We start from the raw sequence: 72089 nt of genomic DNA, 5'->3' as shown, positions 1-72089 counted from the left end.
AGGTGGATCATAGAGGATCCTGCTATGACTCATGTCAGAGAGTGTTTTGTCTATGTTTTCCTCTAGGAGTTTTATAATTTCTGGTCTTACATTTAGATCTTTAATCCATTTTGAGTTTATTTTTGTGTATGGTGTTAGAAAGTGTTCTAGTTTCATTCTTTTACAAGTGGTAGAACAGTTTTCCCAGCACCACTCGTTAAGAGATTGTCTTTTCTCTATTGTATATTCTTGCCTCCTTTGTCAAAGATAGTGTGTACATAGGTGGGTGGATTTATCTCTTGGCTTTCTATTTTGTTCCATTGGTCTATATTTCTGTCTTTGTGTCAGTCCCAAGCTGTCTTGATGACTGTTGCTTAGTAGCAGAGATGGAAGTCAGGCAGGTTGATTCCTCCAGTTCCATTCTTCTTTCTCAAGATTGCTTTGCTATTCGAGGTTTTCTGTATTTCCATACAAATTGTGAAATTATTTGTTCTAGTTCTCTGAAAAATACCATTGGTAGCTTGATAGGGATTGCATTGAATCTATAGATTGTTTTGGGTAGTATACTCATTTTAACTATATTGATTCTTTCACTCCGTGAACATGGTATGTTTCTCCATCTATTTGTGTCCTCTTTGATTTCTTTCATCAGTGTTTTATAGTTTTCTATATATAGGTCTTTTGTTTCTTTAGGTGGATATATTCCTAAGCATTTTATTCTTTTCATTGCAACGGTGAATGGAATTGTTTCCTCAATTTCTCTTTCTGTTTTCTCATTGTTAGTGTACAGGAATGCAAGGGATTTCTGTGTTAATTTTTATCCTGCAACTTTACTATATTCATTGATTAGCTCTAGTAATTTTCTGGTGGAGTCTTCAGGGTTTTCTATGTGTAGGATCATGTCATCTGCAAACAGTGAGACTTTCACTTCTTTTTCAATCTGGATTCCTTTTATTTCCATTTCTGCTCTGATTGCTGTAGCCAAAACGTCCAAAACTATGTTGAATAGTAGTGGTGAGAGTGGACACCCTTGTCTTGTTCCTGACTTTGGGGGAAATGCTTTCAATTTTTCACCATTGAGGATAATGTTTGCTGTAAGTTTATCATATATGGCTTTTATTAGGTTGAGGTATGTTCCTTCCATGCCTGCTTTCTGGAGGGTTTTTATCATAAATGGATGTCAAATATTGTCAAAGGCTTTCTCTGCATCTATTGAGATAATCATATGGTTTTTATCTTTCAATTTGTTAATGTGGTGTATCACATTGATTGATTTGTGAATAATGAAGAATCATTGCATCCCTGGGACAAAGCCCACTTGGTCATGATGTATGATCATTTTAATATGTTATTGGATTCTGTTTGCTAGGATTTTGTTATGGTTTTTGCATCTATGTTCATCAGTTATCTTGGCCTGTAGTTTACTTTCTTTGTGGCATCTTTGTCTGACTTTGATATTAGGGTGATGTTGGCCTCATAGAATGAATTTAGAAGTTTGCATTCCTCTGCAATTTTCTGGAAGAGTTTGAGTAGGGTAGGTGTTACTTTTTCTGTAAATTTTTGGTAGAATTCTGCTGTGAAGCCATCTGGTCCTGGGCTTTTGTTTGCTGGAATATTTCTGATTACAGTTTCGATTTCTGGGCTTGTGATGGGTCTGTTAAGATTTTCTGTTTCTTCCTGGGTCAGTTTCAGAAAGTTATACGTTTCTAAGAATTTGTCCATTTCTTCCAAGTTGTCCATATTATTGGCATATAGTTGCTGATAGTAGTCTCTTATGATCCTTTGTATTCTCTGCTGTCTGTTGTGATTTCTCCATTTTCATTTCTAATTTTGTTGATTTGATTCTTCTCCCTTCATTTCTTGGTGAGTCTGGCTAATGGTTTGTCTATTTTATTTATCTTCTCAAAGAACCAATTTTAGCTTTGTTGATTTTGGCTATGGTCTCTTTGTTTATATTGCATTTATTTCTGCCTTAATTTTCATGATTTATTTCCTTGTACTAACCCTAGGGTGCTTCATATCTTCTTTTTCTAGTTGCTTTAGGTGTAGAGTTAGGTTATTTATTTGATTTCTCTCATGTTTCTTGACGTAGGCTTGTATTCCTATGAACATTCCCCTTAGCATCGCTTTTACTTAATTTCATAGGTTCTGGGTTGTTGTGTTTTCTGTGATTTGTTGGTTATTCAGAGGTGTGTTGTTTAGCCTCTATATGTTTGTATTTTTAATATTTTTTTCCTGTAGTTGACATCTAATCTCACAACATTATGATCAGAAAATATACTTGAGATGATTTCAATTTTGAGGGGAATATACCAAGGCTAGATTTTTAGCCCAGGATGTGATCTATCCTGGAGAAAATTCCTTGCACACTTGAGAAAAAGGTGAAATTCATTGTTTTATGGTGAAATGTCCTATAGATATCAATTAGGTCTAAATGCTCCATTGTGTCATTTAAAGTTTGTGTTTCCTTGCTAATTTTCTGTTTAGTTGATCTATGCAAGGTGTGAGTGGGATATTAAAGTCTCCCACTATTAATTATTGTGTTACTGTTAATTTCCCCTTTCATACTTGTTAACATTTGCCTTACATATTGCAGTGCTCTTATGTTGGGTGCATATATATTTATAATTGTTATATCTTCTTCTTGGATTGATCCTTTGATCATTATGTAGTGATCTTTGTCTCTTTTTATGGCCTTTATTTCAAAGTCTATTTCATCTGATATGAGTATTGCCATTCCTGCTTTCTCTGGGTCTCCATTTGTGTGAAATACCTTTTTCCAGCCCTTCACTTTCAGTCTGTACGTGTCCCTAGGTTTGAGGTGAGTCTCATGTAGACAGCATATATAGGGGTCTTGTTTTTGTTTCCATTCAGCCAGTCTTTGTCTTTTGGTTGGGACATGCAACCCATTTACATTTAAGGTAATTATTGATAAGTATGATCCTGTGCCATTTACTTTGTTGTTTTGGGGTAGAGTTTATACACCTTTTCTGTATTTCCTGTCTAGAAAAGATCCTTTAGTATTTTTTGGAGAGCTGGGTTGGTGGTGCTGAATTCTCTCAGCTTTTGCTTGTCTGTAAAGCTTTTGAATTCTCCTTCATATTTGAATGAGATCCTTGCTGGATATAGTAATCTGGGTTGTAGGTTTTTCTCTGCCATTCCCTTCTGGCCTGAAGAGTTTCTACTGAAAGATCAGCTGTTATCCTTATGGGAATCCCCTTGTGTGTTATTTTTTGTTTCTCCCTTGCTGCTTTTGATATTTGCTCTTTGTTTGATCTTTGTTAATTTGATTAATATGTGTCTTGGGGAGTTTTGCCTTGGGTTTATCCTGTTTGGGACTCTCTGGGTTTCTTGGACTTGGGTGGCTATTTCCTTCCCCATTTTGGGGAAGTTTTCAACTATTATCTCCTCAAGTACCTTCTCATAGCCTTTCTTTTTGTCTTCTTCGTCTGGGACTCCTATGATTCGAATGTTGGGGTGTTTAACATTGTCTCAGAGGTCTCTGAGGTAGTCCTCATTTCTGTTAATTCTTTTTTCCTCTCTGCTTCATTTATTTCCACCTTTCTATCTTCCACCTAACTTATCCTATCTTCTGCCTCCGTTATTCTACTGTTGGTTCCCTCTGGAGTGCTTTTGATCTCAATTAATGCATTATTCATTATTGATGGACTCTTTTTTATGTCTTCTATGTCCTTGTTAAACTTTTCCTCCATCTTCTCAATTCTTGCCTCAGGACTATTTATCTGTAACTCCATTTTGTTTTCAAGATTTTGGATCATTTTTACTGTCATTATTCTGAATTCTTTTCAGTTAGACTCCCTATCTCCTCCTCTTTTGTTTGGTTTGGTGGGCTTTTATCATGTTCCTTAACCTGCTGAATATTTCTCTGCCTTTTCATCTTCTTTGAGTTGCTGTGTTTGGGGTGGCATTTCTTGTATGCTGGAAGTTTGTGGTTCCTCTTTATTGTGGAGGTTCCTCCCTATGAGTGGGGTTGGATGAGTGGCTTGTCAAGGTTTCCTGGTTAGGGAAGCCTGCATCAGTGTTCTGGTGGGTGGAGCTGGATCTCTTCTCTCTGGAGTGCAATGAAGTGTCTAGCAGTGAGTTTTGAGGTGTCTGTGGGTTTGATGTGACTTTTGGCTGCCTGTATTTTTGTGTTCAGGGTTATGTTCCTGATTTGTTGAAGCATTAGCTTGGTATGTCTTGCTCTGAAATTTGTTGACTCTTGGGTGGAGCTTGGTTTCAGTGTTGGTATGGAGGCTTTTGGATGAGCTCTTGTCAATTATTGTTCCCTGGAGTCAGGAGTTTTCTGGTGTTCTCAAGTTTTGGATTTAAGCCTCCTGCCTCTGGCTTTCAGTCTTATTCTTACAGTAGCCTCAAGACTTCTCCATCCATACAGCAGTGATGAAAAAACATCTAGGTTAATGATTAAAAGGTTCTCCACAGTGGGGGACACCCAGAGGGGTTCACAGAGTTACATGAGAAGAGAGGAGGGAGGAGGGAGAGAGAGGTGACCAGGAGGAGAATAGGGGGAATCAAAAGGGGAGCGAGCAATCTAGCCAGCAATCAATTCCCTATTTGCTCTTCACTGTCAGGAACACTCAGAGAGGTTCATGGAGTTCATTAGAGAAGAGGGAGGAAGGAGATATAGGTGACCAGGAGGAGAGGAAGGGGGGTCAAAAGGAGAGATACTAATCTAGCCTGTGATCAGTTCCCTAAGTGTTCTCCACAGCCCAGAACACCCAAAGAGATTCACAGAGTTGGGTAGAGAAGAGAAGGGGGAGGGAGGAGATAGAGGTGACCAGGGGCAGGGAGGAGATAGAGGTGGCCTGGGGGAGAAAAAGGAGATTCAAAAGGGGAGAGAGCAATCAAACCAGTAATCACACTCCTAAGTAAAAATGTGTACTGAAGATTGGATTCTTAAAGGTACAGAATTGATAACAAATAACAAAAAGCAGAGATTAAAAATCTAGAGTAGAGGTTAGACTCTAAAAAAATACAATATTAAAAAAAATTAGAAAGTTATAAATATATATTATATATATATATATGAAATTTGCTTTCAAAATAGGGCCTTTTTTTACAAGGTAATAGTACATTTTAAAAATGAAAATTAAAGGAATAATAAAGAACTTAAAATTTTTTTTAATGTTAAAAATTTTTAAATGATAATAATAAAATATATCTAGGAACTTCTCTGGAGCTGTTGAGGACAGTGTGGGGTCAGTTCAGTTTCAGATAGTTCCTTGCTCCAGCTTATACTTCTCAAGTTCTATAGGTCCCTTCCAATGTAGCCAGTGCTAACTACAGGGTTTTAATCTGTTGCATCTGTCACTTCCAAAGCGGTTCCCTATTGTTTATTTTGGCTTCCTCTCTTTGCAAGTCCCTTCAGTATCTAACTTCTGCCCTGAAACAAGGGAACGAAGGTGGTCATTTATTCAGGCTCACTTGTTCAGTTGTGCTGAGGGAGGGAGGAACACTGCAAACAAATATCACTGGCATGTGTGGCGAGTGCTTGCAGTGTCTGGGCCACACTGGGTTTGCCCCCACTCATGGCATGTGTGCTTTCCTGGTCTACACTGCTCAAGCTCCAGGTTGCTCTGCAGGGGAACTGTCTAAGGTGGGCCCTGAGTTTCCTGCACTTCCCAGGTCTACGCCACTCAGGTTCAGGTTCTCGGGTACTCCACAAAGGCACAGACTTGGTTGCCTTGCCCTCCTCCAGGACATCATGCCTTTAGTTCTATATTTTTTAACTCAAATATGTTATTTCTCCATTTGACCTCTGTAATTTGAATTTTCTGGCATTAGCTAGAAAAGGGGGTCTTTAGAAGTTGGGAGGGGAGGATATAAGGCCACAGTGGGCCTGGGAAGCAGAGAGAGCCCTTCTGGAGATCCAACAGAAATCAGACCAGCTGAGGGCTAACTCAGGGAGGACAGGATGTCCTTCCTGCAGAACCAGCTTTGCTCTAAGTCCCAGCTCATTTACCCTCATCCATCACATGTTCCAGAGCCCCTGCTCATCAGCCACACAGAGCTCAGGAAAGACCTCCTAACCCAACCAGAGTCAAAAATAACTTGGGTACAAGCTTGACAGCATGGTTCAAATGTAAACATCATAACAGAAATAATTTTGTGATATAATTATATCCCCTTAAGATTAAAAAAAGAATGCAAAAACAAAACTCTATACTGTTTATGTGAAATTTAAACTTTTATTTTTTTAATTTAATTTAATTTTTAATTGGCACATAACTGCCTTACAATATTGTGCTTGTTTCTGCTATACATCAACATGAGTCAGCCAAAGGTGTGTACATGTCCCCTCCCTCTTAAACTTCCCTCCCACCTCCCTCCCGATCCCACCCCTCTAGGTAGTCACAGAGCACCTGCTTTGTGTTCCTTGCATCATACAGCAATGAAATCCAAATTTAAATCAATATCCTGTATTTTTTATTTGTTAAATTTGGCAATCTTGCCTATAGGACAACCATTAGTGCAGATAATGAGGAACCGTTCTTGTCCGTGACTCATGATTTAGGTCCACATCCATTCAACCAAGGAATAAATCTTACCTGGAGTGTCACATCTGTCTAAGAATCTTTCAACATCTGTTTCTGCTGCTTTCAGATATATTTTTAGTGTTTGACAGAATTATAATTCTATGAGGACAAGGTGAAAGCTGACAAATATCCATTCAAAGTATCTTGCTGCCTTCATAATTTAAAAAAAAAAAAATTCTTACTTGGCTCTCTGGGCTTTCATGAAACCGTCATATTACTCCCACCTCATCATCTCTCACAGGAAGCTTCTTAGAAGAGAGGATAAGAGAAGAGTACCTTAAAGTAGTTGGCCTGAATGCCAATCCCAGTTAGAGCTCAGTGGAGGTGGAGGACACTACTCAGTGCCCAACTCCCTGTTCCCACTGGCACTCCTGTGTTCACAGTGCTCATGCTGTGGGCCAGCCCTAGCACAGAGAGGGTAAACTGTAAAATGACTGACATGGAGACCCAGAGGCTCTGCCCTTGGGCACATGGAGATGTGGGATGGGAAAAAATGCAGGAGTGGAGATGACAGTGACCAAATACAAGAGGACAGAGGATTCAGAGGATGAAGAGTCTTGTCCAGCCCTTTGGGAAGTGGGAGTGGAGATTGCAACAGCAGTGACCACTCCTTGTGGGAGAACATTTGAGCTAGGCTCCAAATTTGGAGAGGAATTGGCATGGAAGATGGGGAAAGGGCCTTCCAAAATAAATAAGTAGCCTGAGAAGGTCCAGATGGGAGAATACAGGGCATACTTGTGTGGCATGAGGGAGGGTGCTGAAGGGCAGTGGGAGGTATGCTTAGAAGGAGGACTTGAATGCTGAGAACAGGTCCTCGGTACCTGGAAACTATGGAGAATTTCATAAAAGTGACTGGTGTGACCCATCCCCCCCACAACGTGGAGGCAGAGGTGGTAGAGATAGGGTCACAGTGAGGACGCCAAACCAGGGAGAACAGAATCCATAGGATATGATGTTCAATTCCTGGCTGGGCATGAAGCTCCCAGAAGGAGCCACAGAAACCTTGAGCTCCAGTTGGACAGAGATCAAGGGTGCTGGCCCAGAAGTCAGCACACAACAGAGTCACAGGACCCTTAGGATGATGGAGAATTCCATGCTGCCCATGTAGTATTGTGGTTGGTGCAGATGGAGGATTCGGGGACTCCTTCCTCAAGCCAGCTCTAAGTCAAGCATTCTCTGTGCAAGAGCTCCCAGTGTGAGGGGGATGGAGAGATCTAGGCTCAAAGTGACTGCTCCCAATGAGTGGGCTCAGGAAAAGTGACAGAGCAGTGTTTTCCTCACTGCCCTGGACTTGGCCTTGGATTCTTGGGCTGAGGGCTGGGTGAAGGGTCTCTTGGATCCTCCAGGTCCTTTGAGGAGGATTCATGCATCTGAGGAGAAGCCTGGGGGCACTCTGGGGCTCCTCACACTATAAAACATTAAAAAAGGGAAGACTGTTTGGACATTTCAAATTATTCTGGTGGCTGATCTCTCACAGTAAATATCGTATTTTTTAGGAAAAGGTAGGCTGATTTCTTGAATTAAAATTTGCTGCTAATTGGGACATGTCTGGTGGTCCAGTGGTTAAGAATCTACCTGCCAATGCAGGGGATACAGGTTTGATCCCTTAATGGGGAACTAAGATCCTACATGCTATGGGGCAACTAAGCTTATATACCACAACAAGAGAAGCCCATGAACCATAATGAAAAAAGCCTAGAACGGACAAAAATGTTAAAAAAAAAAAAAAATTTAATGCTACTTATCTAAATAATGCAAAGAAGAACAACCTAAACGAGTAAACTATTTTGTGTAATAAAAACTGTTCAGAAAACTATATTTGCAAGGTATGAAGTGAACACAAGGGAAATCACTCAGAGAGCTGGTCCTGGGTGGAAAAGCTTCACCATCAGAGAATCCACTTTTTGTGGTACCCCATCACTCTATCCTCTCCAGGACATGCCGATTTGTGTGACCCTGCAGTGACTTCTGTGAGCTATTTTCTTGTGAATAACTTCTCCATGTTGAAACACTGTTATCCATGGCGAGATGGGATTGATAAAGCCACTCCATCATTATCAGAAGGATTAACTTCTCTACCACATCAGTAGACTTAAGTGAAAGAATAACCCACTTCCTCTCCAATCCCAAGCTCCTGCCCTAAAATGAGTCACTGGGTACAAGGCTGGGCAGCTTGTTTTAACTGCTTTCAATGCCTGACCTCAGAATGCCTGCAAACCCTTTAGACAATGAAGGGGAGAGTCCCGTGGGACCACGCTTAGAGGTGAGGTTTCTCGAAAGGTTTTATCATTCTCAGGACCTGCAATGGGACCTGGGGGTTTCCAAAAATTGGTTCCAACTAAAGTGGGGACTTGGATTTGGGTTGTGAGGAAAAGAGGGTCTTTCCGTTCTTTGATTTTAAGACCAGCTCTTTCGGATCCAAGGGAAATTTCAGGTTCAGATTAAAGGAATACAGCCTTCCCTTAAGGGGAAGGTCCAGGGAAGGAATGTGGGACCCTCCTGTCTCAGAGGAAGCAGCACCCATGAACAGGAATCAGGGACCAAATGCTCCAAGTGAATCACCAGCTACCTAAGTTTCCATGCCTGGAAGCTGGACTTTAATCACAGGTGGACAGATCTTTGTGTAAAGTCTGTAACCTCCTCTCCACAGATGAAGAGATTTTGTCCAACCTCCCAAAATCTCAACCAAAGAACACAAGATTTTAGTTTCAGGGAACAGAATCTGCCTTTGTTAAGAAACGATTCTTTGCAGTGTTTCTTTGAGGTTTTTAAAGTCACTTTCTGTAGGTCTTAAGGAAAATCCCACTTCTTGCTCCAAGTCACAATCTGCCTTGACAGGTAATATCTCCAGGCGTTCCCCTTTTTTATGATGATAAAGTTCAGTTATTTAATTTCCTTTTTCCTCAACATGTGGACATGCTCTTTCAAAGGAGCCTTCTTTAGTCTGGAAAATTTTATGATGACATGTCAGGTGGGTTATTTCTCTTCTCAGCCACATTGGTGTAAGATGGATTGTTCCCTTTGATTTGAATGCTTAAATGAGCACTTGACTTGCAACCTACAATCAATGTCCTCTGGGCTTCCCAGGTGGCTCAGGTGGTAAAGAATCTGCTTGCAGTGCATGAGAACGGGGTTTGATTCCCAGGTTGGGAAGATCCCCTGGAGGAGGGCATGGCAACCCACTCCAGTATTCTTGCCTGGAGTATCCCATGGACAGAGGAACCTGGCAGGCTACAGTTCATGGGGTCACAGAGGCAGACACTGCTGAGCCACTAACACTTCAACATCCTCCTAGACATGTTTGCCATATCATTAACTTTCACTCTGTCCCTTGATTTCACATTCCCACATTCAGCAGAAAAGCTGCCTGGACTTTTATCATGAGCCAGCTTCCTGCAGAGGTGTGACTGGACTCACAACCCGGGACCTAGAGCTCACCTTGGAGACTCTGAGGCTTTTTTAGTTGTTTGTAATAGTTCCTGTACATAGGGTGGGCTAGTCTTATGCCTTATTTGTATTTAGAATGTTTTATCATGTTAAGTATAAAGAGTAAAAGGACAGATTCTGATTCTCATGGATTCTATTGGAGGATTTCTTTGAAGAAGGAGGGGAGTGCAGACCTTCTGTCTGGGATGTGCCTGTTCATGGTATAACTGAGCAGGACCCTCTAGGGCCTTCCCCTGTATCTTCTGCTTTAGCTCCTCTCTAAAGTATTTAGATACTGGTATTTGATGCGCATTTTCTGAGTTGTTTTGCAGATGTGAATCCCCCTTACCAACAAATGGGGGAACTGATTGATGATCATAAGCACATAGCCTCAGGTCTTCTGGAGCCTAAGGACTGATAATATTAACCCCCATGACACCACCCTACTACCTCATCATCAGCCAGTCAGAGAACTGTGCACAAGGCTAATCACGTACCCTGTGGATGGCATCACCCCCGCCAACTGAACCTGCCCTTTAAAAAAAAGGCTTCACCAAAGCCATTCAGAGAGCTCAAGGCTTTTTAGGGTATGAACCACCTCAACTTGCAACAAATCTTTCTCTGCTCCAAATTTCAGCCTTTCAGTTTGTTTGGCCTCACTGTGCATCAGGCACACGAACTTGCATTAACAATGGTTGTGGGATGAATCAATAAGAAAGGAAATGAGTGAGCCAGGGACAAAGCCATCATTGGCTGAAGCTGAGGTTGCAGAGTGAACTCTGTGAACTCTCCAAAAGGTTTCCCTAAGTACAGCTTAAAACCTTGCTGGAAAATCACACACTCATGGGAGGTTTGGAGGGTAATGTGAACCAAATTCATCCCCCCAAAATGGTTGCTCTCTTCGTGGGAAGCTGAGAGTCTCATGTACTAATGTGAAAACTGAAAATTAAAGAGCCTGTGTTTCTCCCTAAATTTCTGAGCTTGCCCTTCTGTGAGGCCCAGGACACATCAGGCCAGGGGATGCCACTAGCCTGGGAGACAGGCAGTTCTGTCTTTCTAGCTGTCACTTCAACCCATGGTCCCTAGACATCCTATAGATGTTATGTTTACCTATCTTTTTCCAAAGTGGGTGTACTTTTACATTTTCTTAGAGTCTGACAGTACTCGGTTTCCCACATCTTTGCCAATTACTGCTGTTTTTGAAATTTAGCCTTTTTCATGAAGTGTGAATCCCTGATGAATAATTATGCTGTATCACTTTTTTCATCTACTCCTTGAACTTTCATATTTCTTTCTTTGTGGGTTGTCATTACAAGATATGCAATTTTTTAAAAATTTATTTGGCTGCGTTGGGTCTTAATTGTGGCAAGTGAATGTGAGATCTCTAGTTGAGGCACGTGGAATCTAGTTCCCTGAAGAGGAATCAAACCTGGGCCTCCTGCATTGGGAACATGGAGTCTTCGCCACTGTATCACCAGGGAAGTCCCAAGGTATGCACATTTTAAAAATTACTTTGTAATTTTATTTTTGAAGTTTAATTAATTTAAAAAAAAATATTTGTTTATTGAGTTCTCTTGGTTTGGGGTGGGGATGAAGGTGCAGAGGCAGAATATGAGACAACCTGGTGAGGGCACTTAGCAGTAGGGTGAAGAAAGAACTCCTGCTGAGGGACACCCCAGTATGGAGTATCATAGCCAAGAGAGGTAAGGAGGGCACCCACGTGGAGCAGGTTGGGGGAGCTACCTTGTTTGAAAAGTCATAGCCTATCCTCGTTGATGAGAAGAGGCTGACAAATACTAACCTAACCATCCAATCTAAGCAAATAGCATCTGTGATGAACAGATTGAAATTGTCTCCTCACAGGATGCAGTAAAAAGAAGAAACATTGTTTTGTAATATTCCTGTCAAAGATGCACAACCCGAATCTAATTATGAGGAAACATCAGTTCAGTTCAGTCCAATTGCTCAGTCGTGTCCAACTCTTTGTGACCCCATGAATCGCAGTATGCCAAGCCTCCCTGTCCATCACCAACTCCTGGAGTTTACCCAAAATCATGTCCATTGAGTCGAGGAAACATCAGACAAACTCAAACTGAGGGACGTTTTACAAATACCAAGACTATACTCTTCAAGAGTGACAAGATCCTGGAAGGCAAGGAAAGACTGAGGAACTCTTCCAGACTGAAGGTGACTAGGGAGACATGACAACTAATTGTAGGATGTGATTCTAAGGAACTGGACATAAGGAATATCTTTGGGATGTACTGGTTAAAGACAGAGATAAGAATTAGATGGTCCAAATGCATCAATATTAATTTCCTGTTTGCATTTAAGTTTGCATTATGGTTATACAGGAAAATCACCTGGTTTTAAGAAAATGCATACTAAGTGTTCAGGTCTTTAGAACATTGGGTCAGCATTTTACTCTCAACTTATTCAAAATACATACTACCAACCTTCCTGTAGACTTGCACTTGTAATTATGTATATATCTGTATGTTTATATTTTGGTTCATTTCCAAATATACAAGCCTTTCACAAAAGATTTGATACTGCTAGTGGACATCTGAAAAAGTGCTCAGCATTGTTAATTAAGCATCACAGAAATGCACATTGAAACCTCAATGAAGTATTATTATATATTCATCAGAATACTTAAAATGGAAAAAGATAAATTATACTAAATGTTGGCAAGAAAGTGAAGGAACTGGCACTCTCAAAGTAAACCATAAATTGGTTCAATCATTTGGCCAATTATTTGACAGTGTTTACTAATGGCAGCCCACTCGAATATTCTTGCCTGTGGAAAATCCCATGGGCAGAGAAGCATGGCGGGTCTCTAGCATCACAAAAAGTTGAAGATGACTAAGTGATTGAGTGACTGAGCACACACACACACACACACACACACACACACACACACACACACACATGCATGCACTTAAAGTAAGCACATGCCTATCCAACAATTCCACTAGTAGGTATGTACTGAACAGATATGCAGTACATTGGAATATCAAAAAACCATATTTAAAAATTATTGTGTGAGTGTAATTTGATACAGTCACTAAGGAAAACAGAATGGAAGTTCCTTTAAAAACTAAAAATAGAACTACCCTACGATCCAGCAATCCCACTCCTGAGCATATACACAGAGAAAATCAACTTAAAAAGATACATGCACTCCAATGTTCATAGCAGCACTATTTACAATAGCCAGGACGTGAAAGCAACCTAAAAGTCCATCAACAGAGGAATGGATAACAAAGATGTGCATATATACAATGAAATATTATTCAGCCATAAAAAGGAACAGAGTTGGATCATTAGTAGAGATGTGGATGGACCTAAAGTGTGTCATACAGAGTGAGGTAAGTCAGAAAAAAGAAAACAAATATTATATATTAACACATATATGTGGAATCAAAAAAAAATTATATAGAAGATCCTATTTGCAAAGTAGAAATAGAGGCACAGATGTAGAGAACAAATATATGAATACCAACAGGGATAAGGGTGAAGGGGTTAGGAGGACTGGGAAATTGGGATGGACACATATACACTATTGATACTGTGTATAAAGTAGAGAACTGGGCTTCTCTGGTGGTCCAGTGGTTGAGAATCTGCCTGCCAAGGCAGAGGACATGGGTCATTCCCTGCTCCAGGAAGATCCCACATGCAACTTCTTCTTCTCCCACAGAGAAGCAGCGAAACCCGTGTGCCACAACTACTGAAGCCCATATGCCTTAAAGCCCATGCACCACGTTGAGAAGCCTTGAGCACCACAACTGGAGAGTAGTCCCCACTCACTGCAACTAGAGAAAGCCCTTGCACAGCAATGAAGACCCAGCATAGCCAAAATGAAAATAAATAAATTTTTATAAAAAAATGATAACATAGAGAACCTCCTTTATAGCACAAGGAACTCTACTTAAATGCTCTGTGGTGACCTAAATGGGAAGGAAATTCAAAAGGAAGTGGATGTATGTATATGTATGGCTGATTCATTTTGCTGTATAGTAAAGACTAACACAACATTGTAAAGCAACTATACTCCAATAAAAATGAATTTTAAAAAGACAGTAGTGCAGAAAGAGATGTTCAAGTTATTAGATTTTAAAAGAAAAAAGAATGTTCATAATGACATCATTCAAAATAATGCCAGTCTAGAAACATCTAAATATCCATAAGAATACAATGCAGAAAATAAACTGTAGAATTTGTAACAACATGAAATAAACTCAAACTTCCCTGGTGGCTCAGATGGTAAAGAATTTGCCTGAACTCACAAATGAATTATCAAGTGATAAAAGATGGATACAAAAGAGAAAATTTATGATTCCACTTATTTAAAGATTGCAAACAGGCAAAACTAACCTATGGCATGAAACAACACATTTTAGGGTAGGGGGTAAGTAGTGAGTAGAGGGGATATAAATGGTCTTCTGGGTCCTGGCTAATTCTTTTTCTTGACCTGTGTGTTGGCCGCACAGTATATAGTCACATGAAAATTCACCAAGTTGTACATTGAAGACATAGGCAACCTTCTCTAGGTATATTATGCTTCAATGAAAAAGGTTATTTAAAAAGAAAATTTGAACGTATAATTCTGCCCAAGTTTGACTGTAGAAGACTTCATGTTGATGTCCTCTTGGCCACCCTCGGTGGTTTAGTTGCTAAGCAGTGCCCAACTCTTGCGACACCATGGACTACATCCTGCCGGGTTCCTCTGTCCATGGGATTCTCCAGGCAAGAATACTAAAGTGGGTCGCTATTTCCTTCCTAGGGGATCTTCCTGACCCAGGAATCAAACCCAGGTCTCCTGCATTGCAGGCAGATTCTTTACTGACTGATCTACAAGGGAAGGAAGTTCCTAGACACCCATAGGAAATCTCTTTTATGGGAGAAATTTTGAACTGGGTGTTTGGAAACCTAGACCCTAAGATAGGGTCTTGTGCTGATGTGTTGGTGCCACTTCACTTCACTAAGTCAGCAATTCCTAAAAATAAGGTAGGGATGAGACTAGTGGATTTCTGAGACCCTCCTGCCTCTAAAATATCTATGATTCTTTCATTCTACAGAAAGATAAAGGACCTAGAGAAACTTTCCCAGATGGAGGAGCAGAGTAGAGTAATAAAATGATTACCAAAAAGAGAGCAGCTCAGCTTTGCTTTTTTTTTTTTTTTTTTGGATTCAAAATAAAGTATTGCAGCTCTCTCAGAGTATACACTATGTAATTCGGGTAGCAAAGGATGGCTCTTTGTCCTGGGTAAAAAATTCATTGTGACTTGGCTTATTCAAGGTTGCAAAACCAACATTTCTGATTCTTATTTTAATCAACTGATGCTAATTATTATCTCAATGCTTATTTTAAATATCACTGATTAGGGAAAATCACAGGATACTGAATTACAGTACACACTCAGTACATGTTGGTGACCTTGCTTAAACTGAATGTTTGCTTTGTTGTTGTTGTTGTTCCTGTCCAGGTCTGTGACCCCATGGACTGCAGTATGCCAGGATTCCCTGTCTTTCACTATCTCCAGGAGTTTATCCAAACTCATGTCCATTGAGCCAATGATGGCATCCAACCATCTCATCCTCTGTCATCCCCTTCTCCTCCTGCCTTCAATCTTTCTCAGCATCAGGTTCTTTTCAAATGAGTCAGCTCTTCACATCAGGTGGCCAAAGTATTGGAGTTTCAGCTTCAAACCAGTCCTTCCAATGAACACTCAAGACTGATCTCCTTTAGGATGGACTGGTTGTATTTCCTTGCAGTCCAAGGGACTCTCAAGAGTCTTTCCAACACCACACTTCAAAAGCATCAATTCTTCAGTGCTCAACTTTCTTTATAGTCCAACTCTCACATCCATAAATGACTACTGGAAAAACCATAGCTTTGACTAGATGGACCTTTGTTGGCAAAGTAATGTCTCTACTTTTTAATATGTTGTCTAGGTTGGTCATAACTTTCCTTCAAGGAGTAAACATCTTTTAATTTCACGGCTGCAGTCACCATCTGCAGTGATTTTGGAACCCAAAAAAATAAAGTCAGCCGCTGTTTCCACTGTTTCCCCATCTATTTGCCATGAAGTGATGGGACCGGATGCCATGATCTTAGTTTTCTAAATGTTGAGCTTTAAGCCAACTTTTTCACTCACCTCTTTCAATTTCATCAAGAGACTCTCCAGTTCTTCTTCACTTTCTGCCATAAGGGTGGTGTCATCTGCATATCTGAGGTTATTGATATTTCTCCCAGCAATCTTGATTCCAGCTTGTGCTTCCTCCAGGCCAGCATTTCTCATGATGTACTCTGCATGTAAGTTAAATAAGCAGGGTGACAATATACAGCCTTGATGTACTCCTTTTCCTATTTGGAACCAGTCTGTTGTTCCATGTCCAGTTCTAACTGTTGCTTCCTGACCTGCATACAGATTTCTCAAGAGGCAGGTCAGGTGGTCTGGTATTCTCATTGCTTTCAGAATTTTCCACAGTTTGTTTGATCCACATAGTCAAAGGCTTTGGCTTAGTCAATAAAACAGAAATAGATGTTTTTCTGGAACTCTCTTGCTTTTTCAATTATTCAATGGATGTAAATAAACAAACAAATAAAAAAGAATTAAGCCAGCTAACATATGCAGAATGTTAACTAAAACTATATCATTTCCACCCATCAGGTTGATAAAGATAAACATTCATAGGTTGTCAAAACATTTTTTTGGTGAGGATATTTATAAATGGGTACTTGCATGCTCTGATAGCAGAATTATAAGTTAATACATCAATTTAATTGGATAATTTGATAGTATTAAAATATTAAATGTCATATGATTCAAGAATTCAAATTCTTGGTAACTATTCAATGTTCAAATGGAGAAATGTCCAAAATTTTCTTAATTGCATAGCTGTTTATAATAAAGAAATATTTCAGACTCCTAGTGATTATGAATAGTATAGTGACATTCATATTATTCATATTATGCAACATGAATGAAGCAGCTATATATGTGTTGATATGGGAAAATATCCAAATTATTTTATTAAATACAAAAGTCCAGATACAGTAGATGGTTTGTAATTTGAGTAAGGGAAGAAGGAAAGTAAAAGGTGTACATAGGCTTTTCTGATTGAAAGCATAGAACATTTCTGGATAGTCATTTTTAATGTAAGCACATATAACTAATAGGAATGCCTGTTATTGAGAAGTCTAAAAGAATTTCTTGATGAAGTGGGAGACTTACTTTTCACTATATATGCTTTTTTGACTTAATGCATCATTTTAATTTTTAGTTGAAGTATTTATTATGTAAAATAAAATTCATTCCCGTAAGTATACAGTCCAGTGAATTTGACAGATATGTGTAGTCATATAACCAAACCACAATCAAGGTATAAAACATTTACCTCATCCCACAAAGTTCTCTCTTCCTCCTATTGCACCAACAGATTTCCCCACTTAAAACCACTGGCCTCAAACTCATCCCTGTTTATTACTTGGTCAGTCTGGCTGAAAATTTCACTTCACTTCTTTGGACCACAATTTCTCCATTTATAGATCAAAAAGATTGACTAATTAACTTTTAACATTTCTTCTAGCACCCTGACTTCTTTATAACTCAGTTTATTTTCATCTGTCCACTCTTCCAGGTCACAACCATATTAACATCTTTGACTTCTGTGCTACATGATGGTAAAGAATTCAACCCAAAGGTGCTTGATCCTGGCCACTTCCTGGATGAGAGTGTTAACTTTAGAGTGACTACTTCATGCTTTTCTCAACAGGTAACAGAAATTCATTACTTTCGGAACTTTGGTGAACACACAGCTTCATGAAATCAGCTAAAATGTACACAGTGCCCACTCTCAAGCTGGTAGAATTGCTTTTGCATATGCATAGGAACAGCACCCCCAGTGCCCACCTGCTTTCCCGCCTCATGATCCATCCTCAGTTTAGGCCAGATCAATGGGGTTTTGGAAAGTCAACTCAGTTCTTCTAACAGAAAAAAGTTAGAAAATGGGTTCCTTGAATTCTACCTCCAGATATTACTGCAATACCCAGAAATCTTCCTGAAATGTGAAAATATCTCATCAGTTCTAACAAAGGTATCTAACTTCACACCTTTGTTGAGTAACTTCTGTGTGGTACCTGTCATCACAGGGTGAGTTTTTTTTTTTTTTAATAATTTCATTTATTTATTTATTTATTTTTGACTGTTCTGGGTCTTTGTTACTGGACTGGCTTTTCTCTAGTTGTGGCTACTCTGAAAACAGAGGCTACTGTCTAGTTGCAGTGATCAGGCTTCTCATTGCAGGGACTTCTCTTGAGGAGCACCAGCTCTAGGGCACTTGGCCTTCAGTAGTTGCAGCTCCCAGGCCCTAGAGCACAGGCTCAATAGCTGTGGCACCCAGGCCCAGCTGCTCCATGGCATGTGGAATCTTCCCAGACCAGGGATAGAACCTGCATCTCCTGCATTGGCAGGCGGATTCTCCACCACTGAGCCACCAGGGAAGCCTGAGATCTTTTTCTTTTGCAATGCCATGCAGCTTATAGGATCTTAGTTCCCTGACCAGGGATCAAACCCAGGCCCCTAGCAGTGAAAATTCAGAGTCCTAACCTCTGGACAATCAGGGGATTTCCCACAAGTACCATGAAGTACAAAATAGGCACCCCTGAAGCTTACATCCCAATTACTGAAGGAGAAGAGTAAACAGACTGCTGTAGCCAGGACAACAAGTGCTGGGAGAGAGGGAATAAGAAGCCGCTCAGCAACATGAGGTGGAAACTGCCTCTTTCATTACTCATACCTCATGGTGAGGCATAAAATGGAATAAGCAACATTTTAATAAGAGAAGTTATATTTGAGCTGCTTCATAAAGGGCAGAGAGAAGGGAAGGAAGAGAAGAAAGGGCATTTTTAAGGAGGTAATGAACCTCTTCCATGGGGTCGCAAAGAGTCAGACATGACTGAGCAACTGAACAATAGAAATGAGCCTCTTGCTCTAGATCAAGGAGGAGAACTTCCTGCCAACTAAATATAGGGTCAGCAAAATGTTGGGACTGCAGTAGGGTACCGCACAGTAATTCCAGAGCACCTGCTCTTCCTCCAGTCATGATCCTGTGTCTTAGTTATTGAGTCTCCATACCTGAAAGGTGTGCTCTGTGTGTCTGGCCACAAAGTCGCCTTCGTTTATTCTGTGACTTGGTGCATACTTCAGGCCTGGCACTGTAGATACCAAGACACAAAGACTGAGCCCTCCCTTCAAAGAATTCATGTTTTAGCAGGATACAAAAATAAAGAATTAAGATTCAAGGTGATTTGTGCTTCATTGAAAGCATGAATATAATACTGAAGAAAGCCAGAGAAAGCAAGAATCTACTACCTGAGGAAATACAGAATGTAGAGGAAATATAACATCTGGCCTAGACCTGGAAGGAAGATTAAGAGAAGAACATCTTAGTCAAGAGGAACAACATGAGATAAAGCTGGAAACTGATGGTGTGTTGGAAGTTGATAAAGAGCGGCTTCACTTAGAACTGAGAGTACAGGGTGTGGCTAATGGAAGGAAAGATCATGGGACATCAGACTGGATAAAGAATGTGAAGAGACACGTCAAGCCATTGAACTGTACCCTATAGGACAAGTGGAAAGAAATTTAAAGTTTAAAAACTTAGGTCATCACATGTTTATACAAATCTTCTGAAAGCACACTGGGGAAAAATCTTTGGCAGAATTTTGTACCAGAGGTAGAAAGGGAAACACGGATATATGAACCTTCACACCGTTCTTCTCCCTTCTGCCCACTGGAAAAGAAATGTGAGTGTGTTTCTAGAAGAAGATGGATGGAAACTTGAAATTCCAAAAGAGCAGTTATAATGTGAGAATACTTACCGAAATGGTTAGCATAGAGCTGACACTCAAATATCTGTTGAATGTAGGGTACTTGTTAAGATATGACATTAGGTGGATAACAAGTTTGTCTATCCTTATTACTGTCCTTCTGTCTATCCAACCAGTCTTTCATCCCTCCATCCACTCACCCTTCCATTCAATGACTCATCAAATCGTTAACTGGGTATTCTCTGTGCCTGTCATAAACACAGTATTCAAAGAATAACTATCCTCTGTGTCTGCTGTTTTCAGGAAATGGATTTGTGTGGGAGAAGGCCTGGCCTGTATGAAGCTGTTTTTATTCCTGACCACAATTTTACAGAAATTTTACCTGAAATCTGTGATTGATCCAAAGGACATAGATACCACTCCTGTTGTCAATGGATTTGCTTCTGTGCCTCCCTTCTATGAGATCTGTTTCATTCCCATCTGAGGAAGGGCAGGCCATCTGGCTGCTGCTGTGCAGTCATCGGCAATGATATGAGGGTATCATTCACCTCCTTCCCACTTCATCCTGTTTCCTGGAATGCCTTCTCTGACCTCTCCCCTCATCTCCCCATTCCCTCAATATCCAGTGAGCACCCAACCTCCACTAAAGACAGTTTCCTGAGCTTCTCTGTACATGTGTATGTAATAGTCTCTATACTCTGTTACTACTCTTCACACTCTGATCCTCATCTATAATGTGGGTATGAGAATTCCTGACTACAAAATCCAAATGAACCAGTGAATGAGAAATACATAACTATTGAATATTAACACGAGTCTCTTGGATATTTGTGTATCTGTGTGGTTATGTCTGGGCTTCCCAGGTAGTTCTAGTGGTAAAGAACCCACCTGTCAACTCTGGAAACCTAAGACATGTGGGTTCAACTCCTGAGTTGGGAAGATCCCTGGAAGAGGGCATGGCAACCCACTCCAGTATTCTTGCCTGGAGGATCTCATGGACAGAGGAGCCTGGTGGGCTACAGTCCATAGGATCTCAAAGAGTTGGACATGGCTGAAGGGACTAAGCTCCATGTTATGTCTGTGATATGGAGTGTGTGTGTGTGTGTGAGAGAGAGAGAGAGAGAGAGACAGAGAGAGAGATTCCAAAACAAAACCAAAGGAATCATGGAGTCATTGAGCCTAAGGCTGATGAGAACAGTATATTGGCTTACCTTCTAACATGTCAATGAATGTTTCCCTTCCAAGGACCTACCTTCTGTAACTCTTTATTCTAAAGAATTTTATTGGACATTCTTTCTCTTTACTTAAATGCTTTTTAGGAGTAGAGAGAGAGAAGGAAGCACATACAGCACATTTCTGTCAAGACTTGTGGAATTGCAGAGTGATATGTGTGTGTTCAGTCACTCAGTCATTTTCAACTCTTTGCAACCCCATGGACTGTAACCTGTCAGGCTCCTCCATCCATGGAACTTTCCAGACAAGAGTACTGGAGCAGGTTGCTGTTTCCTACTCCAGATAGTCTTCCCAACCCAGGGATCAAACCTGAGTCTCTTGCATCCTGCATTGGCAGGTGGATTCTTTACCACTGTGCCACCAGGGAAACAAGGAAGGATTCCTCTTTGAGGACTGAATTCATGAGAAACACAGGACTAGAGGAAGACTTAAAAACAAAAAAGAATAATTTTTGGTAACCTTTTGTTATTTCTTTAACAATGTTGATTTCATGTAATTTTTGAACCATTTTAGGGACTATCACTTTTATTTTAATAAGATAGTTTTATGTGGGTTAGTTAAGTGATATTTTAATTGATAAACACTCAAGGAACACTCATCATCTTTACTCTTTTGAGAGGGTAAAGGGGTTATTGGGGCTTGGTAGGAGGGGAAAAGTTGATATCAATGGAAGTTTTCAGCTTCAGATATTTTCTGGTCTAAGCATGTACCCTTGTAGTTATCCTTGAATTCCTGTAAGAGCTGATATGTACCGGGGATATAAGTGGACTTTGTTCTCAGGATGGTGATGTGCATATTAGACTTCTGGGGGTGGGGGCTGTCCAGGTTAAAAATAAAGCCCACTGACCCAAGTAATTTTTTTTTTTTCCTAAAGTTTTTTTCCCTGAAAAAACTAATATGCATTTTTTAAAAACCACTGATAATCTTACTACTCAGAGATAGTAATGGTTAGCAGTTTGATAGTGCTTTTCTTCTTTATTTACCATATGGAATAAGTGTGTGAAAAAAACTGAATTATTAATGCACTTAGTTTTGTGTGAATTCCTTCTTTGACATACTGTTATATGAACAGGCCTCTTTTCTCTTATCACTAGTGGCTGATTCACCATAACAGTTTCTTTGGCAAGAGAAGCTGTCCTCCTTTCATGAAATCCCTGAAGTCTGGGGAAATAAATATAAATTATAATACTTCTATTTTTTTTTAAAAAATACCCATTTATATTTCTCATTCCTGTAGGTCAGTTATGCCTTCATAGCATAACTGATTTTTCTTCTCAAAATAGCTTTTTTTTTTTTTTCCCAAAATGGCTTTTTAAAGGAGTTCCCTGGCAATCCAGTGGTTAGGACTCTGTGCTTTCACTGCTATGGCCCCAGGCTCAGTCTCTGGTTGAGGAACTAAGATCAATATGGCCAAAAAGAGAAAAACGACAATTTAAGAAATAGCTTAACATTTTAAACATTATGGAAATGGCTCTAGTAACTCACAACTTTTTATTTTTGAAAAGTTTAAGCTTGTTGAAAGAAGAATATTCTGACCATTATATGCCCTCCACCCAGATTCAACAGTTAATACTTTCAGTTGAGCAGAGTTAATACTTGTTAACATCCCAACAATGTCAAAGTTTATTTTTCAGCTCTATTTTTATCATAACTAGTTAAAGGAGGATGATATCCCCACAGTTTATTTCTGTCTTATTCTTTTTTTTTTTTTTTTTTTGACCATTCTTTGAGGCTTGTGATATTTTGTTAAAAAGTTCCCTGACCATGGATTGAAACCAGGCCCTCAGCAGTCAGCTTGGAGTCCTAACCACTGGACTGCCATGGAATTCCCAATTTATGTGTTTTTACTCTAGTGTGAAATCAGAAAGTGTGATGTTTCCAGCTTCCTTTTTTGTTATCAAGATTGCTTTGGATATTTGGAGTATTTTGTGTTTTCATACAAATTTCAGGATTGCTTGTTCTATTTCTGTGAAAAATGCCATTGGAATTTTCATAAGAACTGCATTGAATATGTGATTGACTTAGATAGCATGGAATTGAATGTAGGCCCTAGAAGATATGGAATAAATTCTGTGACATCAGTCTTGGCAGTGATAATTTGGATTTGACAGTCAAATAAAAAGTAACAAAAGCAAAAATAAGCAAGTAGGCGTATACCAAAGTAAAAGGCTTTTGTACACCAAAGGAAACTATCAGCAAAATGAAAAGGGAATCTACCAAACAAGAGAAATTATTTGCAAATTATATATTTGATGATGTTATTCTTGCAAATATTTAAAGAACTCAGGTTAATGAAGCAGACTAGAGAGTCCAGAAATAAACCCACGTACCTATGATCAAATATCTATAACAAAGGAGGCAAGAATATACAATGAAAAAAATGTCTCTTCAAAAGTAGTACTGGGAAAACTGGACAACTACATGTAAAAAGTGATTTTAGAACATTTCCTTACAATATATTTAAAAAAAACCAAACTCAAAATGTTTTAAAGACCTAAATGTAAGATATGAAGCCATAAAACTCCTAGAAGAGAACATAGGCAGAACACTCTGGCAATATTTTTTTCTGTATCTACCTACTAAGCAAAGGAAACAAAAGCAAAAATAAACAACTGAGACCTAATTAAGCCTAAAAGGTTTGCATGGCAAAGGAAACCTAATGAAATGAAATGAAAAATGAAAAGGCAACCTACAGAATGGTTGAAAATATTTGCAAATGATATGACTGACAATGATACATAAATCAATGTATCAGCTCTCACAATTCAATACAAAAAATAAAAAACTGGGCCGAAGACCTGAACAGATATTTTCTTAAGGAAGACATGCAGATGACTAACATACACATGAAAAGATACTCAACACTGTTAAGTGTTAGAGAAATTAAATAAAAACAATGAGATATTACCTTATACCTGTCAGAATGACTATCAAAAAAAGGACACAAATAACAAATTTTGGGAAGGATGTGGAGAAAAAGGAACCCTTGTACACTGTTGGTGGGAATGTAACTTGGTCTAGTCACTATGGGAAACAGTATAGTTTCCTTAAAAAGTTAAAAATAGAACCAGCTATTCCACTCTTGGGTATATTGCACTTCACCAGTACTATTTACAACAGCCAAGATATGGGAGCAACTTAAATGTCCATCAAAAAACAAATGGATAAAGAAGACATGACATATACATACAATGAAATATTACTCAGCCATGAAGCGAATGAAATTCTGCCATTGTAGCAATACAGATGGATTTAGAGAATAAATATTATGCTAGGTGAAATAAGTCAGGCAAAGAAAGACACATACTATGATACTACATGTCCTCTGCAATGGCAGACAGATTCTTTAACACTGGACCATCAGGGATGTCCTGTTCTTTTTTATTGATAGCACTATCCCATTGCATGAATGTAACATGATATATTTACCTGCTATAATGTTAATGGACATTGAGTTGATTCCATTTTGAGGCTTCTATGAAGAACGCTGTTGTGAACACTCTAGTCCATGTGTTTGTTTTCAGGCTCACTTTTCTCTAGGGTATATAGCTAAAAATAAAATCCCTGAACTCTAGGGGTAACAGATGTCTAGCTTTAGAACATATGTTCAAACACTCCAAGGTTTTGAAATAAGTTATAATCCCATCAGCAATATATGGTAGGTCTAGCTGTACTTATGAACTCTTGGGATTTGGGGGGAATTTTAAAATTCCAGTAGATATGTATTAGTCATTCATAATGATTTTCATTTTTATTTCCTATATAACTAAAAATGTTGAGTACCTTTTTTAATTGTTACTGACCACATGAATATTCTTTTCTGTGAAATAATTGTGCAAACATTTTGCCCAATTATAAGATATCTGGACAGGGGACTTTTTAGTTATGTAATCTGGATATAAGTCCTGTTTTGGATTTATTTATTTCAGACTTTTCTCCCAGTATCTGGCTAACTTTTTGATTATATTAGATGGTATCTTTTGGTGAATAGGAGTTTTAAAATTAATTTTTAAAAGACCAATTTGTTGATCTCTTATAATTAGTCCTTTTTTGTTATATTTTTAAGAAATCTTTGCAGAGTTCAAAGTCATAGTGACTTTCTTTTATGTTTCACAGTAGAGGTTTTATAGTTTTGTTTTTCACACTTATGTCTATGTTGTGTTGTGATGTGCTCAGTTGCTTAAGTCGTGTCCAACTCTTTGAGACCCCATGGACTGTAGTCCACCAGGCTCCTTTGTCCGTGGAATTTTCCAGGCAAGAATACTAGAATGGGTTATCATTTCTTACTCCAGAGGATCTTCCCGACCCAGGGATCCAAGCAGAGTCTCCTGTGTATCTTGTATTGACTCATATGCTCTTTGCTCCTGAGCCACCTGGGAAGCCCTATGTCTATGATCCGGCTCAAACAAGTGTAAACAACTTATGAGGAGCAAGTTACATTTTTTTCCAATTGAATATCCATTTCATCTACCACTGAGATTATCCTTTCTATGCTAAATTAAGTGGTACTATCACATGGTTATATAGCTGTGAGTCTTTTTCTAAAGTTTGTTCTATTCTAGTTTATTCCAAGTTTTTATTCTTGTGCCAATACCACATTGTCCTAATTATTTTAACTTTAAAGTAAGTCTTGATATCGAGTGTGTAAATCTTCCACCTTTATCCTTCTTCTTCAATATTTCCTTGACTATATTAGCTTCTTTGCATTTTCACACAAATTTTAGAATCAATTGATCAATTCCACAGAAGATCTGATAAGATGGTATTGAAAGACTTCCCTGGTGGTCCCGTGGCTAAGACTCTGTGATATCCTGGTGAGGGAATGAGATCCCATATGCCACAATAAAACATCCCCACATACCACAACTAAGACCCAGTGCAGTCAAATAAATAAATATATTTTTTAAAATACATATTTTTAAAAAGATATTTACTGAGAATTCATTGAGAATATAGTGCACATTAAGAGAACTGAAACCTTATCAATATTTTTTAAACTTATAAACTTGAAATAATTATCTATGGATTTGGGTATTCTTTAATTTTTCCAAACAACATTATGAAGTTTGCAGTGAAAAGTGAAAGTTGCTCAGTCGTTCCTGTCCGACTCTTTGCAACCCTGAATTCTCCAAGCCTGAATATTGGAGTGGGTAGCCTATCCACTCTCCAGGGGAACTTCCTAACCCAAATATCAAACCTAGGTCTCCCGCATTACAGATAGATTCTTTACCAGTTGAGTCACAAGGGAAGCCCAAGAATGCTAGAGTGGGTAGCCTGTCCCTTCTCGAACAGATCTTCCTGATCCAGGAATCAAACTGGGGTCTCCTGCATTGCAGGTGGATTCTTTACCAACTGAGATGTTTCACATTATTCATTAGATTTATTCCTAGGTATTTAAGGGGTCAGTAGGCTTATTTTAAATCATTCTTTTAACAATATCATTATTTAATTATAGCAGTACAATTCATTTTTGTATTAACCTTGTATCTAGTTTCTATAAACATTTCTCTTTATCATCAGCTGTGTACATCTATTTGGCACTCAAAACTTAAATAGAAGTTTTATTTTTAATTTCTTTAAGAAACATCCATACTGTTCTCCCCAGTGACTGTTCCAATTTACATTCCTACCAACAATGTAGGAGAGTTCCCTTTCCTCCACACCCTCTCCAGCATTTATTGCTTACAGATTTTTTGATGATGGCCATTCTGACTGGTGTGACGTGAGAGCAGTTTTGATTTGCATTTCTCTAATAATTATTGCTGTTGAGCATCTTTTCAGGTACTTTTTGGCCATCTATATGTCTTCTTTGGAGAAATGTCTGTTTAGATCCTCTGCCCATCTTTTGATTGGGTTATTTGGCAGTTTTGTTTTTTGTTTGTTTTTTTAATATTGAGCTTAGTGTGCTATCTGTTAACCTCTTGTTGATTGCTTCATTTGCAAATATTTTCTCCCATTCTGAGAGTTGTGCTATTGTTTCATAGTTTCCTTTGTTGTGCAAAAGCTTTTAAGTTTAATTAGATCTCATTTGTTTATTTTTGTTTTTATTTTAGTTACTTTAGGAGGTGAATCAAAAAAGATCTTGCTGTGATTTACATCAAAGAGTGCTTTGCCTATGTTTTCCTCTAAGTGTTTTATAGTGTTCAGCCTTACATTTAGGTCTCTAATCCATTTTGAGTTTATGTTTGTGTATGGTCCTGCAATCCCACTCCTGGTTATGTACCTGGAGAAAACCATAATTTGAAATTATTCGTGCACCCCAATTTACATGCACATGATACATGCAAATAATACATGCAGCATTATTTGCAATAGCTAGGACACAGGAGCAATCTAATTGTCCATCAATAGAAGAATGGATAAAGAAGATGTAATACATATTTATAGACAAAGGAGGTATAAATTGGGAGATTAGGATTGACATGTACACACTACTATATATAAAATAGATAGTAATAATAACCTGTTGTATAGTATAGGGAGCTCTACTCAATACTTCGTAAAGACCTATAAGGGAAAAGAATCTTAAAAAAAAAAAAAGATATATGTACATGCATAACTGATTCATCTGAAACTAACACAATGTTGTAAATCAACTGTACTCTAATAAAAAAAAATTTTTTTAAAAACCTAAATAGAATATTCTTAGCAATTTGCCTTGCTCTTTTTTGTTTAGTGGCTACTCTGAACTAATGTAAAATTTCTATTCTTTGTCATTTGTATCCACCAAAGACTTTGCTCAGTTAGCTTGGTGCTCATCTAATGATTGAATAGACATTTCCTTAGTAGTCTTAGGAACTAAAGCAGTACCCTGTCTTTGCAAGAGGCTCTGTGTGTATGTTGGAGCATCCCTTCAACATGCATCCAGGCAGTTTCTAATTCAGCCTTATCCTTCACTCCCTTCTTACACAGAGCCTCCAGGTTTGCCAGAGATGACAGCTTAGGGTTTTCTTTTGATCTTTTCTGAGCATTTGTGGACTTCCAATGAAATTAAAAGATGCTGCTCCTTGGAAGAAAAACTATGACAAACGTAGACAGCATATTAAAAAGCAGAGATATCACTTTACCTTTTCCTTTACCTTCCTTTACCTTACCTTTACCTTCCATCACTATAAGTTTTCGTATAGTCAAAGCTATGGCTTTTTCAGTAATGAGGTATAGATGTGAGAGTTGGACCATAAAGATGGCTGAGCACTGAAGAATTGATGCTTTTGAATTGTGGCGCTAGAGAAGACTCTTGAGATTCTCTTGGACCGCAAGGAGATCAAACCAGTCAATCCTAAAGGAAATTAATCCTGAATATTATTTGGAAGGATGATGCTGAATCTGAAGTTCCAACACTTTGGCCACCTAATGTGAAGAGCTGAGTCACTGGAAAGACTCTAATGCTAGGAGAGATTGAAGGCAAAAGGAGAAGAGGGTAACAGAGGATGAGGTGGTTGGATGGCATCATTGACTCAATGGACATGAATTTGAGCAAACTCTGGGAGATAGTAAAGGACAGGGAAGCTTGGTGTGCTGCAGTTCATGGAGTTACAAAGAGTCAGATATGACTTAGCAACTGAACAACAAATGTCTCAGGAACACATCAGTTTTTCAAAGTGTTGATGAATATCTCATTCCTCAGTTTTTCCTTTTAAGCTTTTTGGTTAGTGTATTGATTTCTCCAGCTGTTATCTACAGTGTCAGGCATCTTTAGTGCTTAAAAATTGCCCCTGATTATTTTTGACAAATGCCCTAGGGAAAATACTGTTCATATTTGGCTGGCTGAAAAGTTCATCCCAGTTTTTTGGGAGGCCAACCCAATACTAGACAGCTTCCCTGGTGGCTCAGTAATGAAGAATCCACCTGCCAATGCAGGAGACTCAGATTTGATCCCTGGGTCGGGAAGATCCCCTAGAGAAGGGAATGGCAACCCACTCCAGTATTCTTGCCTGGAAAATCCCATGGACAGAAGAGCCTGGTGGGCTACAGTCCATGAGGTTGCAAAAGAGTTAGATGTGACTTAGCACATCTCCATACATCTTCATATGTAAGTAATATTAGGCGAGAGCAGAGTCAGATCAATCCTAAATGTAGGATCTTCCAGGATGACCACAGGAAGGAAACATAATAATGATCTCTGGGAACAGAGTTTTGAAGGAGTGTAAGCTCCATTCTGCCTCCTCCAGTGGCTGTTAGTCACTCAGTTGTGTCTGACTCTTTGCGACCCCATGGACTGTAGCCTGCCATGCTCCTCTGTCCATGGAATTCTCCAGGCAAGAATACTAGTGGGTAACCATTTCCTTCTCCAGAGGATCTTCCCAACGCAAGGATCAAACCTGGGTTTTCCCACATTGCAGGCAGATTCTTTACTGTCTGAACCACCGGGAAAGCCCCATCCAGTGGCTGTTAGGCCACTACTTTTCACCTACGTCCTGTAGTTTTTCAAGGTTACATCAAAGCTGGAGTGATGGGGAAGGGAATGAGGCAAGTGAAAATACCACAAACCTCACTATTCTTACTGATATTTTCCCACTTAAAAAAAAAAAAATAAACACAATACAAATTCCTGTAAGTCTTTGTATAATGTCCATAGTTCTAAAATATTTGTTCTGACAATTTTTGCCTGTGCTCTCACTGTTTTATGTTGGACAAAATTACTATAGAAGTCATTGTGTGAGTGCATGCATGCCAAGTCTCTTCAGTCGTGTCTAACTCTGTACAAACCTGTGGACTGTAGCCTGCCAGGTTCCTCTGTCCATGGGACTCTCCAGAATACTGGGGAATACTGGAGTGGGTGATTGTGCCATCCTCCAGGGGAGCTTCTCGACACAGAGATCAAACTCGCATCTCTTACAACTCCTAGATTGGCAGGTGAGTTCTTTACCACTTGAGTCACCTGGGAAGACCTATAGAAATTATTACTCTACATGGTTTCTTCAGTCTAACATTGAATAGAAGCAGCTTTTTTCAAATTTATGGGGAAAGGGTTCAGTATTTCACCATGAATTTAAATATTATCTAGGATTTGGAGATGCCCTTTTTCAGAATTAAAGAAGTCCCATTTTTCAGAATTAAAGAAGTCCCATTTTTCTCTCAATTTGCTGAGTGTTTACCCTATACAAGTATTAAACTTTATTAATTTTTGTATGTTTATTGAGAAGATCATGTTTTTTTCAGGTAAGTTTGTGTGCATGTGTGTGTCTGTGCTACACATTGTACATCAAATAATGCAGTCCAGGGCTCTGAATGACATTAGTTTTCTACAGGGAAAAATATGTTCCAACAAGCATTTAATCTATGACTGAAATTATGTAAAGAAGGACTCTGGTCTTATAAGTATTCTTCAACTTCAGGCTAATCTTATTCCTTAGTTGCAGATCTTCTTCATAACCTTCAAGCTTCAACTGAAGTTGAAATGTTTACTTGGTCCATCTTTTTTTCTGATAGCCTTCAGAATCTGCAAGATTTGGAGGAGTCTTAAAGCTCCTATGTGACACCTTAGAGTCAACTTTTAAGACTCTAACCTCTTGATTTCAAATCAATAATCATCTCAAAGGTAACATCACATCAAATAAGAGGCTTCCTAACATGGACTTCCCATTCCCTCTGCTCTCTTGTCCCCAGAAATTGTCACAATTTTGATCACTCTCGCATGCTGACAAATACACACACACACACACACACATACGTGTTTGTGTATGGTCTGTGTGTGTCTGTGTGATGAGTCAGGGAAATACAGACATAAATATATATATTATATCAAGAAATTTCTATTCATTGCAATAAAATATTATCTGCAGATGATGATATTTCTATTTGAAAGGTAACTAAAAACTATTAAATCTACCAAAGAATTCAGTCCTCAGTACATGTACAGGTTTGATCAAATAGTCCTTCTGTTACAGTCATGACAGAAAAGAGAAGGACTTCCCTGGCGGTCCAGTGGTTAAGACCTCCCTTCCACTGCATGGGGTATGGTTTCCATGCCTGGTCAGGAAATCAAGATCCCAAATGCCAGGGAGCATGGCCAAAAAAAAAATTCTTTTTATTAAAGTAAGCAGATATATAATCTTTAGGGCATTATGCTTCTGTATCTATGAAAAATTAAAGTGAATATATATGTGCAGCCACACTACTTCTAAGAAACTATCCTGAAGAGACAGTAAAGGAATAATAAAAGATATATGCATGTACTAATAATAACATTTTTATATTAACAAGATTTCAAAAATAATAGAAATATCTTTGAATAGGAAGATAATTTTTTAAAATTATTATAGCTATTAACATAGTATTATGAGATACATTAACTTACACTGCTTGTGAAAATATCAATCTTATGCTATTATTTAATGTCACCAAAAAACCATAGCTATAAGTAATATGTACACACACAAACACTAAACACACACATAGATTTCTCTGTGTAGATAGATTTCTCTTTCTCAAATATAACCCACATGTATATTAATTACCTTCCCCTCTTCTTTGGTTTTATATATCTGTAAGTCTGTGTGTGTGTGTGTGTGTGTGTGTGTGTGTGTGTGTGTTTGTGTTTAATCACTTAGGGAAAGAGGAAGAACATCTCTGGAAAGACTAATAAATTCAAGTTTTATCTCATACTACTCCCTCTAACTGGAGTCACCTGATTTCTTTTGCATGTATATGCATATATACACAAACATACCCTTCAAACACATAATTATATTTTTAATAACATTGGGAAAAAGCAAAATTATACATCCAAACTATCAAGAGATCATTCCCCTAAAGAGAGAAATAGGAGCAAGAGATGAGAGCATTTTAAAAAATTTTAGCACATGGGATAATTGCCAACTTTAATTTTTAGTAAAATACAACATTTATAAGGTGCCCTCCATTTAGTATACACAATAAATGGGATGTAGCTTAAGATCTCAGGACTGTAATTTTTTTAAAAAAATTATTGGAGACAAAACTGTTCTTTTTCATGCAAAAAGACTTGAACTGAATCTTAAAGAAAATTAGAAGAGGCAGGCCTCAAGAATGTCACTGCTAAAGGTAAGGGAGAGGCGGACAATGGCTAACAGCCAGGACAGAGAGCATCAGCTTGTGTAGATGGAACTGGAGAGGCTCACTCTGCAACCTGGCAGTCAGCCCTTTCTTCAGACTGGAATGAAACACATCTCACAGACGGGTGGAATAGAGACTATCCCTTTGAAACTTGGTGCAATATCAATGTGCTTTGGATCAACCACAGGTTTCAAGGTAAAATGCTGTAAAATGCTGACCAGGAGTAAAAACAGCTCCATGCGGGCCAGGCCTTCTCCAGCACAAACTCTTTTTCCTAAAAATGACACATAAATTAAATAGTTGTTCAATTCTATTTCTAACATATCACAAAGGGAAGCATAAATAAATATGGAATGAGTAAATACATAAACAAACAAGTTAATAAAAGACAAATTAACCTATGGCTTCTATTTACACCAAAATCTGGTTTGCTTCATTTCCTCAGAACATATTTCAGTGTACATTCTCTATTAGAATAAATCTGTTCTGTATACCCATGTCAGGATCACTTTCCTGAGGCTTGCCAATAATATCTTTCTACACACACACTCACCCATCCCAAATAACATGAGCTACACACTATATTTTTTCATCTACTTCCAATTTAAGACTCAACAACAGATTTATTTCTCCTCATCTGGATTCCTAAAACTAATCTTGACCTTGTCATGTCTCTGTTTCTAATAATATTTCAAGAGCTTACCGTTGCCAAGTATAAAAAGAAATGTCACAAACTCAACACAAATATTATTAACCATTCTCTAATCCCTAGACATACTAGCTATTTCAAGTGTTATGAGTATCCAGTCATTCCTCCAACTGAAACATTGGTTCCCTCAACTCCTCCTGCTGAGATTCTCTACATCCTTCTAGAACCACCACAGGTGTCACTTGCTCTATACAAACTTCTTTGGTCTATTCAGGGGGATATAATTCACTCTCTTGCTGGTTTTCCACAAGACTCATACATACTTCTAATACAAAATGTTTCACATGAAATTATAATTATTCCTGTGTCCCACACACTGGAATATAAGCTCATAAAGTAAAGGCAAAAGGAGAAGGGATGTGACAAAGGATGAGATGGTTAGATAGTATCACCAACTCAATGGACATGAATTTGAGCAAATTCCAGGAGACAGTGGAGGACAGAGGGCCTGGTGTGCTGCCATTCATGGGGTTGCAAAGAGTCGAACCCGACTTAGCAACTGAACAGCAACAGCAAAGTAAAGCCTTAGGTCTTGTAATGATACTACAGTGCCAGGACAAAGCAATCCTACAAATCCCATAAACTGGGCAGAAATCTTAAGCCAGTTTGTTATGAAACAATGGACCCAAAATTCAGGAAGTAGATAAGGAAAAGATTAGCAGGGTCTAGTTTTGAGGTCAAATTCTGGGCATTGTTCATAATCTTGGGACCAAGCATCAAGAGTTCCTTGAAACCTGTTTTCCTGGATGTTCAATGAGGAGTAAACCTCCTATTTCTATCCCTATTTCAATTCCTTCTGTAGAAAAGGCCCTTCACCCTCTACTTTCTACCCTTCTCCTTCAGACTATGCTGAACACTCTCCATTTCTCCATCTTTCCAGATCCATACTGTGTTTATTTTTCTTTTACACCTACTGTGTGTTTAGGAAGTTGATTTCTATGGACTACATAACCCCAGTAGTTAGTTCCCTTCTTCACTGTGAATAAACTCAGAGGATTAGACATTGAGAAGGTTAGACTATGCCCTCCCTCAGTCCCAGCCTGTCAGGCCAGTTTCAGCAGTGGCTGTATTCTCCAATCTATCGACCCCTCTCCTGCTGAGGCATCCATTCTCTCTTTGCTAAAGATCTGCTTGGGTTCCAGCAACACCCTCCTTCTCCCAGTCCTTCTGACATAGGATAGCAACATTGTCCTACTGATGCTCATCCCTGAGTACTTGACCACTTCTTGCTACTTCACTTAATAATGTCCACACCTCTGAAAACAATCTCTTCATTAAACTGCCTTTAATGAAACTTTTTGAGTACCTTGCCTCTTTCTTTCAAGGTCCTCCCCCAAATTAAAGGAAGATACTAAAATATTTCTTCCTGCAAGAAAATTTCTCTTTTGCTTCAACTACTCTGTCCTCTGCCCCACCCCAAAAATGTAAGATTCAGGAGCTCCTCTCTCTAGGTTTCCACAGAAGCCTTTTGAATAGTACTTGTCTCTCTGGAGTATCATCACCTGTTAACTCGCATTCCTCTTTCTTAGAGGAGAGCTGTCCCTTATTCACATTTCTATCCCTGGATCTGAGTGAGCATGGGTCTACTACATATAAGGTCCTCAGAGAATTTATTGAGTAAATGGCATCTCTGGACAGGGGAGAAAAGTCTCAGTGGAACTAGACTTCTATGAGGAGCTCTTAAGATTATCAGGTGAGAAGGCAGAACTCAGTGAGTGCAGCCTCCAATCCAATCAGAAATTATCTACACCTTGGGAGTGGTGCCTCTGGCCTCATGAAAATGACAATTTGTCCAGCTCAGAGTTGCCTCCATACAAAGCCCTTCCTCCTCTCATTTGACCTCTGATGTACAGACAAAAATGAATCATGCTTGCCTGCTGAAAAAGCCATGAAGTGGTCAGTCTTCTTAAAGTTGCCACTCTCATCCAGGAAGTGACCAGGATCAAACTGCCCTGGGTTGGGAAACTCCTTATCATCGTGCAGGACAGAAGTCAGAGATGTTAATATGACTGTGCCCTGAGATAAAGAGAAACACAATAACTAGATTATAAAGAAAGTCATGGAGTTTGAAAAAATGCCTTATCTAATCCTTTTATTTTATAAATGAGGTGGCTGAGGCACAAAATAAAACATATTTTATTCTCTCCATGTCAAAGAACAAATTAATGACCAAGCCTAACAGGTCTTAAGTCATATGATGCCATATAAATCATATAAATGATTTATGATTCAATCATATAAATCAAAGTGGCAGTCCAGGGCATTGTTAAGTGATTCCAAGGCTAATCATCTTCAGCTTGTAGCCTACCAACAGCACTTGCTCTTCAGAAAACTAAGGCAGGTGCTTTGTTCTTAACAAATAAATTGGAGCATTGTTTAAAAGTGTTGATGTCACTAAAAATTCAGTTCATTCTCTTTGGAACTGAATATAGGATCCTCTTCAAATATGACCTGATTGGTCATATTCTTGAAAACTATTCAGTTTCCCTCTAAGATGAGAAACGGACAAGTATCCCTCTTACTGCTATGTTTTTTCAATGTAATTGCTGCATATGCTGTGGAAACAGGAAGGAATTTCTGGGTTTTAGTAGGGTTTTCACAAACTCAGAGATATGGTACATAATGATTTGAAGCTTAGTTTTTATCATCAATCAAGTATTTCTCTCTTAAATTAAGGTTTATGACCATAGGTAAGTTGTTTAGCATTTCCATGCCCTTTACAAAAAGTTTGCCAACCTTGCTTTAAAGCAAAATTTATAACATTAATAGTATGTTCATAATATAAAAAATATACATGTGATAACTTTAGCATAAAGGAAGTGGAGCAAGTTAAATAGCCATATACAACTGTAGTGTTTTTGTATTTTAAACAAAATTTAATACTATTAATTTTAAGACTGTAAATATTTAAGGATGCAAATTGTAACCTCAGGGGTTTCCCAGGTGGTACTAGTGGTAAAGAACCTGCCTGCCAATGCAGGAGACACAGAAGACATGGGTTCAGTCACCGGGTCAGGAAGATCTCCTGGAGGAGGGCATGGATTGCAATGAAGGAGGGCAATCCACTCTGGTATTCTTGCCTGGAGAATTCCATGGACAGAGAAACCTGGCAGGCTACAGCCCGTAAGGTCGCATAAGCAACTTAACACATGCAAATGCACTGTGATCTCAAGAGAAACCACTAAAAAAAATAGTTTGATGTGAACAGAAATTTACAATAACACAAAAACTTAAACTATTCCAGAAGAAGGAAGAAAAGGAGAAATAATGGAATATAAAGGAGGACAAACAAAAGTGATTATTTAAATATATAATTATTCCAAGAATAATAAAACAATGAAGGAGGAAGAGTGTAATATAAACTGAGTGAACAAGTGGATCAAAAATGATAGATTTATAGACATAAAACACCTATTGATAATTATATTAAATTTTAATGAACTAGGCATTCCCACTTAAAAGTCAGAATGCACTTAACAGACATATAAGGAAGACTCCATCCAAAAGCAACAGAGCATGTTCTTCTAAGCACAGATGAAAGATTCTCCAGGATAGATCATATGATAGGATACAAAAAAGGTATTAATAAATTAAGAAGATTGGAATCATATCAAGTATCTTTTCCAACCAAAATAGTATAAATCAAGAAATCAATTATAAGAAGAAAACTGGAAAATTCACGAAGATGTGGAGATTAAACAATGTGCTATTGAACAATCAATGATCCAAATAACAAATCAGAAGAGAATCAAAAAGTACATTGAGACAAACAAAAATGTAAGCACAGCATATCAAAACTCATGAGATTCAGGAAAAGAAGTTCTAAGATGAAAGTTCATAGTGAGGAGAGGTCCTAAGATGGTGAAGGAATAGGACGGGGAGACCACTTTCTCCCCACAAATTCATCAAAAGATCATTTGATCGCTCAGCAATTTCCACAAAACAACTTCTGAACGCTGGCAGAGGACACCAGGCACCCAAAAAGGCAGCCCATTATCTTCGAAAGTAGGTAGGACAAAATATAAAAGATTAAAAGAGAGACAAAAGAGTTAGGGATGGAGACCCATCCCTGGAGGGAGTCATGAAAGAGGAGAAGTTTCCAAACACCAGGAAACCCTCTCACCAGTGGGTCTGTGGGGAGTTTTGGAATCTCAGAGGGCAACATAACTGGGAGGAAAAATAAATAAATAAATAAAACCTACAGATTATGCGCCTGACAGCAACTCACAGCCGAGAAGTAGCCCAGATGCTAGAGTCCACCACCAGCAAGTGGGGGCTGAACAGGGAGGTGCGAGTGGCATTGCTTAGGGTAGGGACCAGGCCTGAATTCCCTGAGGACAATCTGAGGGAGCTAACATGAGATAGCCACCCAAACAGTGGGATAGCCAGAGAGAGAGAGAAAAAAAAGAGAGTGAGAACTTTCCTATGAAAAGCTCTAAGGTAAGGCACTGCCAGCCTGCTCACCTAACAAAAGACTAAGCGAGTACCAGAGGAGAGCTAGCCGGCTGCAGACCGGCCCATCCCCCGCTGGAGGCAGAGAGGCAGGCAGGCGACAGCCAGAGCCAGAAACTGGCAATCTCGGCCCCAGAGAAAGCATCTTCTACAAAACTGTGAGCAGGCTCCCAGTTACTAACCAAGTCTTCCTGGGATCCTGGATGGTTGACATCCACCGGGAGGGTCACAGCCAGAGATCAGTTCCCCAGAGGAGACACTCAGCACACCTGAGATGGCTCCCACTGTGCACCCTGGAAACCAAGCAGCCAGGACTGGGGAAGTGATAAGACACATCGCCCCACCTGAGGGGAGTGTGCTCACCAGGCACCTGGCCACCTGAGCTGCTCAGACCTGGGAAGGGCACAAAACGCAGGCCCAACTGAGTCTGCGCCTTTATGGAGTACCCAAGAATCTGTATCTGAGCGGCTTAGACCTGGGAAGTCCACGCCATCCAGGGCCCGCTTTAGACAGTTCCCCTGCAGAGCAACCTGGAGCTTGAGATGTGTAGACTGGGAAAGCACACACACCCTGAGCGGGGGCAAACCCAGTGTGTCCAGGACACTGTGAGCACTGCCCACACACGCCAGTGATATTTGTTTGCAGTATTCCTCCCTCCCCACAGCACGACTGAACAAGTGAGCCTAAATTAATGACCACCTTTGCCTCCTTGTGTCAGGGCTGATATTAGACACTGAAGAGACTTGAAAACAGAAGAAGCCAAAATAAACAGAGGGAACCTCTTTGGAAGTGACAGCTGCAACAGATTAAGCCCTGTATTTGGCACCAACTACATTGGAAGGGGTCTATAGACCTTGAGAAGTAAAAGTTGGAACAAGGAACTATCTGAAACTGAACTGACCCCACAAAGCCCTCAACAGCTCCAGAGAAATTCCTAGATATATTTTTACTATTATCATTTTTAGATTTTTTAATTTTAAGTCCTTTATTACTGCTTTAATTTTCACTTTTATAACCATTACCTTTTGGAAAAAGACCTTATTTTTAAAGTAAATTTCATATATATTTTAATAATTTTTGTGATTGTGTTTTGTTTTTTTAATATTATACTTTTGAGAGTCTAATGTCTATTCTAGATTTTTAATCTTTACTTTTTGGTATTAGTTATCAATTTGGACCTTTAAGAATCAAGTCTTCAGTACTCATTTTTACTTAGGGGTGTGATTACTGGCTTGATTGCCCTCTCCACCTGTTGACTCTCCTTTTTCTCCCCTAAGTCACCTCTATCTCCTCCCTCCCCCTTCTCTTCTCTACCCAACTCTGTGAATCTCTTTGGATATTCTAGGCTGTGATAAACACTTAGGGAACTGAATACTGGCTAGATCTGTCTCTCTCCTTTTGATCCCCCCCGCCTCTTCTCCTCCTGGCCACCTCTATCTCCTTGCTCCTTCTTCTCTCCTCTATGTAACTTCGTGAACTTCTCTGGGTGTTCCAGGCTATGGAGAGCACATAGGGATTTGATTACTGGCTAGATTGCTCTCCCTTTTTGATTCCCCCTCTTCTCCTCCTGGTCACCTTTATCTCCCTCCTCCCTCCTCTCTTCTCCATGTAACTCAGCGAACCTTTCTAGGTGTCCCTCACTGTGGAGAATCTTTTTTCCATTAACCTAGATGTTTTATCATTGGTGCTGTATGGATAGAGAAGTCTTGAGGCTACTGCAAGAATAAGACTGAAAACCAGAGAAAAAAAGGCTTAAATCTCAAACCTGAGAACACCAGAGAACTCCTGACTCCTGGAAACATTAATCAATAAGAGCTCATCCAAAAGCCTCCATACCTACACTGAAACCAAGCTCCACCCAAGAGCCAATAAGTTCCAGAGCAAGACATACCACACAAATGCTCCAGCAATGCAGGAACATAACCCTGAGCTTCAGTATACAGGCTCCCCAAAGTCACAGCAAACCCATAGACATCTCAAAACTCACTACTGGACACTTCATTGCACTCCAAAGAGAAGAAATCCAGTTCCACCCACCAGAACACCAACAAAAGCATCCCTAACCAAGAAAGCTTGACAAGTCACTTGCTCATCCCCACCCACAGGGAGGAACCTCCACAATAAAGAGGAACCACAAACTGCCAGAATACAGAAAGGCCACCACAAACACAGCAACCTAAACAAGATGAAAAGGCAGAGAAATACTCAGCAGGTAAAGGAACATGATAAATGCCCACCAAACCACACAAAAGAGGAGGAGATAGGGAGTCTACCTGAAAAAGAATTTAGAAAGATGATACTAAAAATGATCCAAAAATCTTAAAAACAAAATGGAGTTATAGATAAATAACCTGGAGACAAGGATTGAGAAGATGCAAGAAATGTTTAACAAGGACCTAAAGAAATAAAAAAGAGTCAATCAATAATGAATAATGCAATAAATGAGATAAAAAAACATTCTGGAGGGAACCAACAGTAGAATAACAGAGGCAGAAGATAAGATAACTGAGGTGGAAGATAGAATGGTGGAAATAAATAAAGCAGAGAGGAAAAAAGAAAAAAGAATTAAAAGAAATGAGGACAACCTTAGAGACCTCTGGGACAATGTTAAATGCCCCAACATTCGAATCATAAGAGTCCCAGAAGAAGACGACGAAAAGAAAGGCCATGAGAAAAAACTTGAGGAGATAATAGTTGAAAGCTTCCCTAAAATGGGGAAGGAAATAACCACCCAAGTCCAAGAAATCCAGAGAGTCCAAAACAGGATAAACCCAAAGCAAAACACCCCAAGACACATATTAATCAAATTAATAAAGATCAAACACAAAGAACAAATATTAATAGCAGCAAGGGAAAAACAACAAATAACACACAAGGGGATTCCCATAAGGATAACTGCTGATCTTTCAATAGAAACACTTCAGGCCAGAAGGGAATGGCAGGACATACTTAAAGTGATGAAACAGAAAAACCTAAAACCCAGATTACTGTACCCAGCAAGGATCTCATTCAGATATGAAGGAGAAATCAAAAACTTCACAGACAACAAAAAGCTCAGAGAATTCAGCACCACCAAATCAGTGCTTCAACAAATGCTAAAAGATCTTCTCTAGACAGGAAACAGAGAAAAGGCGCATAAACTCGAACCCAGAACAACAAAGTAGATGGCAATGAGATCATACTTATCAATAATTACCTCAAATGTAAATGGGTTGAATGCCCCAACCAAAAGACAAAGACTGGCTGAATGGATACAAAAACAAGACCCCTATATATGCTGTCTACAAGAGAAACACATCAAAACAAGGGACACATACAGACTGAAAGTGAAGGGCTAGAAAAAGATATTTCACGCAAATGGAGACCCAAAGAAAGCAGGAGTAGCAATACTTACATCAGATAAAATAGACTTTGAAATAAAGGCTATGTAAAGAGACAAAGAAGGACACTACATAGTGATCAAAGGATCAATACAAGAAGATATAACAATTATATATGCACCAAACATAGGAGCACTGAAATATGTAAGGCAAATGCTAACAAGTATGAAAGGGGAAATTAACAGTAAGACAATAATAGTGGGAGACTTTAATACCCCACTCACACCTTGGATAGATCAACTAAACAGAAAATTAGCAAGGAAACAGAAACTTTAAATGATACAATGGACCAGTTAGACCTAATTGATATTTATAAGACACTTCACCCCAAAACAATCAATTTCACCTTTTTCTCAAGTGCACATGGAACCTTCTCCAGGATAGATCACATCCTGGGCCATAAATCTAGCCTTGGTAAATTCAAAAAAATTGAAATCATTCCAACCATCTTTTCTGATCACAGTGCATTAAGATTAGATGTAAACTACGGGGGGGGGGGGGACTATTAAAAATTCCAACATATGGAGGCTAAAAAACACACTTCTGAATAACTAACAAATCATAGAAGAAATTTAAAAAGAAATCAAAATATGCATAGAAACAAATGCAAATGAAAACACAACCCAAAACCTATGAGACACTATAAAAGCAGAACTAAGAGGAAGGTTCATAGCAATACAGGCTTACCTCAAGAAACAAGAAAAAAGTCAAATAAATAACCTAATTCTACACATAAAGCAACTAGAAAAGGAAGAAATTAAGAACCCCAGGGTTAGTAGAAGGAAAGAAATCTTAAAAATTAGGGCAGAGATAAATGCAAAAGAAACTAAAGAGACCATAGCAAAAATCAACAAAGCTGAAAGCTGGTTCTTTGAGAAGATAAATAAAATAGACAAACCATTTGCCAGACTCATCAAGAAACAAAGGGAGAAGAATCAAATCAACAAAATTAGAAATGAAAATGGAGAAATCACAACAGAGAACACAGAAATACAAAGGATCATAAGAGACTACTATCAGCAACTATATGCCAATAAAATGGACAACTTGGAAGAAATGGACAAATTCTTAGAAGAGTATAACTTTCAAACCTGAACCAGGAAGAAATAGAAAGTCTTAATAGACCCATCACAAGCACAGAAATCGAAACTGTAATCAGAAATCTCCCAGCAAACTAAAACCCAGGACCAGATGGCTTCACAGCTGAATCCTACCAAAAATTTAGAGAAGAGCTAACACCTATCATACTCAAACTCTTCCTGAAAGTTGCAGAGGCAGGTAAACTTCCAAACTCATTCTATGAAGCCACCATCACCCTCATACCAAAACCTGACAAAGATGCCACAAAAAAAGAAACCTACAGGCCAATATCACTGATGAACATAGATGCAAAAATCCTTAACAAAATTCTAGCAAACAGAATCCAACAACATATTAAAAAGATCATACATCATGACCAAGTGGGCTTTGTCCCAGGGACTCAAGGATTCTTCAATATCCACAAATCAATCAATGTAATACAGCACATTAACAAATTGAAAGATAAAAACTATGTGATTATCTCAATAGAAGCAGAGAAAGCCTTTGACAAAATTTTATCCATTTATGATAAAAAAAAAAAAAACCCTCCAGAAAGCAGGAACAAAAGGAACATACCTCAACCTAATAAAAGCCGTATATGATAAACCCACAGGCAAACATTATCCTCAATGGTGAAAAATTGAAAGCATTTCCCCTAAAGTCAGGAACAAGACAAGGGTGCCCATTCTCACCATGTCCAGGGATTGGAAGAATCAATATACTGAAAATGAGTATACTACCCATAGCAATCTATAGATTCAATGCAATCCCTATCAAGCTACCAACAGTATTCTTCACAGAACTAGAACAAATAATTTCACAATTTGTATGAAAATACAAAAAACCTTGAATAGCCAAAGTAATCTTGAGAAAGAAGAATGGAACTGGAGGAATCAACCTGCCTGACTTCTGATTCATATCAATGTATGACAAAACCCACTGAAAAAAATAAATAAATAAATAAAGGAAAAGAAAAAAAAATGTTAGAAGAATAGTACCATAAATTAAAAAAAAAGAAAGAAAGAAAAAAACAGACTATACTACAAAGCCACAGTCATCAAGACAGTATGGTAGTGGCACAAAGACAGAAATATAGATCAATGGAACAGAATAGAAAGCCCAGAGATAAGTCCACGAACCTATGGACACCTTATCTTCAACAAAGGAGGCAAGGATATACAATGGAAAAAAGACAACCTCTTTTACAAGTGGTGCTGGGAAAACTGGTCTACCACTTGTAAAAAAATGAAACTAGAACATTTTTTAACACCATACACAAAAATAAACTCAAAATGGATTAAAGATCTAAATGTAAGACCAAAAACTATAAAACTCTTAGAGGAAAACATAGGCAAAACACTCTCCAACATAAATCAAAGCAGGATCCTCTATGACCCACCTCCCTGTGTATTGGAAATAAAAGCAAAAATAAACAAATGGGACCTAATTAAACTTAAAAGCTTTTGAACAACAAAGGAAACTATAAGCAAGGTGAAAAGACAGCCTTCAGAATGGGAGAAAATAATAGCAAATGAAGCAACTGACAAAGAATTCATATCAAAAATATACAAGCAACTCCTGCAGCTCAATTCCAGAAAAATAAGTGACCCAATCAAAAAATAGACCAAAGAACTAAAGAGACATTTCTCCGAAGAAGACATACAGATGGCTAACAAACACATGAAAAGATGCTCAACATTACTCATTATCAGAGAAAGGCAAATCAAAAAAATCACAATGAGGTACCATTACACACCAGTCAGGATGGCTGCTATCCAAAAGTCTACAAGCAATAAATGCTGGAGAGGGTGTGGAGAAAAGGGAACCCTCTTACACTGTTGGTGGGAGTGCAAACTAGCACAGACACTATGGAAAGCAGTGTGGAGATTCCTTAAGAAACTGGAACTAGAACTGCCATATGACCCAGCAATCCCACTGCTGGGCATACACACCAAGGAAATCAGAATTGAAAGAGACACATGTGCCCCAATGTTCATCACAGCACTGTTTATAATATCCAGGACATGGAAGCAACCTAGATGTCCATTGGCAGATGAATGGATAAGAAAGCTGTGGTACATATACACAATGGAATATTACTCAGCCATTAATAAGAATACATTTGAATCAGTTCTAATGAGGTGGATGAAACTGGAGTCTATTATACAGAGCAAAGTAAGTCAGAACGAAAAACATCAGTACAGTGTATTTATGCATATATATGGAATTTAGAAAGATGGCAACCATGACCCTATATGCAACATAGCAAAAGAGACACAGATGTAAAGAACAGACTGTTGGACTCTATGGGAGAAGGCGAGGGTGGGATGATTTGAGAGAATAGTATTGAAACATGTATATCATCATATGTGAAACAGATCACCAGTCCAGGTTCAATGCATGAGACAGGGTGCTCAGGGCTGCTGCACTGGGATGACCCTGAGGGATGGGATGGGGAGGGAGGTGGGAGGGAGGGTCGGAATGGGGAACACATGTACACCCATGGCTGATTCATGTCAATGTATGGCAAAAACCACTACAATATTATAAAGTAATTAGCATCAAATTAAATAAATTTTTTTAAAGTTCATAGTGATAAATGCCTACATCAAGAAATAAGAAAGATCTCAAACAAAAACCCTAACTTGACACCTCAAAGAATTAGAAAAAGGATAAAAACCAAAGGTCAAAATTAGTAGAAAGGAAATAACAAAGAGTGGAAAAAAGAAAGAGAGAGGCCAATAAGACAATAGAAAATACTGAATAAGACCTGTATTTTTTTTTTAATGATAAGTAAAGTTGGCAAACCTTTAGATTCACCAAGAAAAAAAAAAAGAGGTACAACTCAAATAAACAAAATCAGGAATAAAAGAGGAAACATTAAAATTGATACCACAGAATACAGAGGATGATGACAGATGATAATGAACAACAATACATGAACAAATTGGACAACCTGAAAAAAATAGATAAATTCTTAAAAACATGCAAACTATTAAGACAGAATCATGGACAAACAGAAAGCTTGAACACAGCAATAACTAGTAAGGAGATTGTGTTGGTAGTCATAAACTCCCAACAAACAAAATGCAGGACCAGATAGTTTTGGGTTTTCCTGGTGGCTCAGACAGTAAAGAATTGGCCTGCAATGGGGGAGACCTGGGTTCAATCTCTGGGTTGGGGAGATCCCCTGGAGGAGGGCATTACAACACACTCCAGTATTCATGCCTGGAGAATCCCCATGGACAGAGAAGCCCAGTTGGATACAGTCCATGGGTCACAAAGAGTGAGACACCACTGAGAAACTAAGCACAGCACACAGATAGTTTTGATAATGAATTCTACCAAATACAACATTTAAAGATAAATGAATACCAACTTTTCTCAAACTCTTCCAAAAAATACAAGAGGAAGGAATACTTCCAAATTTATTTTGCAAGGTCAACATTACTTTGCTATCACAACCAGAGAAGAACATTACAAAAAAATGAAAATTACAGTCCAATAGGCTTGATAACCACAGATGCAAAAATCCTCAACAAAATATTAGCAAACTAAATTGAAGAATACAGTAAAAGGGCTATAGACTATGAACAAGGTGGATTAATTTCAGTGATGCAAGGATGGGTCAATATGTGTAAATCAATCAATGTAGTACAACTCATTAACAAAACGAGGGATAAAAATCATAAGACCATCTCAAGAGAGTCAGAAAAAGCATCTATGAAAGTCAACATTAATTCATGATTTAAAAAAAAAAACTCTGAACCAAGTGGGTATGGAGGGAACATATCTCAGCTTAATACTGGCTGTATGTAACAACCCCACAGCCAATATCATATTCAACAGTGAAAAGAGGAAAGCTTTTCCTCTAACATCAGGAATAAGACGAGGATGACCACTCTCACCACTTTTACTGAACAGAAGGGATCAGGATTTGGGGGAAAAAAAAATTTTAATGCAAAAGGATTGAATATGTTCAAATGCTAATAGAAAGGAGCCAGCAAGGAGAGAGAGAAAACAGAGAAAAAAGAAGAAATGATTCCTGAAAATGTGACAGGAAAGGGATCCATGAGACAGGCAGAAAGATTTACTTTAGATAAAAAGAGAGCCCTTCTTCTACAACAAAATGAAAGAGAAAACAAAGGGTGTGGATGTAGCTAAATTTGTAAACCTTGTGGACAGGAGTTGAGGGAGTTTCCTACAATGGCGCTTAGTTTCTTTGTGGAAGACTAACTCACTTGGGGAGAAGTCCTCAGCAGAGAACTGGAAGGGAGGAATTCAGGGCTGAAAGCCCATGTCATGCTTGTTGGAGCAAGTTGAGTTGGGTTACCAAGCAAGAATGTTGTATAAGATTGAGGATTCATTTAAGGTTGGTGATAATACCAACCTGCTGGGCTGTATGGTCTTTTTCAGAAGGAGTCATTAGCTCAAGCACAGGCAGAAAGGCAGAAGACTGTTGCATTGGATTTTGGATAAGTAAGTGAAACAGATAGTTAGGAAGGTGACTAACTATCTGATAGATACTCAGCATGGTGTGAGACATATGAGAATAGAGGATACTGGTTAAGTGCTCATAATAGTAAAACATACACTGGTAAATAAGGAAGTAGACAGAAGAGTGGGCTAATGAACAGGCAGAGTGTGGAGTTATCAATGTACTGAAAAACCTGTGGAAGCCTAAGCACTATTATATTTATTAAATTGTATTAACAAACAAAAAGGAAAGGAGCATGTGGTCAGAGGGTAAAATGTATGACATGACTGTGTAGTTAGTACCTGTAAACACTTGTGTGCATGCTTAGTCACCCAGCTGTGTCCAACTCTTTGTGGTCCCATGGACTGTAGCCCACCAGGCTCCTCTGTCCATAGGGATTTCCCAGGCAAGAATACTGGAGTGGGTTGCCATGCCTCCTCCAGGAGATCTTCCCAACCCAGGGATCAAACCCAGGTCTTCTGCACTGCTGGAAGATTCTTTACCAGCTGAGCCACTTTAAGACACTTAGGTTATCAACTATCACAGCAGTAGAATTATGCAGTGCTTGTCTACTGGCTTCCCCGTGGTTCAGACGGTAAAGAATCTGTCTACGATGCGGGAGACCTGCGTTCAATCTCTGGGTTGGGAAGATCTCCTGGAGAAGGGAAAGGCTACCACTCCAGTATAATGGCCTGGAGAATTCCATGGATTGTGTAGTCCGTGGGGTCGCAGAGTCGGACATGACTGAGCGGCTTTCACTTTCAGGAGTCTTGAGTATAGATGAAATACCTTGGGAATGAGATATTCTCTGAACTTAACATCCTGAGTTGCTGCATGGGGCAGATTGCCTGGGACAAGGTCAATGTATCTCTGGATCTCGTGCACCACAGCATCCGTGTAGGGCATGTGGCTCCTGTCCTGCATGCAGGGGCTTCGGTTTCTGCCAATCACACGGTCAATTTCTTCCTGAACTTTAGCTGGCAAGATAGGAATCAGAATTTAGGTCAAGTGATAAAGACATTTTTTTAGCTTCTTAATCATGGTTACATTGGACAATTTGTTTGCCCAAAAGGATATAACTTAAAAGAATTTTTAATTTGTCTATAACTCTTTTAGAGTGAATCTTTTTGACAAAGGATTGTGATTTTGCTGAATCAATCCTTTCGCTACAAATGCATTTGAGTAGAATTACCTTTTGACAAAAATATATTTATGTGGACTTAGAAGGCTTTATCAAGTAATGCCCTTTTAGAGAAAGAGGAAGGCTAATGCTTTCCAGATCCTAGGGTAACTCTTTTTACTACATTTGACATGATACAGATCAACGATACTCTGCCACAGAAAACAACAGTGACCTCAGCCCTTGAAACCTCTGCTGCTGATTAAATATTTCATTATGAGTTTTACTTTAATTTGAATTCAATTTATTCAATTATAGGAAGATCTACTTGTGATGAATTTTTCTTCTCGTACAATATCTAGGCAGATGAAGAATGGAATAGTCATCAATGTTGCCTACCAGTTTCTACCCAGAATTTCATCCTATCCATCATCTGTGATCCTACCTGTGACCTCTGGGTGCTTCAACAGGAGCAGGAGCCCATATCTCAGAGTGAGGCTTGTTGTCTCTGTTCCAGCACTAAACACGTCCCATACAGTGGTTATCAAGTTGTCTATGGTAAATTCAGAATGTTTATTATATTTTTCCTAGCAATGATAAATAAAAGAACCTTATAAATAACCTTATAAATAACATAAAATAATTCCATATAACATCATAATTTTTAAAAATTTACTTATTTGACAAATTAAGCCAAACATTAGAGAGTATTATAGATGAAGATAAAGTTAGGTGAGTTTGTTAGAATTACTTCAGTTAAAACAGAGTTAAACTTCCAAGTCCTTTCTGATTCTTCACTTTTGATACTTACTAGAGCAAATCAGTTCTTCAGTAATTTCTAACTTGACTCTTATCAAGTCATCACTGCTACTCACTGTCAATTCAAGCATCTATTGTTTATTTCATCTATTATTTCATCTGAAGTTCTCACTCAAGTATTCAGAATCACCTACCCTAAAACTGAAACACTATTCCCAAAATCATCAGTCATTACACCCATGACAGTTTCTCAGTTACAATCAAGATAATCTCTAAAAATTCCACACACTTCATCACTGCACTTATCATACCCTGAACCAATTTTGTCATCTCTGCTAATATAAGCCAAAGTTTTCTCAAAACCTACCTCAGCTGTTTCCTACTATCTTTCCAACAGTAAGCCTTTCTAGATTCCCATCAACTCCTGCTTTCTCTCATTTGTTACATCATCCATTCATGGAATTTACATGATGAAAAAGAATATGTTGTCTATCAGTAATCTTGAATGTGCCTATTTGTCTGTGTGTGAGTGCTTCAACCTGTCCCCAAATAAAGAACAAACTTTAACATGGTAAATATAAAAACTTCCAAATCATTTTCAGTGACAATTTATAAATAGCTCAAGACATCCAGTATGGTTTGCACAAGCAATCTTCATTCTTGTATGTGCAAGCAGTGAACACATCTTTAAGAAGGAGCATTTGTTCTAATAAACCAATTTCACTGAGAAGAACAAAGCTATTCCATGTGTCACATCACTCCACCCACAAAGATGAAAGAGCAAATCTGGGTTCCATTTTACCTTTTCCATTTTAATCAGAAAGTAATCAATAAAATCTTGAGGGTTATTGAGGTCCAGGGATTCTTGGTGTTTCTTTATTTTCTCCAAAATAAACTTTCTTTGCTCAGTCATGTTTTTAAATATTGTATTATGACTTCCTGGGAAATAACGTAGTAAAGAGGGGAAAGCATTGAAGAGCTGAAAGATGAAAGAATCATTCATTAATTTATTCAGCAAACTTTTACGGGCCCATATTATGGATCAAACACATTATTATAAAATGAGTAGCTGCTGCTGCTAAGTCACTTCAGTCATGTCCAACTCTGTGCGACCCCATAGATGGCAGCCCACCAGGCTCCACCGTCCCTGGGATTCTCCAGGCAAGAACACTGGAGTGGGTTGCCATTTCCTTCTCCAGTGCATGAAAGTGAAAAGTGAGTAGATTAAGATGAAGAAGACATGCATCTTGCACTAGAATACATTTGAGATTGAGAGGGAACTGATAAACTGGCTGGAGTAACAGCATGCACAGGTTACCAACTAATTTCAAAATCATTCAAATTCATTTCTAACCATAACTCTCTAAAGAAATTCAGGATCATACTACCATCTTTCCAAATGAGGGTACTGAGATTCAGAAAGATTAGTCAACCAGTTTAAGACACAAAACTAGTGATAGAGGTAGAACCCAGTGTTCCCTCCAGTTTACCCTACACGCATGTCTACAGAGGGTCACCTAAAAAGTGTGCAGGGATCACACCCTTTTTGTTATAGTTTTTATGAAAGTATAGCTGACATGCAATTTTTTTTTATTAGTTTCAGGTGTACAAAATTGTGATTTGACATTTATATACATCACAAATTTTTCACCATGGTTAGTTTAGGAACCCTCTGTCATCATACAGCTATTGAAATGTTATTGACTATTCTTTGTGCTGTATATTATATCCCTGTGACCTTATTTTATAACCAGAAGTTCAGACTTCTTAATCTCCTTCATCTATTTCATTCATGCCCACATTCCCTCCCCTCAAGTGACCACTAGTTTATTCTCTGGGTCTATGAGTCTCTGTTTTGCTTTGTTTGTTTTCATTTTTAAATTCCAAATATGAAGTAAATCATATGGTATTTGTCTTTCTCTGCCTGACATTTTCCCTTTAGCATAATATCTTCTAGGCCCATCCATAAACAGCACTATTCAATCTGTTATATGGCTGAATAAATTTCCATTGTGTATATACAAACCATATTTTCCTTATCCATTCATTCTTTGACAGATACTAAGGTTGCTTCTATATCGTGACTATTGTAAACAAAGGTACAATGAACATAGGGGTACATATACATTTTCAAATTAGTGTTTTTATTTCCTTTGGATAAATACCCAGGACTGGAATTGCTGAATTGTACGTTAGTTCTATTTTTAATTTTTTGATGAGCTTGCGTATTGTTTTCCATAGTGCCTGCACCAATTTACATTCCCACCAACAGTTCATGAGGGTTCCCTTTTCTCCACATTCTCCCCAACACTTGTTATTTCTTTTTGACAAGAGCTATTCTGACTGGTATGAGGTGATATCTCATTGTGGTTTTGATTTCCCTGATGACTTGCGATGATGAATATATTTTCATATGCTTATTGGACATCTATATATCCTCTTTGGAAAAATGTCTATTCAAGTCCTCTAGACACTTTTATTTATTTTGAGTTTGCTTTTTTGTTTTTGATTTTGAGTTGTATGTGTTCTGTGTGAATTTTTTATATTAACCCCTTGTCAGATATATTGTTTGGAAATGTCTTTTCCCATTTAATAGGTAACCATTTTGTTTCACTGGCATCCTTGTCTTTTTCCTGATCTTAAAAAATCTTTTCAGATTTCCGCTGTTGAGTATGATGTTAGCTATGGGCTTGTCATTATGGCCTTTATTACATTTTGAGGTGTATTCCTTCAATACTCACTCATGAAGAGCTTTTGTCATAAATGGAGGTTGAATTTTTTAGTCTTTTTTAACATAATTTGCAATCATAGATTTTTTTCCTTCATTTTGTTAATTTAATGTATCACATTGAATGATTTGCAGATATGGAACCACCCTTGCATTGCTGGGGTAAATTTAACTTAATCATGGTTTGGGCTTTCCTGATAGCTCAGCTGGTAAAGAATCTGCCTGCAATGCAGGAGACCCTTGTTCGATTCCTGGGTCAGGAAAATCCGATGAAGAAGGGATAGGCTACCCACTCCAGTATTCTTGGGCTTCCCCTGTGGCTCAGCTGGTAAAGAATCCACCTGCAATGCAGGAGACCTGGGTCTGACCCCTGGGTTGGGAAGATCTCCTGGAGAAAGGAACGGCTACCCACTCCGGTATTCTAGCCTGGAAAATTCCATGGATTGTATAGTCCATGGGGGTTGCAAAGAGTCAGACGCGACTCATCGACTTTCACTTCACAGTCATTTGGTTTATGGCCCTTTTAATGTACTGGTGAATTCTGTTTGCAAATATTTTATTGAGAATTTTTGAGGAAGTGTTCCTTTCTCTTCAATTTTTTTGCAAAACTTTGAGAAAGATATGTATTAACTCGTCTCTAAATTTTTTATATAATTCACCTGTGAGGCTATCTGGTCCTATACTTTCAATGATGGAGGTGTTTTGATAATTAATTCAATTTGATTATTAATGATCAGTCTGATTAGATTTTCTGTGTCTTCCTGATTTAGTCTTGGTATGTTATGTGTTTCTGTGAATGCACACTTTTTTTCTAGGTATCCAGTTCATTGGTATGTAATTGTTCACAGTGGTGATAATGATCCTTTGAAGTGTTGTGACATCAGTTGTAATGCTTTTCTCTTTCTGATTTTATCTATTTGGATTGTCTCTCTTTTTATCTTGATGAGTCTGGCTAAGGTTTATCAATTCTCGTTTAGCTTTTCAACAACCAGCTTTTAGTTTCATCGATCTTTTCTATTGTCTGTAGTTAATGTTTCATTTATTTAATCTCTGACCTTTATTATTTCCTTCCTTCTACTAACTTTGGGCATTGTTTGTTCTTCTTTTTCTAGTTATTTTATATGTAAGGTCAGATTGTTTTTTTGAGATTTTTTTTCGTTTCCTGGGGTGGTAGGCCTGTTTGCTAAAAAAAACTCCCTCCCTCTTAGAACTGTTTTTGTTTGTCACAAAGATTTTAAAATGTTGTATTTCCATTTTCAATTATCTCAAAATATTTTCATTTCCTCTTTGATTTCCTTATTGATCCTTATTCAGTCCCCACATGTTTGTATTTTTTCCAGTTTTTTTTTCCTTGTGATTGATTTCTAGTTTCACACAGTTGTGGTTAGAAGAGATGCTTGATATGATTTCAATTTCTTGAATTCATTGACATAATTTATTTGTTTTATGACATAACACAATCTATCCTGGAGAATGTTTTGTGTACACTTGAAGAGAATGTGTATTTGACTGCATTTGGATGGAATGTTCTGTATAAATCTGATCTAATGTGTTGCTTAACACCAATTTTTCCTTATTAAGTTTAGATCTGCAATATTTGTTCATTAGTGTAAATGGTGTGTTAAAGTCTTGTACTATTATTATATTATGATCAACAATTACCTTTATGTCTATTAATATTCACACCCTTTTTTAGTAATGAATAAACTCACCAGAAATATTAAGTTAATGCCTAAATTATGTAGCTTATTTTTATTTAGGTATTTTATACCCTGAGAAATATGTGTTAAATCTCTTCAGTCATGTTCAACTTTTTGTGACCCTATGAACTGTAGCCTGCCAGGCTCCTCTGTCCATGTGATTTCCCAGGCAAGAATACTGGAGTGGGTTGCCAAGCCCTCTTCCAGGAAATCTTCCTCACTCAGGGATGGAACCTGCATCTCTTACACCTCCTGCATTGGCAGATGCCTTTTTTACTGCTAGCACCACCTGGAAAGCCCTGAGAAGTATACATGTTGCCCTTATTCACCTGGCTATTTCTAATCCTAAAAGTTATTGGCTCCTTTTTAAATAGTACCTTCATGACTTAATACCTTTGCTAGACACTGAAGAAATTTATTAAGGCTGGTAGCTTGTATCAAACTAGCTAAAGAGTTGAGAAATCTAGCTTCTAAGTCTAGTTCATTCTTTTTCTTGGTTAGGCTGCTTTGGAAAACATGTTTAATATCTCTGGGTGAATTTTTATGTTCCAAAAAATGAGGAATAGAATATTTATCCTCTATGGTCCTTCCCAAGTGGAAAACATCATAACCTTACATTCCACATAGAATTTTAGTTATAAAGGATGTATCACATATGTTAGTAACTTTTCCTGACATATGCTATCATAAAAAAACATATTTTATATGCCACTCTCTTTATCTATAGATATACAAATCAGGGGGTTAAAAAGGTTTCTGAAAAAAAAATTTTTGCTATAATTAGTACACTACAATATTATATTTTTCTTTTTATTACTATATTTTACATTTAAAAACTCAATTCATTAGCTAAATTGAATTGATAACTCACTAATCAGTCACAGGTGATAGTTTGATAAACTTTATCCATTTTGATAAAACACAAAGGGATGTGGAAGGATGAGCAATCAATTAGTTAGAAAACTGTTTCCCATTTAAAAAGAATCTTGACCTTACCTCTATCCAGGGGGTGCTTACAAGCATTGCATTTTCATTAAAATATTTTATCAAGGTTAGCAATTTCTCATCACTGTACTCAAAACGATTCCGGAAAATAATGGAGCAGATCACATTGCAGGGAGCACAGCTCAGAAGTAAAGTAGGATCACAAGGAGATCCTAAAAAGTCAATATAAACATTAGAAAATATTCTAGTATAAATCTTACATGTACTGTTTAAAGTAAGTAAGAAGGGTTGACTTCCAAGATTTTTTTTTTTATTTATAGGAACAACCTGGACATGCAATCATCACTATTCAATATGCCTAAAATAAAATGTATTGTGTTTTCCCAAGCAAAATTATCTAATCCAGTGTGATTTATTTGTTTTCCCTCCAAGTGTTCTCCTATTTATGCCATTCTCCAAATAACAGCCACAACGTAATTCACAAGAAAAAGGTTATTTTAAAATGTCTTTAATGTTGCCAGATTTAGCCTTTACTGTCGATACTTCCTCATCATGCCTACAGGAAACAGCAATATCATAAGAAAATCAACAGACTGGGGAGATTTGAAATAATATTTCAAAAATGCAGTTGAAAAAAATGGACTGGTCAAAATGGTCATCATCAAAACTCCACAAACAATAAATGCTGGAGAGGATGTGGAGAAAAGGGAACGCTCCTGCACAGTTGGTAGGAATGTAAACTGATACAGCCTCTATGGAAGACAGTATGGAGATTCCTTTAAAAACTAGGAATAAAACTGCCTTATGACCCAGCAATCCCACTACTAGGCATTATCCTGGGAAAACCAAAATTGAAAAAGACACATGTACCCCAGTGTTCACTGAAGCACTATATGCAATAGCTAGGACATGACAGCAACCTAGATGTCCATCAATAGATGAATGGATAAAGAAGCTGTGGTACATATATACAACGAATATTACTCAGACATAAAAAGGAGTGCATTTGAGTCAGTTCTAATGAGATGGACAAATCTAGAGCTTATTACACAGAGTGAAATAAGTCAGAAAGAGAAAAATAACTGTTGTATATTAACTCATATATATGTATATAGAAAGACAGCACTGATTAAACTATTTGCAGGATAGAAATGGAGATGCAGACATAGAGAACAGAATTATCGACACAGGTGGGTGGGAGGAAGGAGAAAGTTGGATGAATGGAGAGAGTAGCATGGAAACATATACACTAACATATGTAAATAGATACCAAAGGGAATTTGCTATATGAATCAGGGACCTCAAACCAGAGTGACAACCTAGAGGGGTAGAAAGGGGTGAGAGGCCACTACTATTCAACATAGTGTTGGAAGTTTTGGCCACAGCAATCAGAGCAGAAAAAGAAGTAAAAGGAATCCAGATAGGAAAAGAAGTGAAACTCTCACTGTTTGCAGATGACATGATCCTCTACATAGAAAACCCTAAAGACTCTACCAGAAAATTACTAGAGCTAATCAATGAATATAGTAAAGTTGCAGGATATAAAATTAACACACAGAAATCCCTTGCATTCCTATATACTAACAATGAAAAAACAGAAAGAGAAATTAAGGAAACAATACCATTCACCATTGCAACAAAAAGAATAAAATACTTAGGAGTATATCTACCTAAAGAAACAAAAGACCTATACATAGAAAACTATAAAACACTGATGAAAGAAATCAAAGAGGACACAAACAGATGGAGAAACATACCGTGTTCATGGATTGGAAGAATCAATATTGTCAAAATGGCTATTCTACCCAAAGCAATCTATAGATTCAATGCAATCCCTATCAAGCTACCAACGGTATTTTTCACAGAACTAGACCAAAGAATTTCACAATTTGTATGGAAATACAAAAAACCTCGAATAGCCAAAGTAATCTTTGAAAAGAGAAGAATGGAACTGGAGGAATCAACCTGCCTGACTTCAGACTCTACTACAAAGCCACAGTCATCAAGACAGTATGGTACTGGCACAAAGACAGAAATATAGACCAATGGAACAGAATAGAAAGCCCAGAGCTAAATCCACGAACCTATGGACACCTTATCTTTGACAAAGGAGGCAAGGATATACAATGGAAAAAAGACAACCTCTTTAACAAGTGGTGCTGGGAAAACTGGTCAACCACTTGTAAAAGAATGAAACTAGAACACTTTCTAACACCATACACAAAAATAAACTCAAAATGGATTAAAGATCTAAATGTAAGACCAGAAACTATAAAACTCCTAGAGGAGAACATAGGCAAAACACTCTCCGACATAAATCACAGCAAGATCCTCTATGACCCACCTCCCAGAATATTGGAAATAAAAGCAAAAATAAACAAATGGGACCTAATGAAACTTAAAAGCTTTTGCACAACAAAGGAAACTATAAGTAAGGTGAAAAGACAGCCCTCAGATTGGAGAAAATAATAGCAAATGAAGAAACAGACAAAGGATTAATCTCAAAAATATACAAGCAACTCCTGCAGCTCAATTCCAGAAAAATAAATGACCCAATCAAAAAATGGGCCAAAGAACTAAACAGACATTTCTCCAAAGAAGACATACAGATGGCTAACAAACACATGAAAAGATGCTCAACATCACTCATTATCAGAGAAATGCAAATCAAAACCACAATGAGGTACCATTACACGCCAGTCAGGATGGCTGCTATCCAAAAGTCTACAAGCAATAAATGCTGGAGAGGGTGTGGAGAAAAGGGAACCCTCTTACACTGTTGGTGGGAATGCAAACTAGTACAGCCGCTATGGAGAACAGTGTGGAGATTTCTTAAAAAACTGGAACTAGAACTGCCATATGACCCAGCAATCCCACTTCTGGGCATACACACTGAGGAAACCAGATCTGAAAGAGACACGTGCACCCAATGTTCATCGCAGCACTGTTTATAATAGCCAGGACATGGAAGCAACCTAGATGCCCATCAGCAGATGAATGGATAAGGAAGCTGTGGTACATATACACCATGGAATATTACTCAGCCGTTAAAAAGAATTCATTTGAATCAGTTCTAATGAGATGGATGAAACTGGAGCCCCTTATACAGAGTGAAGTAAGCCAGAAAGATAAAGAACATTACAGCATACTAACACATATATATGGAATTTAGAAAGATGGTAACGATAACCCTATATGCAAAACAGAAAAAGAGACACAGAAATACAAACAGACTTTTGAACTCTGTGGGAGAATGTGAGGGTGGGATATTTCAAAAGAACAGCATGTATACTATCTATGGTGAAACAGATCACCAGCCCAGGTGGGATGCATGAGACAAGTGCTCGGGCCTGGTGCACTGGGAAGACCCAGAGGAATCGGGTGGAGAGGGAGGTGGGAGGGGGGATCGGCATGGGGAATACGTGTAAATCTATGGCTGATTCATATCAATGTATGACAAAACCCACTGAAATGTTGTGAAGTAATTAGCCTCCAACTAATAAAAAAAAAAAGAAAGAAAAAAATAAAATAAAAGAACAGGCACTGTTCAAAAAAAAAAGAAAGGGGTGAGAGGTAGAAGGGAGATTCAAGAGGGAGGGAGAGGACCTATGTATATCTATGACTGATTCATGTTGATGTATGGCAGAAACCAACATGATATTGTAAAGCAGTTATCCTTCAACTAAAAACAAATAATTTTTTTAAAAAAGGAAAAAATTGGAGTGTGCTTTCTCTGTAGAAGAAAAGAACAGTGACAGAAATTGGAGTTACATTCAGATATTTTAAAAATATGTTATAGTATTAGAAACAGGCTTCCCAACCAAAATAAAGAATATGACTAGCTTTATTCCTGTTTGACTGATGACAATTTGTAAGCCTCATCTTTTCTTCTTCTACTGACATCTGGACTAGGTGACTTTAAAGAAAGCTCAAGTGATACTTCTTTGCAACAAGAACAAAATTTAAATCACATAAGGTCTGGTTTTTCACTGAGAACCTTCATGCCCAATCTATCCCCAAAAGACCATAAAAATCTCAAAACTGCATCCTTCCTGTGCTCTCTCAAGCCATTTTTGGATCTGGTTTCTAGCCACCTGCCCTCCACAGAAAGCCTCATTATGTGTGTAATAGACCTTTTCATATCCTATTGAGATGTGTGTATCACTACCAACCTCAACAGCTAAACTAAATTTTGGATGGGAGGTCCTTCCTGCCTCTGCCTCATTACTACCACAACACTATACTCCAAAAGGAAAAAGTCTAGCAGGGATTAAAAAGTAGAAGTTACCAGGGAAAAGGTTCTGCATAACATGTGAAATAAACTTGCAACAGTCAGTTAACTAGTGACAAACTCAGTTCAGTTCTGTTCAGTCGATTATTCATGTCTGACTCTTTGCAACCCCATGACTGCAGCACACCAGGCTTTGCTGTCCATCACCAACTTCCGGAGCTTGCTCAAACTCATGTCCATCGAGTCGGTGATGCCATCCAACCATCTCATCCTCTGTCGTCCCCTTCTACTCCTGCCTTCAATCCTTCCCAGCAACAGGGTCTTTTCCAGAGAGTCAGTTCTTCACATCAGGTGGCCGAAGTACTGGAGTTTCAGCTTCAGCATCAGTCTGTTCAATGAATATTAAGGACTGATTTCCTTGGGATTGACTGCTTGGATCTCCTTGCAGTACGAGACTTTCAAGAGTCTTCTCCAACACCACAGTTCAAAAGCATCAATTCTTCGGTGCTCAGCTTTCTTTATAGTCCAACTCTCACATCCATTCATGACTACTGGAAAAACCATAGCCTTGACTAGACGGACCTTTGTTGTCAAAGTAATGTCTCTGCTTTTTAATATGTTGTCTAGGTTGGTCATAACTCTCCTTTCAAGGAGTAAGCATCTTTTAATTTCATGGCTGCAATCACCATCTGCAGTGATGTTGGAGCCCAAAAAAATGAAGTCTGACACTGTTTCCACTGTTTCCACTGTTTCCCCATCTATTTGCCCTGAAGTGATGGGACCAGATCCCATAATCTCAGTTTTCTGAATGCTGAGCTTTAAGCCAACTTTTTCACTCTCCTCTTTCACTTTCATGAAGAGGCTCTTTAGTTCTTCTTCACTTTCTGCCATAAGGGTGGTGTCATCTGCATATCTGAGGTTATTGATATTTCTCCCAGCAATCTTGATTCCAGCTTATGATTCCTCCAGCCCAGCATTTCTTGTGATGTACTCTGCATATAAGTTAAATAAGCAAGGTGACAATATACAGCCTTGACGTACTCCTTTCCCTATTTGGAACCAGTCTGTTGTTCCATGTCCAGTTCTAACTGTTGCTTCCTGACCTGCATACAGGTTTCTCAAGAGGCAGGTCAGGTAGTCTGGTATTCCCATCTCTCTCAGAATTTTCCACATTTATTGTGATCCACACAGTCAAAGGCTTTGGCTTAGTCAATAAAGCAGAAATAGATTTTTTTTTTTGAACTAGAAATAGATAGTTTTTCTGGAATTCTCTTGCTTTTTGATGATCCAGCAGATGTTGGCAATTTGATCCCTGGTTCCTCTGCCTTTTCTAAAACCAGCTTGAACATCTGGAAGTTCATGGTTTATGTATTGCCGAAGCCTGTCTTGGAGAATTCTGAGCATTACTTTACTAGTGTATGAGATGAGTGCAATTGTGTGGTAATTTGTACATTCTGTGGCATTGCCTTTCTTTGAGATTGGAATGAAAACTGACTTTGTCAAGTCTTGTGACCACTGCTGAGTTTTCCAAGTTTGCTGACATATTGAGTGCAGCTCTTTCACAGCATCATCTTTCAGGATTTGAAATAGCTCAACTGAAATTCCATCACCTCCACTAGCTTTGTTCATACACACTCACCTAGAGCCAGACATCCTGGAATGTGAAGTCAAATGGGCCTTAGGAAGCATCACTATCAACAAAGCTAGCATGTGAGATATGTGCAATTGTGCGGTAGCTTGAACATTCTTTGGCATTGCCTTTCTTAGGGATTGGAATGAAAACTGACCTTTTCCAGTCCTAAGGCCACTGCTGAGTTTTCCTAACCTGCTGGCATATTGAGTGCAGCACTTTCACAGCATCATCTTTTAGGATTTGAAATAGTTCAACTGGAATTCCATCACCTGCACTAGCTTTGTTCGTAGTGATGCTTCCTAAGTCCCACTTGACTTCACATTCCAGGATGTCTGGCTCTAGGTGAGTGAACACACCATCGTGATTATCTGGGTCTTGAAGATCTTTTTTGTGTAGTTCTTCTGTGTATTCTTTCCACCTCTTCTTAATATCTTCTGCTTCTTTTAGGTCCATACCATTTCTGTTTTATTGTGCACATCTTTCATGAAATGTTCCGTTGGTATCTCTAATTTTCTTGAAGAGATCTCTAGTCTTTCCCATTCAATTTTTTTCCTCCATTTCTTTGCATTATTCACTAAAGAAGGCTTTCTTATCTCTCCTTGCTATTCTCTGGAACTTTGCAGTCAAACTGGGCTACCCCATGAGTATGAGGTCTCCATGGTTAGGTGGAATCAAGCAGAGTCTGGGAGGTCATCAGTGAGGAAGCTGAGAGAAGGCCATATTAATTATGGGAAAACTATCAGCTAACGATAATTGCTGCTTGAAATACAAATCAGGTGGACAAAACCACTTACAAGTAATATGTATCAAATTTCAATATTCATTGATTTACTAATTCCATTTCAGAAATTTTATTCTAGAAAGCAATCAGAAATATTCACTGATTAATATGTTTTTTTTATATTATTAGCGACAAAGTGTTGAAAACAATCTATCTGGACAAATAAATAAAGCTTGGTTAAATAAACTATGGTACCTGCAAAATAATAGACTACTATACTATTAATAATGATAATGATAATAAAAAATGGTAATGATAAAAGAACATGCAAACATATTTATTTAATATGTTAAATTTTAACATAAGAGTACAGAACAATCTATTTAGATGAACCTTGTGTTCTTATCACTGCTTCTGTGAAATCTCCCACCCATTCATAGGTAATATGCACCAAAAGTCCACATGATATGCAATGACAGTCTACTTGAGAAACTTACTCAAAAGAAGAAACCAGAATCACCCATATAGCTGTAATTATTGCATTATTTATACCAGTAGCAGCAAAAAACAAGGGGGAGAAACCTATCTGGATGACCATATATCAGTGGTAAAAAACCACAATACCGAGTCACAACTTAAAATATAGCCTTAGTAAGTTAATAATGTTCTTTAAAAATGAAATATTGAGGTTAAAAACCACCTATGTCTTATGATCCTGATCTTGCTCCTTCCCTGTGAAGTCTCCTACTCACCCATTTCTGTCCTATCCCCTCTTCCAGTCCTACATGGGCATCCACACACGTGTACACTGAGCAAATGTGTGCTGCTGCAGCTCCCTCCCTTCACACCCAAGGAGAGCTATAATACAGCCTTATGCACAGAGAAGGACTTGGTGCAAAATCTATACCTGAACCACTAATTTTATTTCAGTCTTATTGGGATTAAGCACATTTCCCAGCTCCTCTTACAGATAAGCACATTTCCCAACTCTTGTGACTGAGTTACAGCCCATGGAATATGAATGAACTTTTGTATGCCTGCCATACCTCACCTATTAAAAACAGTATTGCACTTTTCTTTATTCTTTCCTTCACCCCCACTACCATTCAAAGAGATGAACTCTGGGTGTCACAGGAAGGCAACCATGTGCTGAAGGTATCAAAGGCCCTGGAAACCAGGTGCTTGAAAAGGCCATTATGCCAACCACTTCACCTCTTACTACTGTCATGTGAGCAGAAAGTAAACTTCTGTTGTATTTGAGCCATTATCTCTCTATAGTCTACTTGTAAAATCATTTAGTCTGCCCAAGCAGTTACTGTTAATTACATAAAGAAAAACCCACCGTTGGTTTTTTTTAATGCGTCCACCAAACATAAGGCTTCCTCTTGAATTCTGTGTTCAATAGTCCTCTTCCCCATCCCCATATTCCTCAAAACCATGAGGGAGAAACGCCGAGTTTGCTTCCATATTTCACCATTGCTGAAAACAATTCCTATCAGGACAAAAATCAAAAACAGAGAAAAATAACCCATTGCCATGAATTCTAGCTGAGAGTCTTTAAACCAGGAAATGACAAGGACACCTAAGCAGGGATTAAATGTAGTAGTGACAGCCCCAGGAATTCCTATTGGGCCCTTTATCACCTGCCTCCTCCTCTCTTAACCCAGCTTGTATCTTACTGTCAAGACTCTTGGTTTTACATATTACTACACTCTTCCTTATCCATTAGCTCCTGAAAAATTCAGAACAACCCTAAGAACCAAGTGTTTTGTCTCCATTTTACTTATGAGGATGCTGAAAATCACAGAAGCAAAATGCTTGCTCTTTGGTGACACAGCTAAAAATCCACAGAGCCCAAGTTATAGGTTAAGTTTTGGGGGCTGATTTGTGCACTGAAAATGAACTGTAGGAGAAACAACAAAAGATTCAATTCTTAAGACGGGTGTAAAGAGCACTTGTGTATTGAAAGGAAGCTCATGAAAATCTATTCCTCAAGTAAGGAACATGGCCATAGCTCTTCCCATTTTGACATTTTCCTTCTATTTGCTAATCTCCTCCAAGAAATATGGATGTCTTCCCCGTGTTCTACCCTGCAGGTGCCTGCCCCCCCTTCTGACAACCCCACAGCTAGGCTAGGTCTATAATACAAACCATAAAGCACAAATATGCTCTGATAAGAGGGTCATGTGGAAACACAATAAATATAAATCAGAATGTTAAAGAAAATCTTTTTAAATCAAATACTTGCTCTGTCATCTGCTTTTTACATTGTACCAAGAAAGTTCACTGTCAGACTTCCAGAGCCAAGGACAATTTCAGAGGAAAAGACAATGCTCATAGGGAGCTTGTCTAATAAGACCTTAAAGAACAATGTAAAGGATGAAGTGACCCTATTCAGGCATTATTTTTGTAAGAACTCAGTGAACCACAAAGGATGGGACAGTTTAAGGTCTAGCTATTAAAAAACAGATGACAGACAGAGCAAGTATTTGATTTCAAAAGATTTTCTTTAATATTCAAATTTATATTTATTGTGTTTCCCCATGACCCTCTTTTCAGAGCATATTTGTGCTTTATGCTTTGTATTATATTCTATTGGATAAAAAAATTTGCTGTGCCTTTTTTTCTAAGAAGAATAGAAAATTGAATGCAATTTACATATTCCAAACCTTTGTTGGTTCCATGTATACAATATGCAAGCTTCCAAAACTAGCCTCTTAGCAACCATGATTCAGGCCAGAAAGCAAAATGTTCAATAAATAGGACACTTTATTGTCATTTTCCTCCCTTCTTTTTCTCTCTGTCTCTTTCTCATTTTCTTACCTGGCCATAATTTATTAATAGAACATTAGTGATTAGAAGATTTGCTTTCACTGCACTTAATGTTTCATTCAGACCGTGTCATCTTCATAATTTTAAATATGGATTAATGATCCATAGAAAACTGTTTATTTATGATGCTTTCATAAACTTCTCTATTACCTATAATTTCTCAATTCCTTAGCCTATTTGAGTCTTTCCAACCTACAATTCCCACACACTTCTCAAATAGAAGCATACCTAATCCCTGGTTGATGTGGTCTGCCACTGGTAAACTACCTCTGCCAGAAAATTCCTCACTCTGATCAATCAGGACTTGCTTCACTGCTTCATATCCATGCAACACCACAGTGGGCTTCATGCCAAAATACAGAGTGAACACAGGACCATAATCTTCTGCTAGCTGGAGAAAACAGGAGATGCAAGAACAGTGAGCATTTCAAAACTGAAACTGTAGATAATGTAAGAAAATATAGATAATGTGGGAAATGTTTTCAATCTTCTTAAGATTCACCCATTATAAAAGATTTCAATTTCTAGAACCAGTAATATAATATGACATCACTTTACTACAAGGGTAATTATCATTATATTATTAGGAATACTGTTATTATTATCATCACCATCAATAGTTATTCTTTATTCAGCTCCTACTGTGTGACAAAGGCCATAGTATGAATTCTATTAGTATTATTCTATTAAGCTTTTTTCTGCCAAACCTATAATTGCTCCTTCCTTAATATAGTGGCAATAAATGATATGTTTCTTCTGTTTAAAGGAAGGTGCTCCATCTCTCACACATACAGACTAATAATCATCCCTCCATCACCCATTCTTCACATCTTTAGCACCAGAGACCTCTAAGCTTTCAAAATGCACAAGGACATAGCCACAGACATTTTCCATCTTCCTGGTGTGATGATGTAAGTTTTCATGAACTGAGATAAGCAGAAGGGATGTACACAAATTCTACACTGGCATAAATGGGTGACAACGCATCTTTCATTTCTCCTCCTATCCATAGATTGAAATGACAGCATGGAGATGACCCCTCTGTGACAGCCTTAGAGCACAGGATGGTAAACTACAAGACTGAGGAGATCTGGTTCTCTGAAAGACCTCATGGAGGAGAGGCAGCCCAGCAGCACTTAACTCTATGCTTTCTATGTGGAAGGCAGAAATAAACTGTCTTCCTTAAGTCACTGCATTATTGTGGTCTTTCTGTCATGGCAGCTTATTTAGTGTACTACATGATATAGACTTTCACTCTTTCAACTTGTCCAATGTTTGAGTCCTTTTGCTACCTTCTAATTCATTCTCCATACAGCAACCCATTTCACAAAGCAAATGTTAAAGGACATCCTATGGCTCTTATGCTAAAAACCAATATTCTTAAAATCCTTGTAAAATCTACATACTCTGGTCCCTGCTTACCTGCCTAATCTCATCTCACACCATGCTTTTACCTACTCTCTGGGCAACAAACAAATTGGTCCTCTTTCAGACATTCCAATAACTAAGTCTGCTCCAGACTGAAAAAAAAAAATGGAACAAACATTTACTTGTATTTTATCCAGTTAATGACTAATTATTTTTCAGATCTCAGCTCCAACTTCACTTCCACAGAGAACCCTTACTGACTGTGCCTCCTGCCTGTAATCCTTTAAACTACATCACCTTTTTCTGCTGCACCTTTTTCTACTGTGTTCCTATTACATGGTTTGTAATAATACACTTATTTGCATGATTGTTTCATAAATACATGCTTACCATTTAGACTGTAAATTCCATACCGCTGACTTTTTTTTTTTTTTTTAATTCACTGCTCGTATAGCTAAAGAACCTGCCTGCAATGTGGGAGACCTAGGATCAGTCCCTGGGTTGGGAAGATCCCCTGGAGAAGGGAAGAGCTACCCACTCCAGTATTCTTGCTTGGAGAATTCCATGGACACAGGAGCCTGGCTGGTGGGCTACAGTCTATGGGGTCCAAAAGAATCAGACATGACTGAGTGATTAAAATTTTCACTTTCTTTCACTTTGAAAATTCCCAGCATCTGACACACCTGCTACTGAAAATAGGCACTCAATAACTTGTTACACTCAGGTATTAATATTTGTGCATAATAATTATTATTCACATTTTAAAGAAATAGAAATTAAAGCTCAGAGAGATTTATAAAATTTGACCAAGGCTGTGAGTTAACAAGTGTATGACCTGGGGTCCTGACACAATCTCTTCAAAACCAGAGTCTGATACACAGAAGGAGGAGCTTCCAGGAGCAGTGCTCTCATAACTACCTTTCCCAGAGAAGTCAGATTTCAAATAATTCCTTCAAAATTTAAAGAGCTATAGAACAGTTATTCATTCATTGAGCAAATGCAACAGAAGCTGTGAAATCTCTTGAAACTTGGTTATTTCCTTGATTTCAAATCAATGTATTCTTTCAGGAAAATTTTGGGGTTGTCACTCTGTAACTATACAGTTTTTAAAAATTAAAGCAATTTCATTGCCATTAGAATTCACCAAAAAAAAAAAATGCTATAAAGGACACATAGATCACAACATGGACAGAGAATTCCTACTTTTGACAATTTCAACAATGATCTCATTGATCTCACTCCATTCTGGCAACCTTTAGCTGTATGCCATCTAAAATCATGTCTGGGTGTCATACATCATTGAGAAGTGGGGTTTATCCCAGGGATGAAAGTATGGTTCAATATTCTCAATTTGATCAATGTGATATACCACATTAATAAATAAAAATAATATGGTAACTCAATAGATGTAGAAAAGTTTTCTATAAAATCCAATATCCATTTAGGATTAAAAATTCTCCACAAAGTAGGTATAGAGGCAACATACTTCAACATAATTTAAAAATCACGTATATAATAAGTCCACAGCTAATATCATCATACTTGACAGTGAAAAACTGAAAGCATTTTCTCTAAAATCAAGAACAAGACAAAGATGCTCACTCTTGCCAGTTTTACTCAAAATATCATATTGGAAATCAAAGCCATAGCAGTCAAAGAAAGAGAAATAAAAGGATTTGAAAAGAATGAAGTAAAACTGTCCTTATTTGTAGATAACACAATACTATGCATACAAAATTCTAAGTTCAGTTCAGTCGCTCAGTCGTGTTCCACTCTTTGCGACCCCATAGCCTGCAGCACTCCAGGACTCTCTGTCCATCACCAACTCCTGGAGTTTACTTAAACTCATATCCATTGAGTCAGTGATGCCATCCAACCATCTCATCCTCTGTCATCCCCTTCTCGCCCCACCTTCGATCTTTCCCAGCATCAGGTCTTTTCAAATGAGTCAGTTCTTCACTTCAGGTGGCCAAAGTACTGGAGTTTCAGCTTCAGCATCAGTCCTTCCAAGGAATACTCAGGACTGATTGGATCTCCTTGCTGTCCCAAATTCTAAAGATCCCAACAAAAGTCTTCTAGAGCTCATCAGTGAATTTGGAAAAGTTGTAGGATAAAAAAATTAACATACAGAAATCTGTTCCATTTCTAAACAATAAGAACAAACTATCAGAAAGAGAAATTAATAAAGCAATCCCACTTATCATCACACAGAAGAGAATAAAATTCCAAGCAATAAATCTAATTAATCACAGAATTAAAAGACATGTACTCAGAAAACTATAAGATGCTGATTTTTAAAAAAAAAAGACAATACAAATGGATGGAAAGACATAACATGCTCATGGACAGGGTAAGTTAATATTGTTAAAATGAACATATTACATGTTACCCAAGGAAATCAACAGATTCAAAGCAAATCCTATCAAAATACAAGTGTAATTTTCAAAGTAATACATCAAGTAATTCTAAAATTTGTATGGAAACACAAAAGATCTCAAGTAGGCAAAGATATCCAACGAAAGGACAGAACTGAAAGTATCATACTCCCTGATGTCAGACTACAGTACAAAGTTACAGTAACCAAAACAATTATACTGGCACAAAAATGGACACAGGTCTATAGAGCAGAACATATAGCCCAGAAAAAAACCCACACTTATATGAACAACGAATCCATGAAAAAGGACACTAAAATATACAGTGGGAAAAAGGCAATTTCTTCAATAAGTGGTGTGAGGAAAACTAGACAGCTACACATAAAGAAATAAATTAAAATATTTCACATGCTAGTAAGGTTATGCCCAAAATCTTAGATAGGCTTCAGCAGTACATGAATCAAGACCTTCCAGATGCAAAAGCTGGGTTTAGAAAAGGCAGAGGAACCAGAGATCAAATTACCAACATTCATTGGATCATAGAGAAAGCAAGATCTGTTCAGTTCAGTCGCTCAGTCATGTCCGACTCTTTGTGACCCCATGGCCTGCAGCATGCCAGGCCTTCCTGTCCATCACTAACTCCTGGAGTTTACTCAAACTCTTGTCCATTCAGTCAGTAATGCCATGCAACCATCTCATCCTCTTCTAGGAGAAAGCAAGGGAATTCCAGAAAAATATCTACTTCTGCTTCATTGACTACACTAAATCCTTTTACAGTATGGATCACAAAAAACTGTGAAAAATTTTGAAGAGATGGGAGTACCAGACCTCCTTACCTGTCTCCTGTGAAACCTGTATGCGGGTAAAGATGCAAGAGTTAGAAATTGGAATGGAACAATTGACTGGTTCAAAAGTGGGAAAGGAGTACAACAAGGCTGTATACTGTCACCTGCTTATATGCAGAGTATATCTTAACTTAGATGCAGAGTACATCATATGAAATGCTGGGCTGGATGAATCACAAATTGGCATCAAGATTACCAGCAGAACTATCAACAAGCTCAGATATGCAGATGATACCAATCTAATGGCAGAAAGCAAAGAGGAACTATAGAAGGGTGAAAGAGAAAAGTGAAAAACTAACTTAAAACTCAGCATTCAAAAAACTAAGATCATGGCATTCCATCCCATTTTTTCATGGCAAACAAAAGGGGGAAAGTGGAAGCAGTGACAGATTTTATTTTCTTGGGTTCCAAAATCACTGTGGACAGTGACTGCAGCCATGAAATTAAAAGGTGTTTCCTCCTTGGAAGAAAAGCTATGACAAACCTAGACAGCATATCAAGAAGCAGAGACATCACTTTGCTGGCAAAGGTCCATCTAGTCAAAGCTATGGTTTTTCTAGTAGTCATGTACAGATGTGAGAGGTGAACCATAAAGAAGGCTGAAGACTGAAGAACTGATGCCTTTGAACTGTGGTGTTGGAGAAGACTCTTGAGAGTCCCTGGGACTGCAAGGAAATCCAACCAGTCCATCCTAAAGGAAATCAGTCCTGAATATTCATTGGAAGGACTGTTGATCAAGCTGAAGCTCCAATACTTTGGCAACCTGATGGGAAGAGCCAACTCATTGGAAAAGACCCTGATGCTGGGAAAGACTGAAGACAAAGGAGAAGCGGGTGGCAGAGGGTAAGATGGTTAGATAGCATCACTGCCTCAATGGACATGAGTTTGAGCAAACCCCAAGAGATAGTGGAGGACAGAGTAGCCTGGCATTCTGCAGTCTGTGGGTCGCAAAGAGTCAGACACAACTCAGTGACTGAACAACACAGAAAGAAAATATTTTCTCATACTATATACAAAACTTAACTCAAAAAGAGTTGAGGACTTAAATGTAAGACCAGAAACCATAAAACTCCTAGAAGAAAACATAGGCAGTATACTCTTTGACATGTATCATAGCATATATTTTTGGATCTGCCTACTAGTGAAGTGAAAGTGTTAGTCACCAAGCTCTGTCCGAGTCTTTGCAACCCCCTAGATTGTAGCCCACCAGGCTCCTCTGTCCATGGAATTCTCCAGGCAAGAATTCTGAAGTGGGTAGCCACTCCTTTCACCAGGGGATCTTTCTCAACCCAGAAATCGAACCCAGGTCTCCCACATTGTGGGCAGATTCTTTATCATCTTTACCACAAAAGAGAATGAAATTTTGCCACTTGCAATAACATAAACAAATCTGGAGGGCATTACACTTAGTGAAGTAAGTCAGACAGAGAAAGACAAATACTCTATGTTATCATTTATATGTGGAATATTTTTTTTTAAAAAATGAATTAACTGAACAGAATATAAACAGGCTCACATACATAGAGAACAAACTAGTGGTTACCAGTGGGAAACAAGAAGAATGGAAGGGGAAATGAGAGGTAGGGGATTAAAAACTATAGGCTGCTATGCATAAAACAAATAAACTACAAGGATAAATTGTTCAGCACAGGGAATACAGCCTATATTTTATAATAAATTTCAAAGGAGCATAATCTATAAAATTTTCTATTTTCTCACTTGAAACTAACATAATATTGTAAATCAACTCTAGCTCAATTGAAAATAAATTAACAGGGTTCCCCTGGTAATCCAGTGGTTAAGAATCTGCCTCACAATGCAAGGGATGCTGGTTTGATCCCTGGTCTGGGAAAACCCCACTTGCTGCAGGGAAAAAGCCTGAGTACCACAGCTAGTTAGCCTACACTCTGGAGACTGTGAGGAGCAACTACTAAAGCCTATGAGCCACAGAGTCTGTCTGTTGCAACAAGAGAAGTCATGGCAGGAGAAGCCCGCACACTGCAACTAGAATGTAGTTTCTGCTCGCCACAATGAGAGAAAGCCTGTACACAGTGATGAACACCCAGCACAGCCAAAAATAAATATTTTTAAAATAAATGAATAAAAATAAATAACAGTGAATAAATAAATAAATAAATAAAATAATGTCCAGGTGTCCAGTGGGAACTCCCCTTTAAAACCACTTTTAACTAACATGGTGTCTGGGACTATGGAGTCTGGGACAAGACATAGGACTGTCTTATTTACTCATTACAAACAACTGGAAGAAAAGTAATCATACTTGCCTTGCTTATGGATTCGCTGACATTCTTAATATTTATCTGGAGAATATTTCCAACAATTGGGAGAGGTGTGGGCCCAGGTGGCAGCTTCCCTTTGGCATACCTCTGATTCCATAGAAAAAGGAAAATCAAAATAGAAAGACAGATCACCAGAACTACAAAGAGATCCATTGGTGTGCTTTGTGTGAGGGCAACTGAAAGCTTAGAATCCAAACATTTTATAAAAACTAAGTGCAAAGAAAAAAACAAACAAACAAAGTTCCAGCTTATCACCAAACATGCAATAAGTCTTTGAACTTTTAAATAAATACTGCTTTATCATCAGTGCACTTTGGCTTGTCAATAGATATTTAAACAAAAGGTTACATTAGTATTGATAAACATGTCAGTTTCAATGGAAATTTCAACTGAAAATAATTCACTTTCTCAGAGATGCCCATATTTTAGTAGTAAAATTGAAGCTATCAGAGTTTCAAAGGACTGGAATTCAAAATCACAACAAATGATGAGAGCATCTCAGCTCATCATATGAGCAGAAACAGAAGCACTCTCTTAGAGCTTTTTCTCATAAAAATCCATGGAAAGCCCAAGTGAAGACAGAAGAAAGGGGCAGGACAAATAAAGAAAGGAATAGGGAGCTGGTCTTATCTTAGAATAGAGTAGAGCTATCCCACTAGTCCTCGCAGAGCCCTATTTTTGTACCAGGAGTTCTGACACCACTTACTTCCAGAGGAGATGCTGGTCAGTAGACAGTAGACAGAAAACAGGAATAACAAGTCAAGGAAAGAAATCACTCAAAGACATCAGTGGAAGGTCCCTTGACTGTATATCACCCACCCCGCTTCTTTGCATACCCATTTCCATAAGGATCACATAGCCAGAGCAAACATTGTATGTTCATACCTAAGTGAAAAAACACACTCCAGCATTCACTGCTATAAATATTTGAAAGTGTCTAGAAACTCACAGACATGAACAAAATTTCAAGACTCTAAAGATATTTGAGGACCTCCAATTACATAATAAGCATCAAACTTAAAAGTCAGAAAACTAATCCTTGAAGGACTTAACTTATTGAAAGCACACAAGTTAAAATTATCAGATAACTTTAGCCATGAAAAAGAAAAAGTTATTAGAAAACTGAGAAGTTCTTGGTAATTAAGTATGTGGTGACAAAAAATATTTTTTAATAAATGGGTATGCTGAGTAATAAAATAGATTTAGTTCCATTTTCGCTTATTTTAAATAGCAGTAAGATTTAGTAGTAACATGGGTTTCCACAAGGATAGAGTACAAAATAATAATGATGAAAACATTAGACAAAGTTAAGTAGTATGGAAAATAGTTCTATTAATAGAAATCCTAGTGATTTTATCACAAGAGTTTTAAAGAGAGAGAAAAATAAGCAAAGGAAAGTGAATACATTTTTCCTACAATGATGAAAAATCCAAAGAATCCACCAAATTCTAAACAGGATTACAGAGAAAAGATCCACACTCCTAAAATCTTGTGAAACATGAGAATATCAAGGGAAAATAAACCCTGAAAAGTTTTAAAGAGAAAAAGGAAGTTACTAAGATGAGATTCAATTTAGAATAAATCTTTCCTTAACACAATGCTTATAAATGATTAAAAACAGTCAAGTAAAATCTTCAAAAGTTCAATCAGAAATGATTTTCAAAATTGTTATTCTATACCTGATAATCTCAATTCAACCATAAGGTCAAAGTATAGATATTTGGGGGCCTTCCATGGTGGTCTAGTGATTAAGACTCCATGCTTCCACTGCAGGGAGCAGGGGTTCAATCCCTGGTCAGGGAACTAAAGTCCCTCATGCTGTGTGGTACAGCCAAAAATAAAATAAGTAAGAAAAATATAGACATTTTTCGACATGTGAACATTCAGACTTTTATAATCTTGAAATCATTTCTGATATAATTACCTGAGGAAAAACTCCAAGAAAATGAAAACACATCCCCAAAAGGGGAGAAAGTGAGACACAAAATTAATGGTGTACAAAAGGCAAGCAAAACTTTTGAGTCTAAATAATGATTGATAATGTCATAGCACAGATTAAAGAAATTATCAACTTATTTTCCATAAGAAAACAGGGCTAAAATTCTAGATGTTTCTAACAAAATATGCAAGCTGATATAGAGGGTAGGAAGTTGTCAGCATTTAGAGAGTGGTCTGTCTTATGCTAGTAAGGCTGTCGATAGTAATTCTAATTTTTAATTATATAGACAGATACAAGCAATTGCAATACAAAAATTTTGCCTGAAAGTTTAAAATACACTTAAAATGAAATATCTTTCCTTTTAATAGAAGAAAAGCAAAATGAAATGAAGAAAGCTTGATCAGTCCAGCTAAGGACAAATAAAA

At 38.1% G+C, this 72089-nt stretch overlaps 1 protein-coding gene across 1 annotated transcript; it reads right to left on the bottom strand.

Moving 5' to 3' along the window:
* Positions 1-31704: 31704 nt before the first annotated feature.
* On the bottom strand, positions 31705-69914 carry LOC122446733 (cytochrome P450 2C31). Its single transcript, XM_043477230.1, has 9 exons — positions 69711-69914; positions 63066-63228; positions 61348-61497; positions 53472-53632; positions 48850-49026; positions 47734-47875; positions 46958-47145; positions 34654-34795; positions 31705-32344 (listed from the first exon to the last, which is right to left on the bottom strand). The coding sequence occupies exons 1-9, from the start codon at positions 69876-69878 to the stop codon at positions 32163-32165; spliced, it is 1473 nt and encodes a 490-aa protein (XP_043333165.1). The 5' UTR covers positions 69879-69914; the 3' UTR covers positions 31705-32162.
* Positions 69915-72089: the final 2175 nt, after the last annotated feature.

Source organism: Cervus canadensis, chromosome 8 (assembly GCF_019320065.1).
Source record: "Cervus canadensis isolate Bull #8, Minnesota chromosome 8, ASM1932006v1, whole genome shotgun sequence".
Lineage (NCBI taxonomy): Eukaryota > Metazoa > Chordata > Mammalia > Artiodactyla > Cervidae > Cervus > Cervus canadensis.
This window is presented reverse-complemented; position numbering and strand designations above follow the sequence as displayed.

Coding starts and splice junctions, on each gene's coding strand:
- LOC122446733 (XM_043477230.1), bottom strand. CDS start 69,878: ATGGATCTCTTTGTAGTTCTGGTGATCTGTCTTTCTATTTTGATTTTC. Junction 63,229..69,710: donor TCAGCGAATCCATAAGCAAG/GCAAGTATGATT, acceptor TGTTTTCTCCAG/CTAGCAGAAGATTATGGTCC. Junction 47,876..48,849: donor TTCTGATTAAAATGGAAAAG/GTAAAATGGAAC, acceptor TATCATTGCTAG/GAAAAATATAATAAACATTC.